At 35.4% G+C, this 72,089-nt stretch overlaps 3 protein-coding genes and 1 long non-coding RNA gene across 5 annotated transcripts; 2 read left to right on the top strand and 2 right to left on the bottom strand.

Moving 5' to 3' along the window:
• The first annotated feature begins 12,457 nt into the window (after positions 1-12,457).
• On the top strand, positions 12,458-18,752 carry LOC140837238 (replication factor C subunit 2). 2 transcript variants are annotated; one of them, XM_073203320.1, is made up of 12 exons: positions 12,459-12,608; positions 12,712-12,790; positions 12,895-12,974; positions 13,549-13,668; positions 13,754-13,823; positions 13,904-13,977; positions 16,994-17,114; positions 17,218-17,280; positions 17,637-17,696; positions 17,975-18,100; positions 18,178-18,261; positions 18,430-18,752. In XM_073203320.1, exons 1-12 carry the CDS (start codon positions 12,565-12,567, stop codon positions 18,532-18,534), a joined length of 1,026 nt encoding a protein of 341 aa, XP_073059421.1. In that variant the 5' UTR covers positions 12,459-12,564; the 3' UTR covers positions 18,535-18,752. The 2 variants fall into 2 exon arrangements, with proteins under 2 accessions (XP_073059422.1, XP_073059421.1); XM_073203321.1 differs by lacking the exon at positions 17,637-17,696 and having other exon boundaries at positions 12,458-12,608.
• Positions 18,753-41,313: 22,561 nt separating this feature from the next.
• On the bottom strand, positions 41,314-49,279 carry LOC140837237 (vacuolar-sorting protein BRO1-like). The gene is made up of 9 exons (XM_073203319.1): positions 48,793-49,279; positions 47,938-48,245; positions 46,629-47,582; positions 45,978-46,067; positions 45,049-45,117; positions 44,484-44,624; positions 43,779-43,827; positions 42,794-42,897; positions 41,314-42,144 (listed from the first exon to the last, which is right to left on the bottom strand). Exons 1-9 carry the CDS (start codon positions 49,154-49,156, stop codon positions 41,626-41,628), a joined length of 2,598 nt encoding a protein of 865 aa, XP_073059420.1. The 5' UTR covers positions 49,157-49,279; the 3' UTR covers positions 41,314-41,625.
• A 636-nt stretch (positions 49,280-49,915) lies between these two features.
• LOC140836145 (uncharacterized) lies at positions 49,916-53,026 on the bottom strand. The gene is made up of 3 exons (XR_012118985.1): positions 52,729-53,026; positions 50,700-50,787; positions 49,916-50,125 (listed from the first exon to the last, which is right to left on the bottom strand). It is a non-coding gene; the product is annotated as an uncharacterized lncRNA (long non-coding RNA).
• Positions 53,027-53,617: 591 nt separating this feature from the next.
• LOC140835694 (uncharacterized) lies at positions 53,618-57,018 on the top strand. The gene is made up of 5 exons (XM_073201097.1): positions 53,618-53,621; positions 53,974-54,107; positions 55,625-55,712; positions 56,146-56,233; positions 56,865-57,018. The coding sequence occupies exons 1-5, from the start codon at positions 53,618-53,620 to the stop codon at positions 56,908-56,910; spliced, it is 360 nt and encodes a 119-aa protein (XP_073057198.1). The 3' UTR covers positions 56,911-57,018.
• Positions 57,019-72,089: the final 15,071 nt, after the last annotated feature.

The raw sequence follows: 72,089 nt of genomic DNA, 5'->3' as shown, positions 1-72,089 counted from the left end.
GCCCAAATCATGGTTTTGAAGACTGGGTACAAATCGAGCTTTTCTATAATGGATTGAATGGTCAGACACGTACAACTGTGGATGCAGCGGCAGGTGGCACGATCTTTGCCAAGTCTCCTGCTCAAGCCTATGACTTACTTGAGCAGATGACTATTAATAGCTACCAATGGCCGTCTGAGAGGTCAGGATTACAGAGGACAGCTGGAGTTTATGATGTGGATCATATCACATCACTCACTGCGCAAGTCTCAGCGTTGACTACACAGATAGCAACCATGAATAAAGTCAGTACATCAAACACTGAGGGACCACCGCTTGTTGTTGAAGAACCACATTTTCTTGAAGAAGTCCAATACATCAACAACAAAAACTTTGGAGACTATGGAGGATATCGAGGTAACCCTCCCCCTAACACTTATCATCCTGATTTGAGGAACCATGAGAATTTTTCATATGCAAACAATAAGAATGTGTTGAATCCTCCACCAGGGTTCAATACATCAAATGGGGAAGGGAAGCCATCATTTGAGGATTTAGTTGGGACATTCGTTTCTGAATCTGGCAAGAGGATGGCTAGGACTGAGTCTAGACTTGACAACCTCGAGACACACATGACAAATATTGGAGCTTCGTTGAAAATCCTGGAATCGCAAGTTGGGCAGATAACGAAGCAACTCACGTCTCAACCGTCAGGCGCAGTACAAAAGACTGCAGATCCAAATCTGAGAGAGGTGAATGCCATTTTTATGCAGCATGAGGAGATTGGTGTGGTAGGCAGCGAAGAGAAAGAGGTTGAACTCACACATGTTCAGAATGAAAAGCCAACTCCAAGCAAAAGAACCCGAGGTAAGAAATCTGAGAGGTATGATTTAAATCAATGCATTGATATTTCCTTACTTCCCTACCCTCAGAGATTTTTACAATTACAAGCTGAATTTAAAAAGAAAAAAAGTCTTGAAGATCTCAAGACCCTACATTCTAATATTCAGTCTGCAGAGCATGAAGATGTGGCATTTACTGGAGGAGATGATAAGGGCAGGAAAGGAAATCTTCCTCAGAAGCTACAAGACCCCGGGGAATTTGTTGTACCATGTGAAATTGGAAGTCAATCAGTGACAAAAGCTATCTGTGATTCAGGAGCGAGTGTGAACATAATGCCAAGTTTCCTTTACGAGAAACTTGGATTGAGTAGGATAAAGCCCACAGGACTAAGCTTGCAGATGGCAGATAAATCGGTTAGAACACCGCTGGGTATTGTGGAAAATGTTGAACTCAAAATAGATAAATTAAGGCTTCTAGCAGATTTTGTGGTGCTTGACATGGGAAACAGTCAGAATGTTCGTGCTATTTTAGGACGACCATTTTTGGCTACTGCTGGAGCCGTCATTGATTTGAGACAAGGAAAACTGACCATGGCGGTTGATGGTCAAAACATAGAACTCAAGGCTTCCAAGATATCATACAAACCACCATGAACAAGAGTGGTATAGTCGGGCTGATGACGTTAAACCAAGCGCTGTGTGGGAGGCAACCCACAATTTATTTTCTTTAGCATTCATTTTGTTTTTATTATTTTATTTTATTTTACGTCCTTAGTTGTTAATTTTACCCACACCAGATCTATCATCGCCGCAGCCCATGGACATGGATGACACAGATGCTGCAGACAACAACTCGAGCGCCCGAGTTTTGACACTCGTGCGCAAGGTATGTGCTGTCGTGTTCTTTATTTCTATACATTGAGGACAATGCATAATTTAAGTTTGGGGGGAGGGTAAAATTGCGTTGCTTGTTAGAATTTTTCTGCAAATTTTTTTTATTTTATCGCTCAGTATTAGTTAATTTGAATTTTTTTTTATTGCATGTTAGAACTTGTTAGGTAGCGTCATGGATAAGCAAAATGTGTGACCAATGATGAAAACGGAATTGCGACCCTGATATATATATGTGTTTATGATAACCTCGGAGTCACAATTATTTTGCACAGTCGTGTTGTTGATACTATCGTTGCTTAGAGACAAGTTGCATGCCTATGATGCTAAATAGATGAGAGGGATCCGATTCTTGGTAAAACTTGCATGACATTGATTGACATTTCTGTAGACTTAGAAATGATCTAGGCAGTCTTTCACAACATCCTTGGGCCTGTGTTCTTTGTTTACTGTCAATTGTAGCCCGTTGAGCTTCAAAGTTAATTGAGATCCTTACTTTTTTTTCGTGCACCTATTTCATATATCATTTCTATTGAAAATTGCATGTGATTGGTTTGTATGAGTTGACTAATGGATTGACGGAAGTCTAGAACTTGTTTTAACACTTTTCGAGGCGAAATACGGATAATATGTGACATAGGAATGATTTAGGCGATCTTTGGAGCCGTTTTGAGCCTTCGAGCCTACCAAATGAACATGATATATCCCTAGTGTCCCATTTTGAGCTGACTAAAAATCAAGTGGTGTGTGTCTATGACACACAATTAGCCCCCACTTGTATCTATTCTACATCCCACAACAACTACCTAATGAAGCATATACATTTACTGTCTTACCCAATTTTGAGAGAAATAAGTTCATGGGCGTTGGAATGATTCAAATACTCCTTGAGAAGAAAAGAAAAAGTTAAATGTGCTGAAAGGAGTTCAAAAGAAAAAAAAATGTGTGAATCAAACGTGGTGAAGAAGAAAATATGGGAAATGAAGGATATGAATGAAAAGAAAACAGTAATTGGGTGGTGAATGAAAATAGAATGAAAATGTGTGAAGTTGATGAAGTTCAAATATTTCACTCAAATTTTGATTTCCATATCTTTATTGTAGCCGTGAGCCGTAGCCTAACGTTACAAGCCTACAAGACCTATTAACCTTGTCACATTTATCCAATATACTAGTGAAGAAAAGTTGTTCAAGTCAAGCCTATGGATACCTGAAATACATTGTCAACGAATATAGACTTTAATCACTTGCTTCCAGGCATCTCATTTTGTGATTTCATTTTTTGGCATACTGTTGATTGACCGTATTTCAATCCAAATAATCACCGATAAAGTCCTATGTGATCTGTGAATGCAAATTTATATTTTGAGGAAGTGTAAGTTGAACTGAACTGAGGAATTCTTAATTCTGTAAGGCGAATGGGCATTACACTTCTATTTGAGCAGTCGATGGGGTAAACAAACATTGACATATCACACACACACGTGACTCTTGGGAAATCGTGAATTACATGAAATTAAATGAGTCGGAGGTCAATATCACTTTTCGCATATCCATGACTTTAGTAGTTGCGTATTTATTTATTAGCTTTTATTCTATTTAGCTCGGGACTAGCAAAAGTTCAAGTTTGGGGGGTTTGATAAGTGCAAGATTTGCACTTAATTTACATTAAAATCCATTTTGAATTATGCTTGTTTCGAACAGAATTATGCGTTTTTGGTTTGTTTATGTTGTCATTTCAGGAATGGAGAAAATAGCGAACACGAAGCCAAGTGGACCAAGAAGCGCACGACCACGAGCACATCACCAGACAGATGTGTGTGCGCGGCCACGCCACTTCACGCGCAGGCGCGCGCACACCCATACAAATGCAAGACCAGTGAGCCGCGCGCCATCGCGCCACATCGCGCGTAGCTGCGCGCGCAAAGATAAGCACCCGAGCAGAACATCGCGCGCCACCACGCGACATCACGCGCACCCGCACGCGCACAGAAGAAGCGAATGCACAGAAGCTTGCGCGCAGGCGCGCGAGATTACGCGCAACCGCGCGTACACATGCACGGCCAAACACAGTAGCGCGCGTGCAGCAGAGCGATATCACGTGCACCCGCGCGCACGGCGTCCCAGAAATCACTATATAATGCGCACCGCTAGGTCAGAAGGGGGACGCGCCATTTTGGATGAAAATACAGAGGAAGACTCGGAGTGAAAGCGAGACGAAGGCACGACACGCGAAGATCGATCACAACTACGAAGAACGACGGATCTGGGGACAGAGACGACGCTTCGGATTTGTTATCTTTTCCTTTGTTTCTTTATTCTATTGTGTATCGATGCCTAGAATTACAAATATGTCTTGGGCTCTCTTGGATTTCGTGATGAACTAAACTTCCATTCTAAAGAATGACGTAACTCTGTTGAAACGACTGATTTGACACCGTTGTTTATTTGATTGAATTCTGCTTTCGTTTAATTGTGTTCTCTGTGTTTACTGCACTGCAATTTACTGGCCATAAATTGTTGTTGTTTGATTAATCTTATAACTCGGGAGAGGGACTAGGATTATAGATCATTAGAGACACATCGTTAAATGTTTATAGCGTTCGGAAGGCGTATAACTTTAGCGAGGCTTAGTAAGAACATTGTTTGCATTTATCTATGAAACGTAGATTCTAATTAGGAATAATTGAATCGAAATTGATAGATACACTTTATTCGTCACTTGGGAAAGGGGGAATAAAACAATCTAAGTGTTCTTAGCCATTAATTGATTGGAATTCAGGAATATAAATTAAACTGTGAATAATTATCGTGGAAACTTTGTGAAATCATTTCTCTAGATATTTTCTCTCAATATTATCTCTCAATTCGGTGACTTAATTAATTCATTGTTTTCAGTTAATTCTTTCAAACAAACTAACCGTTTATTCAATCTCTCTAAATAAAGTTGAGACTATTTTAATTACAAGAATTGATATACAATTTTACGCACACTCCTCATGGGATCGATATCTGTACTCTAACCAGTACTAAAACTTGACACCGTACACTTGCGGTAGGAAAACGCGCCACAGAGGTATAAGATTTGAATACAGTCCAAATCAAAATATAGCCCATCATGTAATTAATCTAGTTTTTTTTCAAAGCAGCAAGTCCTTAAATCGTAAAAGCGGTTAAACATGTAATATAAATCATCGTAAATCGTAAATCATGTAAACATGCAGGTGATAACAGTAATTCATTTAAAACATTTGAATCATAAAAGCTTACAGACTTGAGGCTTGAAAACTGAGCTGCAGAAGCTGGCGGTGACACAATCCTATACATGACCCTTGCTCTGATACAAACTGAAACATCTACTACTTAAAAATGCTTCTAAAATTATTTTTTTTTACAAGCTCACATTTTTGAAATAAGCATTTAAGTATTTTTGCAAGCCTGCAACACTACTGAAAATATGCCATTTAAAGTTACTCGCAAACAATCAACAGATAAAATGTTGCAGTTTAAAAATATGGCCAAACCAACCCACAATCATGCATAATTATAATAAATCGAGTAAAATCTTGAAAATAAACAGCATATCATAAAAACGTATAAAACTGATCAGTCTACTCAAAGTTCATAAAATCGTGATGTGCGGAAAAGTGTGTTCCTCGGGTTATGTGCGCACATTCAGCCCTGCCTACTTAGAGTTCGGCACCCCTAGTCTCCTCATCCAAAAGCTCACCTACATCACACACGCCTAGTGAGTCTAAATACTCAACACACATGTACCAAAATAATAGCAAATACATATTCATAGCACACAGCTGTGAAAAATATATTGTAATGAACATTCCTTTCATGCACTTAAAAAGTGTAAATGTAAACGCGTCATTTGAAATTATAACATGTCAAAAAGGCTCTCTATATCATCATATTCTTAAACATTAACTTTAATTGAATTCGATTCCTTAGTTGTGACATTCGTATCAGCTTTATCGTTTCAGCATTATACGATGGATCCATCTACATAAAACCGTGGTACCCGATGGCTGTCGGTCATCAGCGACAATATTACTCATCCACTGTGCCTAGGCCTCATCATTAGCATTTACATATACATCATAAGCATTTAAGTATACATCATTAGTCACAACTAATTCTCATCCTTCAAAACATCATCGTTTTCACCACTTATCAAAATCATGCACATACGTAAATTTTTCTTAAAATCAAGTCGTCTTTCTTGCCACTTTCTCGAGCTTCGCCGATTTGGCCTTTGCTGGATTCAACTTTGCTGATTTGGTCTGCTGAATAAGCCTTTCTCATTTGAGGTCTGCATGTATGATGTCTGTTAAACTTAGCCTTGTTGATTTATGAATTTAGCTTTGCTGATATGAATTCAACCTTGCTGGTTTCTTCACGTAAAGAAACAAAATTCATCATGGTTTATCAGCTTTTTAAGCTCTGATTCAGACTTAGACTTTGGAAGATGAATTGTATATCATTGTGTTAACTTCGTAACGCATACTAATGATTCCATTTTGCTAATTGAGCTAAGAGATATTGCAAAAGTACCAGAACTTCTTATGTCAAGTTTATTCTTGCTTCAATAACATTTAGCTCGATCTTGCGACCACTAGATTTCTTAGATAACATCCGAATTATCATAACTGAATAAATATATGAATTGTAGAAAATTTAGTTTTTGATTAAACTATTTTGGTTTCTTGCCATTTTAATTGACGAGCTATGATATATCATAAAAAAATTCAGCTCGCCAGATTTTCAGCTTGGCTAATTTTAAGTTTCAGTTTTCAACTTGAGCTAGCAACTAGACACTTGATTAAATATGTTAAAAATAAAAGAACAACTTTTGTTATCACCCAAAACAAGATTGTAACATTTCCGCAACCCAACAAAGATGTTTTGACTTTGGTACAAACATATGAGAAGCTAGATTTAATGTTTACAATGACATGCAATCCTAATTTGAATGAGATAAAAGAGCAACTACTTCTTGGACAATCTCCTCAACATCGAAAAATTTGATAACTATAATCTTCAAATTGAAATTTGAAGAATTTAAGAAATATGTTGTCAATAGAGGAGTTCTAGGAAGGGATAACTCTTACTCATATGTAGTTGAATATCAAAAGAAAGGACTGCCTCATGTGCACATGTTGGTTATATTTGACAATACTGATAAGCTACATTCTCCAAATGGTTTTGAATCAATTGTGTGTGCAGAAATATCTTCACAATCAGAAGAACCCAATTTATACGAAGCAGTTATGAACCATATGATACATGGAACCTGTATGAAAGATAATAAATGTAAAAAAACTTTTCAAACCCATTTGTCATATACTTCTTGAGGAAATGACTCATATCCTTTGTATCAAATACATGAAAGTGGATGAGTAGTAGCTAACAATAGTGATCATTATTGATCATGGTAATTACACAAAAAAATACATTCATAAAGGACCTAGTTGTGTCGCATTAAAGTTACATAATAGGCAGAATGGTGATGAAATCCAACAATATGTCGATGGAAGGTTGATTTGCGCTCCTGAGGCTTTCTGGAAAATTTACTCATTTGAATTCAGTATGATGTATCCTTCATTTATTCAGTTGCAAATTCATTTACCAAACGAGTGTTTAATTCGTTTTGACCAACTGCAATCCTTAAGCAATGTACTTAAATATGAAAACAATTCCAATACTATGCTTACATAATTTCTCAAATGAATTTTGATCCATCCTTGGGTGAAAAACAATTATATCATGAATTTCCACAATATTACATATGGATACAATATGGGAAAAAATGGATTCGTCTAAGATGCCAAAAAAACTAGTTTGAAGGATATATGTTGAATAACAATCAGAAAGTGAGAGATTTTATCTTCGTATACTTCTGAACCATGTGAAAGAGCCAAGTTCTTGAAGAACTGATGACAATAATGGAATTAAATATACAACATTCAAAGAGGTGGTTGAAACGAGAGGGTTCTTCAACATGATGATTATATTTTCCAATTTTTCAAGAAGCTTGTTCTGTTAACATGTCATCTTCATTAAGAAGGTTGTTTATCTCTGTATTAGTGTTTTGTCAACCGACAAGAGTTAGAGAACTTTGGGATGAGTTCCACCTATATGTTAGAAGATTACGGTAGATCAATTTCCAGAAGTAGTTTGCTCATCACAAATAAATTGCTTCTTGAGATACAATGATTGATGCATCAATATATAAAAATCTGATGATTTTGATTTGCCGTCAATAAGTATCGAATTTTTAGAAGACTCGCCACTACCAAGAATAACCGAGTATGAGCTTTCAATTCAGACACCTGAAGAAGATTTGAGATTTATGGAACTTTTAAATGCTCATCAACATATGGATTTTGATATTATAATAGAAAGTATTACGTGCAATCATTCAAAAAATTTCTTCATTGATGTCCACGAGGAACCGGTAAAACCTTTCTTAACCTATCAATTCTAGCAAACATAAGAAAAATGGTAAAATTGTCATTGCGGTAGAAACGTCTGGGATATTTTCAACATTGTTGTCATGTGGGAGGACTTCACATTACGCTTGCAAATCTATGTAAGCCCAACAACATCAATACTTTGCAAGATTAAAAAACAATCAGATTTTACGGAGTTAATTAAGACGTGCAACAGCTGTAGTATGGGATGAGCCTCCCATGGCAAATCGTTATGCTTTTGAATCTGTTAGTCTAACTTTCAAATATATAATGGATAACAAATTTTCATTTCGGGAAAAGACTACGATTTTTGGTGGAGATTTTAAGCAAGTATTACCAGTTTTAAACGAGGATCTATGAGAAATCAAATTGTTGCAAGCATGTCAAGATCGTCATTTCTGAATTATGTCAAGATATTACATATAGAAAAAAAATCTGCCTTAAATTTTGAGCTTTCACAATTTCTATTACATGTTGGTGATGGCTTGGAAGGTACCGTGAATAGTAATTTTATAAAGCTACCAGATTCAATGACCATGCCATAGGAAGGTAAAATATCAGTTGATCAGTTTATTGATTAGGTTTTTCTTAATATGATAAATCATGTACACAATGCAAACTACATGGTTGACATAACTATTATTACTTCAAAAATATAGACATTGCTAAAATCAATGAAATGATTATTTTAAAATTTCCAGGAGAAGAAAAAATATACTCATCTTGGGACTCCATATAAGATGATTAAAATAATCTTTCTAAGAAGAGATTTTGCATTTCTTTGTCCAAGTGGTTTGTCACCTCATATAATCACATTAAAAGTAGGTTGCCCAATCATGATCTTAAGGAATGTTGCACAGGAACTAGGACTATGCAATAAAACTAGGTTAATATGCCGCAATCTCGAGAGAAATTTCATAGATGTGGAAATCATAACTGGTTCTAACAATGTTATACAATATTTTCTACATCGAATGCCATTGAAAAGCGAAATAAATTCAGATCTTTCATTTGAATTGATAGGTAGAAATATCCTATAAGATTAAGTTTTGCTTGGAAAATAAACAAGGCACCATGTTAAACAATACCGAATGTCGGTATCTTCCTTCGTAATCAGGTGTTCAGCCATTGTCAGCTTTATGTGGCACTATCAAGAAGAGTTTCTCAACGTTACAATTTTTTTAGTAAAAGACGGAAAATTACAAAATCGATATGGTGTGTATACAAAAACATTGTGTACAAAGACATAATTATAGCGAATGGATGAGAAAAAAATAAATTGTGAGATTTTTTTTAATAACATAATAACAAATTTATATTCAAATCACGCAACTTATATACTTTATTTTTGAAGCAGGTCAACACTTAAACCTTTCGATGTACTTCAATGCCGACTAAACAAAGATATTCTTCATTGTACAAGTGGATGCTATTGCGAAATATCAACGAGAAGAATTGTCGTTGAATGCCCGATTGCATATAATATATTTTATTTGTGTTTCACAAATATAATTTTATTTTATATATAAATACCAATATCTAACATTAATTTTAATAAATTTGAAGTTTCTTACGACGTAGATAATTGATTATTTTCATAAAACAAAAAAATAATGATATGCACTTGCTTGAATTTTTTTACTTGTTGATTTCTTATGTTAACGGAAAAAAATAAGATTTGCCAATGATGTTGATATAAAAACGGTATTAAAAAAATCAAATATTATGCATTTTCAATATTAATTTAATGTAATAGAAGAAAATTTTCACAAGTTATAACTGTTATTCTTGAACTTCTACAAGTGTCGCGTGAATCAAGAAAGAACACATTTAGTTAGATTTTGGTTAAGTACGAGTATGTTACATAAATTTTCGAGGAAGAGTTTAGAGGGGGGTTGAATGAACTCTTCTCCAATTTTTTCTTTTCTTTCTCGGATAAAGAAAGTGCTAGAATCCTGTTAGAGATAGTAGCTGATCTTGTCGTGAATACTTCCAACATATTACAATATTAAGTGCGGAAACAATCCGATGGAGTGAATGAAAATAGTAATATCAGTAGACATCAATTGTTTATGGAAGTTCGAAGATAAAGTCTTCTACGTCTTCCCTTTTTTCTGTTTCTAGAAGGTATCACTAAAAGACTTTGGATTTTACAGTACAACTCTTGTACACACTCACTTCAGCAGGGCTTACCCTTTGCCTACAGAAACTCTTAGTTACTCAACACAATGAAAATACGATACAACAAAGTTCGATCTGAAAAGACTCTTTTTAGATTACAAACTCTTCTTGATAAAATATGAGTATTGTGAATAATTATGAAGAGTATAAGAAACAGTAGCACAAAATGATCTCAATAATAAGATATCTGCTATGAAGCATGTGCTAATTTTCTTTATGTTGATGTAAAAGCCTGAAAATCCTTACTTTGAAAATTTGCGGAAAATTAATAATTTTCTTTTTAAAAGAGCTTAAATGGCCTCATACATAAAATCACTGGTGAATCAAGTTCAATGTTAAAAAATATTGCAGCGGAAGAAAATATAGTTGCCAACAATAACAATTTAAAAATGTCCAACTACTGATAAAATAATTGTTTGCGGAATAAAATGACAACTGCTGCACTGAGGTCCTCGGGTTCCACTACTGCCGACCCAAGCTGGCTCACTGGTCCCCGCCCTCGGCCCTGGCCTCATCAGTACCTATAACAATCAAGTCTAGTGAGCCTAAAGACTCAGCATGCATATATCGCAGGTAACGAGTAAAATCTGAAGTAAAATATGCATGGGATAAAATATCATGTCATGAGGCATGCTGAAAATAATCTGTACTCATGCTGAAAATAATCTGTACTGATGCTGAAAATAATCTGTACTGAGCAATTATAATACGTGCATAACTGAACTGATAATCACAGTAAAAATGTTTGCTCCTTGGAGCCCTGTACTGAAATAACTGGTAAAATTTTCTGTTGAGATTATGTTTTACGCCTATGGCCACTGCACTAAGCTGAACTGATCGGTAACTGGCTACCGGGGAGTCTGAAACTGAACTGAGCTGGCCGGTCACTGGCGAACGGGTGGTACCAAACTGAACTGAGCGGTCACTGGCGACCGTATAAAATAATACTCCCACATAGTGAATGAACCACAAGCCATATCGCATAAATCTCAAAAATAATCATTTTCTGTTTTTTATGCACGTAATATAATTTAACTGGCATAATGAAAAATCCTGTAATTTTTCCGACTGGATTGGTTTGGATCGTCCCCCAGGCTCGCTGCAACCTAACTGTGCCATGAAAAATACTCAATAGCTTAAACTTGACCAACTATGCAATTTAGTTCAAAAGATGCGACTATGACGCCTAATGACTTCGTATTTAATCATGACTCCGAACCAACCCGAACCAACACTGAACCGACGTATAGTCATGATTAAAATACGCTGAAAATAATGAAATAATGCTCCTAAAATTATGAGGGTCGAAATCTAGGTGGAATTGAGGCCAAAACAAGAAACGCTCTTTCGAGAGTCAATTTGGCACATCGCATCGTAAATTCTCGTACGACTTCAAAAATGATCCGAATGACAAACGGCCAAAAACATGACCTTCCTAACTCAATGAGGCACTGTCCAGTCCAAGGCCATGGGCTGAAAGCCAACCAAGAACTCAAACGAGCCTTCTAAACGACACAGCAACTTGCTGTAATTTTCCAGCATCTGCGCACCCGTGCGTCTTGTGTTGGTTTCGAGTCTATCGGCCATTGGGGCGTGAACCACCGACCAGAGACCCTTACCAACATCCCAAGGAATGATTTGAACCATGGCTAAGGGCACAAGTCCAGCCACAATTCGCACCATACCAGAAACGAGACTACACACCTAGCGGAGAAGGAAATTCTGCGCGCGTAGGGAGTTTGGCTTCGCTTGTTGTCTCGTGTCGTTCCAGTGGCCATTTCATTGACCATGGCACGATCTAGACATCTAGGGGCAAGGTGTAAACCGTGGATAAGGGCTATAGGCCAACCAAGATCCACATCAAACCACACAATTCGAAATGCATGTTGCTGTCAAAAGAAGGAAACCCGAGAGGGGAGGGGCTGTTCTTGCTTCGTTGGTTGTCTAGCATCGTTCAAGTGGCCATTTCATTGACCATGGCACGATCTAGACATCTAGGGGCAAGGTGTAAACCGTGGCTAAGGACCACGATTACCGGTTGTAATATCATGAATATTTAATATATTAATCACATATATTGTTGTGTGTGCCACGATTACCGGTTGTTATTTAGGGATCCCGGAACCCCTGCTCCTGAATTCTAAAAATAGCGGGAAAAGCGCCAGCAGTTTCTAAGGAGAACTCCTTTCAATGGCGCCACTGTTGCAGAGCTCGCAGCCATGGGTCGAAAAATAGTGACGATCTTTGCTCTTATCTCTCGAATTCCTCCCATACTTCAAACAATTTGCCTTCAATTCCTCGTAATTACTTATATTTTTAGTGTGTATGTATCGACAGTCGGCCAAGGCAAGTGAAGGACGTAGCTCACCAAGACGAGGTCGTTCGAGTGCTCACCCACACTCTCGAGACGGCTAATGTAATGTTTCTTGAATTTCCTTTTACTAATTGGCGTCTTTTGTATTTCGAATGGAATATTCTTGTAGGAGTGTGTGATTTTAGGGTTTTGTGATGATTATGTAGTGTCCACACATGCTCTTTTATGGGCCTCCTGGTACGGGGAAAACAACTACTGCCCTTGCAATTGCCCATCAGCTTTTCGGGTAATTTTACTCGTCTAGTATCTTATGTTTATACTTATTTTATTCAGGGAACGTAGTTTATTTTTTGATTACGTTGGGGGTGGGTTTTTTTTTTTTTTTTTGGTGTCAACGTGGTTTTGGTAATCAGCTTTGCTGGCGTTGATGAGTTGTTTTTATGGAATTTGAAAATCTTGTTATAGGACTTGCGATATTGTGATCAGTGAAATAAATACTCCTCTTCTTGAAGTGAATAATGTTTCTTGTGGTGGCGATGAATAACAACTTTCTAATAATTTGCGTGAATTAGATTCTAAGAAATGTGAATTCTTGTTGGAACATTGATAAAGCTCAATGCGACTTCAAATGTCTAGTTTCTTTGTGAATAATTAACGTGTTCTTAAGCGCTTGCGAAATTTAAGTGCTTATGATGCGCATCCTGCGCTTTTTAAGGAGAACAACTATTGAGCGAGGAAGATATCTTGATAACTTCAAACTCTAATTTTGATTTGGAGACAGACACTTGTAAATGAGCTTTCCACAATGGGATCGACTAAGAAGTTAATTTTTTTGGGAATTGAACTGTCTTTTCTGACAGACCTGAACTATACAAGTCAAGAGTGCTGGAGCTGAATGCTAGTGACGATCGAGGGATTAATGTTGTTCGCACAAAAATTAAAAACTTTGCTGCTGTAGCTGTTGGTTCTGCTCGCCAAAGGTACTTCTTTGATATTTTGCATATTGCTTATTTTACTGCCTGTGCTCCTTTTTGTTCATTTGGGTACCTTTATTCCTCGTTGTAGTGGCTATCCTTGCCCACCGTATAAGATCATTATTCTTGATGAGGCGGATTCAATGACAGAAGATGCTCAGGCAGGCAGTCGAACCCTTGTTATCTTGTTAAATTTGAAATGTCATAAAATAATTTTTAAGTGCAACTTCTCACTCCGTAGAATGCCTTACGACGGACAATGGAGACATACTCAAAAGTTACAAGATTCTTCTTCATTTGCAATTATATCAGCAGGTTGGTTGGACGTTCTTTGTTTTCCCCATAATCTTTGGTGCTCATATAAAAATGTGAACTTGCTGTCATCTAGTTTTATTAAATGATAGTGAAGTTGTAGGTGCTTTGCAATGGGAACTAGTGCTAGAGCGGAGACTTAGGAGAATCATTACTATATCATAGAACTAATTTGGTTTTATGCCCAGTAGGTCTACAGTGGAAGCCATTTTTTTTATTAGACATATGATTGAGAAATATTGAGAACAACAGAAGAGCCAGCATATGGTATTTATCTAATTAGAGAAAGCCTATGATAGAGTGCCTAGAGAATTAATCTAATGCAAGGTTGTAAATGACGGGAGGCGGTGGCGGGGCGGTCGGTGACCGCCTACCGCCTCGGCGGTGTCCAGGCGGTTGGATTTTTTTAAGTAATTTTTTATAGATAATCATGCAATGTTATCATTTTTATGTAAAATGTGCAATTAAATAATGTTTAAGCACAAAATATAACATCGTCTATGATGTGCAATTAATAAAGATTCATCATTATATTAATGTTATTATGCTAACGAAGTAATATATCTTTTTTTACCAAAAAACTAAGTTTAAATTTTCAAAGTTTCAATCAATTATCCATCATTAGAACAAGTAGTAAACTAAACATAACTAATCTTCCAAATCATCTACATATGCACCATCTACTACATCCATGATCCTTTCATCATTGGACTCAATCAACATTTTCTTCATTCTCCTCCTCCGATGTTTCTAAATATTCATTAAGTTCTCTAATGGGGATGTTCCTTGCACTCCTCCTTGGATGTAGCACTTCATCCGCTCCCAAGGCCTCCACTACCATTCTCCAAGTAAGACCTTTAAATAGTCCTAATATTTAAAATTAGTTAACTTTGACTTGGTTTTAAAATTGTTGACTAAGTTTTAAAAATTGTTGACTAGGTTTTTAAAATTATTGACTACTGCCTCGACCCGCCTACTCGCCGTCCTCGACCCGCCTCGACACCCCTCGACCCGTCTCAACCCGCCTCGACACCCGCCTCATGCATAGGCGGTGCGGTCGAGGGCCGGTGCTTAGGCGGCCGCCTCGACCGCCATTTAGAACACTGATCTAATGGGTACTTAAAGGAAGCACGTGTCTCGATGTTACATCGAGATCATTAAAGACATGTATGAAGGTTCCGTAACTAGTGTTAGGTTTATTGGAGGCACGTCATTTGAATTTCCTGTGGCAGTAAGACTTCATCAAGGATCGGCTTTAAGTCCTTACCTCTTTCCTTTGATTTTGAATGAGCTGACGAGGCATATTCAGGATGAGGTAACTTGGTGTATGTTTGCATATTATGTTGTCCTGACAGAGGAAAGTAAAAAAGGTGTAAAAAAAAATTATATAGATGGCGTGAAACTTTTAAGAGTAAAGGTTTTAGAATTAATAACTCAAAAACAGAATGTTTAAGTATAACTGTGGTCCTGAATTTTGACGTATTGGGTAGCCCAATTGAGATTGAAGGTTGAGAAGTCCCTGAATGTGAAACTTTTCGCTATTAAGGATCTATTATCCAAAATCCTAGGACACTAGAGAGGATATAGAGCTTATGATTAAAGCAGAGTTTATGAAAATGAGAATGACATCAAGAGTCTTATGCGATAAAAAGATGCATGCAAGATTGAAAGGAAAATGTTACAAGACTGTTGTTCTACCGGTTATGCTTTATGGCTCGGTGTGTTGGGCCACTATAAGAACATATGCATAAGATTGTGGTAGCAGAGATTCGTACGTTAAGATGGATGTGTGGCAAAACGCGCCAAGATAAAATCAGAGATAAAAGGATTATGAGTTGTTTAGTTGTAGCCTCAGGATAAGATTAAGGAGAGACATCTAATATGGTTTGGTCATGTGAAGAGGAGACCAAACATGGCCTCTATCCGACATATATTAGATTGACAGATTAATGGAAGGAGTAGAAGAAGGGTATGTTAGAAAAAAATTGGATAAAGTTGTTAAAGAGGATATCTTAGACTTTGGTTTAACGTTTAAGAGATAACATGTGAGAAAGTCTCCTAGTTTGGAGAACTAATATCCATGTAGTTGGCCCTGCAACTAGTGGGAATGTGCTATGAAGACGATGATCTAGAAGATTCAATTTACAGTGCAGAAAATCCATGTTTTGGTAACATTTGTCGAATGGATAAACGGGTGTCTAGTACAATGCATGCCTACATGTGGAAACTGTCCAATTTTCTGAATTTGTGGATTTGGAAATCCTCTATTCTCTCTTAAAACTTCTTATAGTTTCCTGTAATAGAAACAGTATTCTGAACGTAGAGACAGCAATTAACAGCTAAAATTTGATTTGTTGGTGTCTTCTTTTAATAATATAGGATCGAGATGCTAAAAAATTATCACCACAGAAAATGTGGAAATACAATAGAATCTAGTTTGTTGAAACCTGTAACCAACTTAAACTAAGGAAAAATAAATTAATCATTAATGTAGCAAAATTAATTTAAATAAATAATTCATGGTAGGTTGTTAAGTTCTTATACCTAAATTGATTAGGTATTTCCAACCGTTTTCTTGTTTTTCTATCTTGCCATTTGAAATAAAAAGTGGAAGATGTTTTAAAGCTTAGACCAGCCAATAAATATTTTATTTTATGTTTACTGTCTTTAAAAAATGTGTAAATTTAAATAAACATCCACTTGCCTCTTCTCTCTTCCTGTTGGATCAACTCTCGCTTTACCTTTTTTTCCTTGTTCAATAAAATACTGTTGGGCATGATGAACTATACGGATCTTATAATACAAAGTTGGATATTTAGGACCTGGGGCTGTAAGCAGCCTTGTCTGGCCTCCATTATGTTTCCTCGCTGGTAACATATGGAGTTGTTTTTTTATTTTATTATTTGAGTGACTTACAACCTAATATTTCCGCGTGATTTTCCAGAGTTCAGGTTCTTTTCTGTTTTTAGGCTAATAAAATCTTGAGAATTGACTATTACAATAACTTAATTTGATGTAGAATTATAGAGCCACTTGTCTCTAGATGTGCAAAGTTCCGATTTAAGCCACTGACTGAAGAAATAATGAGCAGTCGTGTGATATATATTTGCAAAGAAGAGGGTCTTGATTTGGATTCAGAGGTATGGTATCACATGCTTAATATCCGAAGCTTCTTTAATTTATTTTTGCTCCTACTTGCAGTTTTGTTTAGTGTTTGTTACTCTGCACTGCTGTGTGCTATAGGCTCTTTCGACCCTAAGTTCCATTTCTCAAGGTGATCTTCGTCGTGCCATAACATACCTTCAAGTAAGATCCAACTCTGATTTTCAATATATTTACCGTAGCTTTCTGAAAATAAGTGTAAGAGATGCTTTATTCACATACAGACGATAGATGCATACTTTGGCTGGCTATTGCATCTAATAATTAGCCAAGTATACCTATCATTTCCCATATTCATGCAATTATATCATTCATACATGATGCTAAACCTGATCGTTGAAAAGACATAAGCGGTGAGATAGAAAAGTGGTTCTTGAACATGAAATTTATAAAGCAAAACAATCAGCAAAAAGTCATACTACAATGAATATGTGTACACATGCCTGTTACATATGTGTGCATCACAATCTTTTTTTCTTTCATTTTCTCGTCAATCTCAGGGTGCTGCTCGCTTATTTGGATCTTCAATTTCATCCAAAGACTTGATTAGTGTGTCTGGTGTAAGTTGATTTACTCCAGAATTTCAGAATTATAACTGAAACATTTCGGCATATCTTAACTCAAAGTGCTATTGCAAACCTACACTCAGTTTATTATTTTCCTCTTTCCCTCGTTTATAAAGATCAAGTTTGTCATCCTCTTTTGTAAGAGTTTCCTGAAAATTTTGATTTTAAGATGTTACACCTTAATCTCAATTAGTTTTCAGCTTATTGGTTGACTTTTCCCGCTAAGATGTTCAATTTTGGAACACCGTCTCAAGCTGCATGTCTTTGATCAGGTCATCCCTGCAGAGGTCGTTCAGGCCCTGTTTTCTGCCTGCAGAAGTGGTAACTTTGACTTGGCTGACATAGAAGTCAAAAATGTGATTGCTGAAGGATATCCAGTTTCTCAAATGCTTTCTCAGGTCGGATTGCTGTTTAATGATTCAATTGTATGTATCTGAGTTGTTACTGCTAAATGCTGACATGTTTCATGTTTCAGTTGTATGATATAATTGTCGAAGCAGGTGATATATCAGATGAACAGAAAGCAAGAATTTGCAAAAAATTTGCGGTGGCAGATAAGGTGACAAACAATCTTTTGTTTACGCCAAAGACTCGTGTCTGTATTTGCCGTACCACCATATAGTATCCGCGTAAATCATTGCATCTTTTCCACATACAGTTGATTTAATTGAGAATGAATTTTAATTGGCGACAGAGAAGTTATATGTTTTGCTTCTGCATTTTGCAGTGTCTTGCAGATGGAGCGGAGGAGTATTTTCAATTGCTGGATGTGGCTAGTAATATTATGCGTGCGATTCGTAATATGCCCCAAGAATTTTCCTTTGGGAATTGAGAATGCCAACTCCAAACATGCTTTCTAAGGTTTAAGATCTTAAATTCGTGCAGTAAGATCCATGAATGGCTTCTTGTTTTAGAAATAGAATGAATATTGCGTGTGCTTAGAGGCATGTTCTCTCAATTCCATGGGGTTATCTTATCTAACTTGTAAAATGAATCCTTTCGAATTCGCTTTTGAATCCATGGGGTAATCTATCTCACGGTTAGAATTCATTTTGGATTTATTTTCCGAAATTATATGTTAGATCCAAAATGTGATAATGTACTCCAAGCAAATTTAGGAAAATAGAAAATGACTAATTAAATTATTTTAATTGTATTTATTGAATGTTGTATGCATGTTTACTTATTTAAAATATGATTTTCTATTAGAATGTATAAAACTGTGTTTTAAAGGTTATTCGAGACGCAATCAAAGAACGGAGATCGGGGACCGAAAAAGAATTTTTTTTTTTGTTAAATGATTATTTTTAACTATTTAACATGACATATTTTATATGTAAGGTTTAGAAATTTGAACGACATAATCATAATCAGATTGCATGCAAAGGTGTATCAAAATGTTTATTTAATTATTTTTAAATGTATTTAGTGCATGGTTATGTCATTATTTTATGGCATGGTCTACTAGATTGCTTTTATTTGGGGTTTTAGTAATATTTCACGTTCGAACGAGGAACAGCAACCGGGGACAGTTAAGGAAAGTGTTTTTATTAAATTATTAGTTTTAATTATTTAACATATGGTGTAATTATTATGCAATTTCGAAAATGAGCATTTTTAAGATATTTTTTACACGATGAACCATATTTTAAATCGGTAGGCGATTTTTAACTAAGTGGAGGACTTTTTGAGGGGTCGGATAGTATTTTCGAAAACGTACCTAAACGAAATATTTTACGTTTGTGTCATTGGACCTAATGGGCTTGATTTATTGGACTTTTTGGCCTAGACCTCTACACCTTAATATTTTAAACATAGGCCCATTATCCTAATTAATTGTTGTACAAATTTTTCACTCCCAAAAACCCTATTCTCACCCCTCCACTCGGTCGCCCCACTCTTCTCCTCCAGCAGCTAGGGTTAATTCGTTTTTGTAAAGGAAAATGCAGCCAAGGTCTTCCTCGTCCCTCCGATGTTTGTCCTTCGCTCCATTGTTTGTCCTTTTACGTGCAATTCTTCGTCAAGGCACGCTCGATTCCTCTCTTTTTTCATCGATTTCTTTTGAAAAACATGCATATAATTCACGTTTTTTGATGGCTTGAAGGGGGCTGCTAGGGCTGATGGCTAGGGTCATGAATCGCACCAGGGAGAGGATGTTTAAGTGCTTGAATCAGATTTGGAGCAAGTGTTGTAGGTAGCCGATCAATTCCCTTGTTGTGGCTCGATTTGGAGAGTTCGGGTGGTTCACGTGTATTCGAGAGCATGGGGCCGAGGGCCATGGCTAGGGCAGTTCAGGAAGGTTTGGTTGTGGTGTAGGATAGATTGGTTCGAGCCTAATCCGGGCCGAGTGAGCATAGGACGGTTTGGTTTCGTGGTTGAAATTTAGGGTTTTTGCGCGCATGTGTGGCGGCGCGCACCGCAACGATTGAGCTTCGGCCTTGTAGCCCTGCAACGCTGGTGCATGGCGGCGCCTAGGTGCTAGTCCAGTGCATGTGTTTTAGAGATTTTAGTAGACATGATGCAGTTTGGGTTGGGTGTCGGTCAATATGTCCAAGGTTATTGATGGTTTAATTGGGTCATACGGGGTTTGGTTAGGAGTCTCTAAACTATGGTTAAGTTTCGGGTTGATTAGAGTTAAAATCGGGACTCCGGTCTAAGTTTTAAACGAATTATAGAAGTTAAAGCATGGGCTCGAGTTTTAGTCTAAGAAATGATTAAAAATATGTTTCTAAGGTGTTTGATAAGTTTGAATGGGGAAATGGTCATGTTGCACCGAGTTATATTAGCAATAATGGTAGTGCCCTGACAACTGTTGTTGCATATAAAGTGTATACGTCGATTATGAACATGGATTTTTATGTTAATGCTGGAAAACACGTTGCATGCCTGGTTTTAACTAAATGTATGTATATGCATGAATTTTACAAGTGATGAATACAATGACATGTTTTGAAGGTGGTGAGTTGGTTGTGACGAACACGAACATGTAAGGCCAAGGCTCAGTGGACGGCTAAAGTTGTCGCTGATGTCCCCACCATCGGGTACCGCGGTTATACATAGATGGATCCATCGACCTAGAGTTGATACGAAAGTCACAACTAATGATCTGAATAAAGGAAATGAATATGTATATGACGCGATATGACATGATTTGATATGTTTATGTTTATGTTCATGCTTTTGAAGATTATGAAAGTTACTTTGTTTACGGTACTTTTCACTGTTGCATGATATGTGTATATAATTACTATAACGGTTCAGGTGTGTTGAATCTTTAGACTCACTAGTTGTGATTGATGCAGGTGATAATGTGGATGAGGAAACTGGAGGCGCTGAAGACTGAGTAGGTTGGGCTGGAGGTGCACGTGAAAACCTGAGAACCTTGCATTTCTTCCGCATAATATGATTATGAGTCATGAGTTTAAACATTATGTTGAAATGATTTTGAATCTTGTTATACATTGTTTATTTGTTAGATTTTTGGTATTATATTCGAGTTTTTCTTTTAAACCAGTAGACTAGGAGATTGAGTATGTTTGAGATTTTTAACTGCAGTAATTTTTTTCAGTGGTTGAATGACCTTTTAGAATGCATGATTGACTTATCTATATGTATCTGAGTATGTTTAGTTTCGGTCACATTTTACAAAAAAAAAAAATCAGTAGTATTTTAGTAGTAGACGTTTCATTATATGTTATTTTCGAAAATGGTCCTTTTTTTGAGATGTTTTTACACTTCGAGTCGTATTTTAAACCGGTAATCGATTTTTGGAAAAAACAGACTTTTTGGAGGATCGGTTAATATTTTCCAAAACTTTCCTAAATGAAATATTTTACCTACAATATAATGGGCCTATTATAGTAAGGTTATTGGGCATAAACTCCTACCCAATTATTTATATCAAATTAGAGAGTTTTTAAACCACAAAACACTTCATATCACACAAGAAACCTAGGGTTTTTCTTTCCCCACCCCTCCTCCATCTACACACGCATACACACAAATTTTCAAAGGCTTCCTCGTCTCTTCGCCAACATTCTTCGCATCAAGGATTGTTTTTTCATGAGTAAAATACGCAAAGGCACGTCTGAATCTTCCTTCAACCATCGTTCATACCATATTATATGTATTGATACATGTTTGCATGAAAAATATTATACGCTATCTTATATTTTCATTTTTATGGCAAAATATGAACAAAACTTGAGTTTTTTGTTTCTAAATTCATGATTTTGATGCACAAAGGGGCTGCTATAATAGTTCTATGGGAAGGAACATTTTTCGACATGTTTCAGGGTCAATAGATGCATGTTTAAGGGCTGGACAAGATAGGGCAACATGCTGAACTAAAATTCAAATTTTATGAGACTAGGGTTTCGGTTTTGAGGGCTAGGAAGGAGCAGGCCATGTGCTGTTGTAGGGACACGTCCAAGGGTCCTAATATGGTCTAGTCATGGTCCTAGATGGCTTGAGGGAAGGCTGGTGCAAGGAGGAAGGGCAGTAGGTTGAAGGCTGGTCGTGCGCTTCATGTAGGATCGGGTTTGAAGGGCTGTGGGTTCTAGGTCTTTTAGGATCGTTCCAGTAGGGTCCCTAGTGTGTGGTATACGCCCTAGGATAGTTGGTTAGGGTCTGGACATGATGGTTAGGGCCTAGGCTTGAAGGAACCCATGGTATGATAAGCTAGGGTTTGATCAAATTGTGCATAAAATTCAGTAGGTGTTCTAAGCTATTACGAGGATCTTAAATGGTTTGAATTGGGTTGTATAGGGTATGTTTAGGTGTTGTTAAGCTGTGGTTCAAGTTTTGTAAGGTTTGGTTAAGTTTCCAATCGATTCGGGTTAAAACCGAGACATAAGATCAAGTTTTAAAAAGAATTGAGAAATTACTCGATGAGCTCAAGTTTGCATCTAAGAATTGTTTATGAGTGTATTTTAACGTGTTACGTTAAGTTTGGATAGATTTTGGTCGTCGTTTTAAGGTGTAAGGGTGGTATATTGGGAAAGTTAATGTTTCAGCGAAAAAACGATCATTTTACACTTGAAAAATATTAGATGTCTTGGTAATGCCCTGAATGTTGTAATGAATGTTAAAATATTTATTTTGAAAGATTATGAAATTTTATGATGGAAAACGATAAATTTCAAAAGATGTGTTGTATGTTTGGTTTAAAAGAAAATGATATTATTACATATATTTTATTAAACCGATGGAAGCAAGGAAGAATGTTTTGAAAAAAGTGATTTAATTGTGACGGTAAAGAAATGGGGATTCGTCAGGGACGAGGCCCAGAGCGAGCTCGTTTGTGGGCAAAGGCCCTAGAGGGAGGCCGATGATCGAATTTCCATCGAATCGATATGATGATATGTAAGGTCAATGCTCAGTTGACGGGTGAGAGTGTTGCTGATGTCTCCTCCGACTATAGGCCAAGGCAAATAATGGAAAAGTGGTAATGTTGTCTTGCCGCTTGGTACCATAGTTATAGCTGAGATTTATCAATCGGCCGAATGGTGAAAGGATGGTCACAATTAATGAACGAAATTCACCTAAAAGGGAATATATATGTGTATGTTCATGATGAAAGGAAAATTATATGATGAAATGAAAAAGGTTTAAAGTTTATGCATATTAATGAAAAATTATTTTTATTAAAAGTATTTTCACTATTGTATGTGAACGTATATGTATTACTTGTTATAATGGTTAAGGATTGCTGAGTCAATAGACTCACTAGGTATGAATGACGCAAGTGAGCATGATTTTTATGATATTGGATGACTTGACGGTTGAACTGGCTGGACTGATGGTGCATAAACCTGAGGACCTTTGCTAGTTTTTCCGCATTAGTATGATTTTAAAGATTTTATTACTTTTATGACTTTTGATGCTTTTAAGTGGTTTTGAGAGGATTTAAGATGCTCATTTTTTATTTTGAAAAATTCTACTTTAGGTTTTGTTGAAATCCTACGATTTCATGTTTTGCACTGCATTTTGGATTTTCAAATAATTAGTCGGTGAGCTTATTTTAAATAGTGCAAATTATTTATATATATTTAATTATATTTGGCCCATAGCATTTTAAGAAAAAAAATTCTCCATTATATTTTAAAGAAAACGAGTAGTGGACATTTTAGTTGGTATCAGAGCAATGTTCTTGCAAAGAGTTGTGCCACCGCCAGTTCCAGAGAGCTCAAACGTCAAGCCTCAAGTCTGTAAGTTTAAATGCTTTAAATAGTTTTAATGATGGTACATGCTCGTTTACATGGTTTACATGCATAAGTTACATGTTTAAAAGCTTTTTGAAGTTAATTGATATTTATGCTTAAAGTTGCTCAAAAAGGATTTTTATATGCCGCATGATTAGAAGCTTAGATTTTAAATGCATGTTGGTTACGTTTAGGATTCGGAAAATGATCAGATATAATTCCTCCTAGACACGCATTTAGTACTGATAGGCAAGCTGAGACACACGAGGATCGTAGAGAGAATGCACCCCCACCTCCCAATGGGGATGCTGCTATACGCGTTCTAGAGGGTATGACACGTTTCTTTGAGCAACAGGCTCCGAGGCCACAGCACGACATGTATGATCAGTTCCGGAGGCTGAGTCCGAAGGAGTTTTCTTGCACTATCGACCCATTTGCTGCTGAGGGTTGGATTAGATATCTGGAGGTGCATTTTTGTTATCTGAATATGCGAGATGCTGGCCAAGTTAGGTGTGCTACTTACATTGTAAGGTCAAAAAATACGATAATGTAATCCAACTGCATGCAAATCGAAGGAAAATGGAAAATGACTGAATAAATAGTTTTAATTACATGGATTACAGATGATATGCATGATTACATATTTATACTAGGGTTTTCTATTAGAATGTGTAAAACTGTGTTTTAAAGGTTATCGAGAAGCGATTGAGGAACAGAGACAGGGGACCACATGAGGGAAAATATTTTTTGTAAGGTCCAGGAAAAATTCGAACTACGTAACTTAAATGCATGCAATCTAGAGTTTTATTTCAAATATGTGTTTATTGATATTTTTATGCATTTAATGCATGGATATTGCATGAGTAGGGTTCATTTCATTAGTTATTTTAAAGTATATATTAGAGTTTTAAGTTGCATTTCGCGCTAAGACGGGGAACATAGGCCGGGGATTATCACGAAAAATATTTTTATTGAATGATTAATTTTAATTAATTATTATGAAGTTTTTTTAAGGGTGTTTTGGAAAATTGGGCTTTCGTTGGTATTTTTACTCGCTGGGTCATATTTTTAATCAGTACGTGAATTTCATCGAATCGGAGACTTTTTGAGGGCTTGGGCAATATTTTCAAAAACGTACCAAATTGAAATATTTTTCCGGAATGTATTTGGGATTTATGGGTTTATATTAATGTTTAGCGGGCCCAAAACCTTTTTGTTAATTTATTTAAATTAATTATGGCACATTTATGCATGCACTTTCTATTTAAAACCCTACCCCTCAAACCCTAACCCTACTCCCCAAGCTTTGGCAGCCCCACCCCTCCATCAGCAGCTTTCCACATGAAAAACCAGCAGTCGGCCCCTCTATTATTTCTTTCAAACAAGCTTTCTCCCCACTCCTCCGATGCTTCTCTGACGTGCGTTCCTTCCCGTGTTTGAGCATCTACACATCAAGGCACGCCATGTAACTTTATTTGTGTTTCGTTCACGCTATATACTTGCTGATATGTGTGACGTTTATGTAGGCTCCATAATCCTTGCATGATTGTTACGTTTAGGGGCTAGAATTTCAGTAGATTGTAGCAAGGTTTTGGGGGATCTTAGGTGGCTCGAAGTAGAGGGTTTTAGGTCTAATATGATGATATTAAGTTGTGTTTTAAGTTTGGAAGATATGATGGCGTTTCGGATTGGTTCGAGTTAAAACCGGGATCCCGGTCCAAGTTTTAAAGCGAATCGTGTAAGTTTCGAATCGGGCTCGAGTTTACATCTAAGAAATGTTTAAAATTATGTTTTGAGGAGTTTGGTAAGCTTCGGGTCGAAAAGTTGAGGTCCAGGGGTAAAACGGTCATTTTGGATTTATATGGACAAAATGGTCATTTTGCACCCAAAGTTGAAATTTTAGTCCTGACAGCGCCCTGAGCACAAATTTAATATGTTTTTAAATTTTTATGTATCACATATATGATTTGTACGTAATTATGAAAATGCGTTGCATGCTTGGTTTCAAGGAAAAATTACGTATATTCATGATTTTATTAAGTGATGAATATGGTTAGGGATGGGCGTTTGTGATCGGGTATCGGGTACCCGACCCAACCCGATCGAGTCGGTTGTTTTTCGTATTTTTTGTTCGGGTAGAAACCTGGACCCGATATAAAAATGTCGGGTTGGTTTCGGGTAGTAATCTACTACCCGAAATTACAAACGGGTACCCGAAATTCCATATATACATATATGATATATATTTATATTGTTTTATATTTTAAATTAAGAAATTAAAAAACTAAATACCTAAATCATTCTTCGCTCTTCTCCCTAAATCACTCTTCGGCACATGGCAGTTCGGCTCTTCCCTCTTCCCTCTTCCCTCCCAACGCTGCGCCTCAACTGGTCACCCCTCAGCCAGTCAGCCGTCTCTTCTTAAAAATTGAGTATACATTTGATTAAATCGTACCTACACCTAAATTGTATAATGATAAGCGAGAAAGAGTGGGAAGGCTAGTCATGATATAACAGTGAATAGCAAAAAGGTCATTTTTTAGGTGCGTATGTAAAAGAAAGCTTTTGTCATTTACATTATATTATCTCATAAATATCACATACAATATTCTGTTTTCCAGTTACTTCTACCATTTGATTGGAAAAGACAATGAATTCTTCCCTTAGCGCAGAACTAGTGAGCAAACAAAGATTAACTAATAGAACAGGCAGGAAAGGATTTAACTATGGTTGTAACTTGTAAATCAATATATATCTCACCTAGTAAAAGAGCTCGAAGGAACAGATTTTTGGAAGCTTAGACATGCTTATTCTCCTGGGGTATGTGTATAATGTCTTCTTATCTTGCAATCTGGAAGAAATTTCACAAACTTCTCATGTTTCCCTCAGCCAGTTTAAATATGTGGCTTGCCTGGTGTATACTAATAATTCAATTATGTGATTGCTGTATTGCTTACTGTATTGCTAGGACATGGCCCGTGGGAATGAATTGCTTCATTGAATATGTGAATTACTTGTGAGTTAAAAAATAAATTCAATGATGTGATTATTCGGCTTATCTTATTGAATATTTTGGATTTCAGAAATTTATTGTGTAAATGAAGAGTGTAACAGATCATCTAATGGAAGAAGGTGATAATGCTGATGAGAACAAGAACAATGATGCTGATTTTGTGAAAAATTTAGATCACGATGGTGATAATGATGAAGTGAAACCCGAGTCTAAAAAGAGAGCTAGGAAAGATATGACCTCTAAATCACAATATTGGGAATACTTTGAAAAATTCTATTGTGAAAGTGACAAGGTTCAAAAAGGTAGGTGCAAATATTGTTGTAGAGAGATTAAGGCAGATCCAAAAATACATAGGACTCGACCTTTGTAGAATCACTTCGCTTCTTGGAAAAAAAACCTCATGAAGTTGCAACTAATCAAGCTCGAATTTCTTTTCAACCATCAAAAGATGATCCGACAGAAGCGCAAATTGGTACTTGGAAATTTGATCAGAACAAATTAAGAGAGGCGCTAACTTATTGGTTGATTGTCGATGAAATTCCTTTCAAAACAGTTGAGAACAAAGGTTTTAGACACTTCATGTCAATTGCATTTCCAATGTTTAACATTCCATCTCGAAGGACAACAACCAAGGATGTTTATAATTTGAACATGAATGAAAAAGTGCAGTTGATGTCTTTTATGAAACAACGTGGTCCAAGAATTTCTATAACTACAGACACATGGACATCAATACAAAAAGTGAATTATATGTGGCTAACTTCTCATTTAATTGATGATGAATGGACTTTGCAGAAGAGAATTTTGAATTTTTGTCTGATTTCTGGACATAAGAGTGATGATGTGGGTAAAGAAGTTGAAAAATGTTTACTTGATTGGAGAATCGATAAAATCTTTACCATCACAGTTGATAATGCCTCATTAAATGATGGTGCAATAACATATTTGCAAAAAATGTTTGACAATTGGAAAACAAATATTTTAGGGGGGGAATATTTACACATGTGATGTATCGCACATATTGTCAACCTCATTGCGCAGGATGGTCTGAAAGGGAAAGACGAACATTTAGATATCTCTTGAATTAGAGGAGCAGTGAGACTCGCCAGCAAGGTATAAAAGATTTTGTGAATGTGTTGAGATCGAAAAGATAAATAGAGAGAAATTGTTAAGTCTTGATGAACCTACAAGATGGAACTCAACATATCTGATGTTAGAGTCAGCAATATATTTGAAAAGAGCATTTGATTCATATGCCGATATAGTTCTTGCCTACGTGAATGATCTCTTGAAACCACTGCATGATGGGATTCCATCGGAATATGATTGAGAAAGAGCTAGTTTGTTGGTCAAGTTTCTTGGACACTTCTACAAGCTCACTTTGGCAATTTCTGGCTCTTCATATGTCACTTCGAACATCATATTTCATGAAATAAGTTCTACTGACATGCTTCTAAAACAGTGGTTAGTAAGAGATAATTTTAAACTAAGTGAAATGTCAAGAAAAATGAAAGATAAGTTTGACAAGTATTGAGGTTCGATTGAAAAAATGAACATGATGTTGTATTATGCAGTGATTCTTGATCCTCGTCACAAATTAGAGTTTGTTGAGTTTCATTTGATACAATGTATGATGATATCACAAAGAGCGTGATGATGAAGGAAAAAGTGAATAGTGGAATGCAAGAAATTTTTTTCGATTATAAAGTGACACATGGAACTCCAGGAAGTCCGGTACGTTCTGCATTAGGTTCTACATCATTTTCAAAAGATTATCAATCTAATAATTCAATGACTTCTCGAACATACTTGAAAGATGAGTTTAGAAAATACAAACTTGTAGGAAAAAATAATATGTGAAGTCAGAGTTGGAGAAATATCTAGGTGAGGATCCTGAGGACTATGATGAAAATTTTGACATCCTTCAGTGGTCGAAAATTCTTTCTCAATTGGCACGTGATATCTTAGCTATTCTTGTCTCCATCGTTGCTTCGGAATCAGCATTTAGTACATGTGGTTGTGTTTTGGATGCTTTTAGAAGTTCATTGTCTCCTAGAATAGTTCAAGCTTTGGTATGTACCCAAGATTGGTTAAGGTTGGATTCCAAGCCAATATGCGTGGAGGAAGATTTGGCTGAAATCGAAACACTTGAGAAAGACATATTTTTTCTCTCTTTACTTTTCTATATTTGTTCTTAATGGTTATGTTTTATTCTCTAATGACTAATCTCTTTGCTGTTTTTTTTTGTGGCATAGAATTAACAAACTCAGGAAAAGAATCAACCATAATTGATATATAATTATGAAAAACATCAACAATCGATTACTGTAAGTTTTTACAGTTTTAATTCATTATATTCGATGATTGTGTTTCTCTATTTTAATAATTATTTTCTTAGAAAACTAATAAAATTATAACATTTCAGATACTTTGATTTGATTGGATTGGATTTTGAGTCTTTGAGTCAGTCCTGAATTGGAAGATGATATATTTGGACAAATGATTCTTTAGCTTGGAAGTTGGAAGATGATTTACTTCTTGTTTTAATTTATTGTTGATGATTTGGAAAAATTGATGTTTTACTTTCGAAGATTATTGGATTGGTTAATATGTGATGGATTTTTTGTCTATGGTGAATTCAAGTGGTTTTGCCTTTGATTGGAATGTGTTTTATTAAGGTTGATGGTTTTTCTACAACTTTTTATTGTTGTAGATGTCATCAAATATATATTGAAGATAGATAAAATTTGACAAAAATTTCGGGTACCCGACCTAATACGAAAATTTCGCGTACCCGAACCATCGGGTAGCACCGATTACTGCTTGGGTTCGAGTTCAGGTTTGGGTAATTAATGTGCTACCCGAAAATTTCGGGTACCTGACCCGAACCACCCGAACCCATGAAACCCGACCCGAAGCCCACCCCTAAATATGATGACATGTTTTGAATGGTGGGAGTTGGTTGTGACTAATACGATGACACGATGACATGTAAGGCCAAGATTCAGTGGACGATAATGCTGTGCTGATGTCCCCGCCGCTGGGTACTATGGTTACGCGTAGATGGATCCATCGACTGACATGATAATACGAAAGTCACAGCTGATGAAAGGAATTCAAATTAAGAAAACGAACACATATACGTTATTATGTTGGTATATGTTATGTATATTTTATGCCTTGTCAGGTCACGATTATGCATACGACGTTTTGAGATCATGAATTTTATTTTATTACAGTACTTTACACTGTCACCTGTATGTATATGTACTTGGTATTATCATTACAGGTGTGTTGAGTCTTTAGACTCACTATATGTGAATGATGCAGGTGAGCGTGTCGATAAGGAGACTGGAGGTGCCGAATTCTGAGTGGGCAGAGCTGGATCCGCGCTCATGACTCGAGGACCATATTTTTCGCACATCACGTTTTATGAGTTTTGAATAGTCTTGATCAGTTTTATACACGTGTTATGATATGTTGAGGATTTCCAGGATTTTTACTTGTTTTATTTTTACGCACATTTTGGATGGACGAATTGGCCATTTTTATCTGTAGTGTTTTATTTGTTATTTAATTACGATCATTTTTAAAAGGGTATTTTTCAGCAATGTCGCATGCATGCAACTTATAAAACTTTCGAAAATGAGCTTTTCAAAAAAAAATATCAGTATTTGTTTCAGTTGATATCAGAACAAGGGTCCTATGTAGGGTTGTGCCACCACCAGCTTCTGCAGCTCAGTTTTCAAGCTTCAAGTCTGTAAGCTTTTATGTTTTAAATGTTATAAATGTTTTTATTGCTATCGCCTACATGATTACATGATTTAGATTTTAAGTACCTGTTTAGCTGCTTTATGATTTAAGGATAAAATGTTTTGAAAACTAGATTAAATTTATGATGGGTTACGTTTAGAATTTGGACAATGTTCAGATATCATGCCACTCAGACGCGCCCCCAGTACAGATCGTCAGGATGATATTCCTGGAGGTGGCAGAGGCCCTCCACCACCACCACCGTCATTGGATGCAGCTACCCGTGTACTGGAGGGTATGGCTAGACTTCTGGAGCAGGCTCCTCGACCAGAGATTGATATATATGAGCATTTCAGGCAGCTCAACCCAAAGGAGTTCGGGGGTACCACTGATCCGTTCTTAGCAGAGGGCTGGATCCGCCCATTGGAGCTCCAATTTCAGTACCTACAGATGGGGGATGGTGACCAGATCAGGTGCGCCACCTATATGCTGAGAGATGATGCATCCCTCTGGTGGGAGGGAGCAGCGCACGGGCTGAACCTGGCTACCCTCATGTGGTATCAGTTCAAGGAGGCGTTCTATGGTAAGTATTTCCCAACTGATTTCAGGGGTCTCCTGACGAGGGAGTTCATGAGTCTCTGCTAGGGGGACTCATCTGTTGCCGAGTTTATTCGGAAGTTAGACATGGGTTGTCATTTTGTGCCCTTCATTGCTAGAGATGCCGCCCAGAAGCTAAGGCATTTTATTGATGGGATGAAGCTGATTTGCACCGGGATGTGATGCTTATGAGACCGACTATTTATGATGAGGCGACTGGTTGTGCTTTTTAGGCGAAGCAGGCCCTGAGGGATATCGATTTTGAGATGCAGCAGAAGAGATCCCAGGCCCAGTCCAGCTCCCAGCCACATAAAAAGCAGTTTATAGGGCTACCGAGGCATCAGGGGCAGCAGAAGCCCCAGGGGCATTTTAGGATGCCAGGACAGCAGCGGCCACCTCAAGCACCAAGGGCTCCTAAGCCGGAGGGAGGACTGCCATGCAAGAAGTGCAATAAACTTCACTATGACGGTGAAGCAAATACTTTGGTAACCGATGATGATTTTGGGCTTGATGAATTACATGTTTCGCAGTCTTTTCACTCGTATTTAATACCCCTTCAGCATGAAGTGTGAATTTTTATATGCACACATAGTGGGTTTTGGTAGTTGTGTGAATGATAGTCGAGTTTAAAAATTGATGGAGGAAACTGAAGAGACATGAGATGCAAGTAGAAATTGAATGAATGTCTGTTGAAAGGAGTGACTGACCAGTAGCATGAACTTGAGTAGAAAACTGAAGTAAACCTGGAATAATCTTCTTCCCAATCGTGCATAGAACCTGAATATTCATACCTAGGCCAAATAAATGAACATGTCTTATATTCAAAGCCTAGGGAGTACACATGAGAAAATTATGCACTTATTCAAAAAAAAAGTGAAAAAAAAGGAATGTAAGGTCTGGGGGAGCCAAAAAAGGATAAAATCCTATCCCTAGGCAGAAAATATGGAGATATACGGCGTTCAGGAATGTCGGATGAAAATTTTGACAAGTGCATAATGAAAATGATCGGTGTATTCCAAATCTTTTTATACCACTTGAGCATTTGTTGACATTACCCCCCTAAATATGTTGTGCAACCATGAAATTATACTACATTGTGTTTACCGGTCGGTCACGAATAGAAACAGAACTCAGGAGAGTGAAATCTTGCGTCGAATTGTTGATTTGGTAACTCACATGATGTGCGAATAAAACCATCTGAAGCACAAGCTAGTAGAACCCACAACATACACACACACACACACACATTTTCTGTCCAAATAAAAATGCATGTGGTGCTTTGAAAAGGGTGTCAATGGATGTTGTGATTTGACTAATTGGATGTAGTTCAAGAAAAACCGCTGAGGCATGAGATGCCAGTTTACTGTTTCGCCATCGATTTAGTTGTTTGGTACTTTATTTTATGCCTTATTTTGTGTCTTAGTTGTGGTGTATGACCTATTTTGCTTGAGGGCAAGCAAAAGGTCAGTATGAGGGGGTTGATAGGTGTTATTTTTACGTGTTTTATTACATTAGTTTTGTGTGTTTTGCATTGTGTGCTTGCATTTCACATCCATTTTGTTCGTTTTAGAATTAGCATATGCATATGATCGTGTCTCACTTGTACGTGATAAATTTGCAAGTGAAATGGCCGGAGAGCTGAAATTGGAAGAGAAATACACAAGCCACACGAGAAAGAGAGGAACGGGACAGAAAAGTTGGCTCCCGGGTGGTAGAATCTTACCGCTCGAGCGCCAGGAGAAGAATTCCAGGAGTGTATTACAGAAGAGTTGGCACCCGGGCTGTAGGAATTACCGCACGCACGCGAGATGTGCTTTCAAAAATGGAATTACAGAAGACTCGGTGCTTGAGCAGTAGAATCTTACCGCCTTAGCGGAACCAATTTTGAAAAAAATTATTGAGAATGATTTCTTGCCTTCCGTGAGATGCTTACCAAGGGAGGCTGCACAAAAGACGTTAGGGCACGAAAATTCAAATTATTCAGCAGGCACAAAGCTTTGGAGAGAAGAAAAAGGCTTGGAGGAGGTTTGGAGGAAGATTTCAAGATTTTCGGACAACATTCCTCGCATTTTCGTCACAACTAGTATCTTTAGTTTAATTTATCTTATTTAAATATTATTTTGCTTAGTTTGATCATGAATTCTAGTAGCTAATTTTCATTATTTGTTGGGATTTAAGATAAATCGAAAGGAAACTGTACCCGACCAGAGATGGACGTAAACTCGTAAGCTACCGAGGGTATTAAGGGGATCCTACACCAAAACCGATTTTAGTTGATTCATCTATCGACTTTTGATTTATTCTTGATTGTGCTATTATTTTCATTGCATTGTTGAAGCGTATCTAACTGTAATAACGATGTCATATTGCGAGTGAGTTCGAGAGAATAGCCCGTGAGAGGAACGAGTAGTATAACCCGTTGATTTACAATTTACATAGAAATATGAAATCGGATACATGTCGATAGTCATAGTCCAGTAGGTCGGAAGCTATGGGATTTCACAGAACGACATGCAATTCACTTTTGATAAATAATTAAAGAAAATTAATTACTTCATTGAGTCAAATTAGTTTGACATAGATCGAGATGGCGTATTCAATTGGATAGGAATCCCGTCAAAAGCATAGATCATTGTCGAACGAATTAAGTAGATTAGCAAGGAGTAGGTGAACCGAGATTCTCAACAATCTCATTTCTCATTGAACTTTAATCAATCATTCTAGCTTATTTATTTCATGATTTAATCCTTGAACCATTTCATTGAGTTTTTATTTAATAATTTTAGTAATAAACAATCATCCAAATTATCGTTGCTAAATATTTTAATAACTGAGAATAAAAATTGCGAAATAGAGTCTCTAAAGGAACAATATGCGTACTCTCGTACACTATATTATTATGATTATTAAGAGTTTGAATTTTATAAATTTTTACTAAGGATTTTGCAGTTCAAGTTTTGCTTGATCAATCAGCTAATATTCGCACAAATGCTCTTAAATAAAATATTTTAAATAATGACTAATGGGCTTAATTGCCTATTTTACTTGCCTAATGAGCCCTAACTTGCACCATGAGTCTTAATTAAAATAAAAGGCTAACAAACCCTCCCCAAACACCATATATCACACGCCCCATTTCTCTAATTAATTACTAGGACTTTCCCTTCCCCAAAACACACACACGAAAACTTTGAAGGAAACACTCGATTTTTGGAAGAAAAATTCAGCAAGGTTCGCCTCTCCGCCATTGTTCCTCGCATCGCCAAATTGTTTTCATGCGTGAAATACGCAAAAGCACGCCTTAATCTCTTTTTTCTCATCTACACACTATATTATGGGTTTGATGTATATTTGCATGGAAAATATTTTTCCTTGCATTTATTTTCGTTTCTATGTCATATTATGCTTAGAACATGTGTTTTTATACTTCAAAACTCTTGTTAATATTGCATAAAGGGGCTGCCATGGTAGGAGAACTTGAAGGGATGTTTTTCCACATGTTTAGAGACCCTTAGGAGCATGCTTGAAGGCTGGAAAAGAAGTTGGTTCAAGTTTTAAGGCGTTGAGAGTAGTTGTAACTGGTGGAGTCGATGGTTCTCCTTCTCTTGTCTGTAGTTCAAATTTGTATGCCTTAAGATCTGCAAATAGATCGTGTAATTCCACTTTGTTGAGATCTTTGGATTCTCTCATTGCCATTGTTTTCACATATCATTCTTTGGGAAGACCACGAACAACTTTCAATTCAATTTATTTATTTGAATACACTTTCCCTATTGCATTCATTTCATTTATGTTGTTGTTGACTCGTTAATTGATTCTTCGGTCTTCATTTTGATATTATTTAACTTTTGTACTGTGACTGAGAGTTTATTTTCCTTCATCTACTCATTGCCTTCGCACAACTGAATCAGATTTTCCCAAATTTCTCTAGAAGTTTTGCACATCTTGATTTGGCTGAAAGTATTTTGTCCAAGGTTTTATACAAGATATCATTGGCCACATTGTCCAAGTTTGCTTTCCTTTTGTCTTCAATTGTCCACTCTTTAAGTGGTTTTTCAATACGGTGAGGTTCTCCATCAGTTAGAGCAACATCTGTGTTAGCTTTCATGATATTCATAGGTTCGTCAGTTATGACGTACCACATGTGTCTTTTGTAGCTAAATGAGCCTACATTCTGATTTTTCAATCATCGAAATCTTCTCTTGAGAACATAGAGATTTTGTTGAATGAAGACATGATGGTCAGGTGTATAAATGGAAAGTATTCAGGAACAAGATTGAAACTGCTCTGACACCACTTGTTAAGATCGGTTAGGAGAGTCAAAGTGTTTAGAGGGGGGTTGAATAAACACTTGAAGATTTTCTCCTCTTTTAAAATATTATTCAGTTTGGTGATAAAATGAGCTCAAGAATCTTGTTATCAAATATCAATTGGTTAACTATTTTAAAGTGTGGAAATAAACCAACTGACATATCGAATACTCAAACAATAAATAAGGTATTGAACATGAAGATTTTTATGGATGTTCGGAGACTTCAAACGCTGTTACCTCACCCTTCTATCACAAGGATATGTTTTCACTAAAAAGTTTTGATTGATTACAGCAACTGCAATAACCCACTTCAGTTTGGACTTAAACACTGCCAAACTGAAAATCTTAGTCTCTATTAACTTATCGATACTTCAAACTGATTTTCTTACTTGGTAACGTAGCACAACTGATATAAGAAGATCAAATATATCAATGTAACGTGCTAGTGTTTATGCTCAAATAATAGCCTGAATGTTGTGAATATGACTATGAAGTGTAAGCTTTATGTATGTGCAAATATTGCAACTTATCTTGGATGAGTAATCGGATCTTTCAATTGTTCTTTGTTTCGAAAATTCTCAATCAGTATTCTTACTGAACTCCTCAGCTATTTATATGTTTTTCTCCAACGGTAACATTGAATGCATTAATTAATAGATATCATTTGATTCGTCTTTTCTGAGTGTGTCAACATTCTTCTGACAACAGTACGATGTTTCAGTCTGTTGTGCGCTCCTTCTGTCAGTAATACGATGTTGTAGTATGCCTAGTATGATTTGTCAGTTAAACTTGTCAAACTGATCAGGAGTTATACTATTCGACTGATTAGTTTTAACTCCTGATCAGTTGAACTGACTAAAGCGTCATGTTCAGGTCCAACTGATAATCCATTCATTTGACTTACTAATTTAGTTATCTTTGTTCAGTTCCATTATATCCGATGACTTGTCTCATTAATCTTCAGTTCGGATAATCTTCAGTTCGGATTACTTTAGTTCGAATAACTTCAGTTGTATGGTTTCAGTTTAGCTGATCAATTAAGAAAACTACGATAATTTATTTGTCAAACTCTGAAACATTTAATTCTAACAGGGAGATAGTTGATCGTCTTATGAAATAGTGCACTTTCTACATATTAAGACGACATTCACCGTGACACAGTATTCAGAGTTGTACATCCGAGATATAGTCCGATTGCACGGGATTCCGGTGTCTATTTTCTCGGACAAAGATCCGAGATGCACATCATTCTCTGGAAGAGTCTGAATTCAGGGATGGGAACAAAGTTGTTTTTCAGAACATCATTTCATCCTCTAACCGATGGTTAGTCCGAAAGGATTATTCAAATTTTGAAGGATCTACTATGAGCTTGTGTGATCGATTTCCAAGAAAGTTAGGAACCAAAGTTATCTCTAGTGGAGTTCACCTATAACAAAATTTATCAATCGTCTATGGGAATGGTTCCTTATGAGGCACTTTATGGAAGAAAATGTAGATCAACTATACACTAGGACGAGGTTGGTGGAAGAGGAGAATTTGATCTGGACTTTATCAAGCAAACAACAGAGCTACTAGTCAAGATTCGAGATAAGATGAAGACTGCTCAAAGTCGCCAGAAAAGCTACTCTGACAAGCGACGAAGGGATTAGAGTTTGCAGTGGGTGACCACGTATTTGGGTGTTATGAGATTTGACAAGTAAGGCAAACTCAGTCCGAGGTTCATAAGACCTTTTGAAATTTTAGAGAAGATTGAGACATTATCTTATAGAGTGACATTATCATCAAAGCTGGCTGGAGTGCATAATAAGTTCCACATCTCGATGCTGTGAAAGTACATGTCGAACCCTTCATATGTACTTAATTATGAACCTCTACAGTGGTGCTTTTTGAGTTGTTTTTACACGTCGAGACGTATTTTAAACTGGTAATTGATTTTTGAAGAAAACATGATTTTTTAAAGGTTTGATTAATATTTTCGAAAACTTTCATAAACGAAATATTTTATCATAATGGGCCTAATATAATAAGATTATTGGGCCTAAACTCCTATCCAATTATTTATATCAAATTAGGGAGTTTCTAAATTACAAAACACTTCATATCACACAAAAAACCTAGTTTTCTCTCCCCACCCCTCCTCCATCAGCACATGCACACACACACAAATTTTCAAAGGCTTTCACGTGAAGTTTGAAAGGAAAAAACACAGCAAGGCTCCCTCATCTCTCCGCCAACGTTCTTCGCGTCAATGATTATTTTTCGTACATGAAACATGCAAAGGCACGCCTTACTCTTCCTTCAACTATCGTTCATACCATATTATACGTATCAATACATGTTTGCATTAAAAATATTATACACTATCTTATATTTTCGTTTTTATGGCAAAACATTAACAAAACTTGAGTTTTTGTGTTTCTAAATTAATGATTATGTTGCACAAAGGGGATGCCATGATAATTCTATGGGAATGGACTTTTTTCAACATGGGATGGACAAGATAGGGCAGCATGCTAAACGAAAATTTGATTTTTATGGGACTAGGAGTTTTGAGGGCTAGGAAGGAGCGGTCCATATGCTGTTGTAGGGTCTCGTTCAGTGTTTTTAATAGGGTCTAGTAATGGTCCTAGATGTCTCGAGGGAAGGCTGGAGCAAGGAGGAAGGGAAGTAGGTTGAAGGGTGGTCATGCGCATCATGTAGGATCAGGTTTGGAGGACTGTGGGTTCTAGGTACTTTAAGCTCAATCCTGTAGGGTCCCTAGGGTGTGTTTTAGGCCCTAGGATGATTGGTTAGGGTCTGGACATGATGGTTAGGGCCTAGGCTTGAAAGAACTCATGGTATGATAAGCTAGGGTTTGATCAAATTGTGTAGAAAATTCAGTAGGTGTTCTAAACTTTTCCGAGGGTCTTTAATGGTTAGAATTGGATTTTATAGGGTACGGTTAGGTGGTGTTAAGCTATGGTTCAAGTTTGGTAAGGTTTGGTTAAGTTTCGAGTCGATTCGGGTTAAAATCAAGATGTAGGATCGAGTTTTAAAACGAATTGAGAAATTAGTCGAGGAGCTTAAGTTTACATCTAAGAAATGTTTATGAATATATTTTAAGGTATTATGTTAAGTTTAGATGGATTTGGGTCGTCGTTTTAAGGTTTAAGGGTAAATTGGAAAAGTTAGGGTTTCATGGGCAAAACGGTCATTTTACACATGAAAAATGTTAGACGTTATGGCAGTGCCCTGAATGCTGTAATGAATGTTAAAATATTAATTTTGAAAGATTATGGAATTTTATGAGGGAAAACGATAAATGCTAAAAGATGTGTTGTATGCTTCGTTTAAAAGAAAATGATATTATTGCAAGTATTTTATTGAAGTGATGGAAATAAGGAAAAAAATTTTGAAAGAAGTGATTTAATTGTGACGGTAAAGATATGGGGATTCATGAAGGACGATGTAAGGATCATGGGCCATTAGGCTGAACCAACAAAGGCCGAGGCCCATGCTGTGCATGGGCCTCGACCTTTGTTGGTTCAGCCTAATGGCCCATGATCGTTACAAACGAGGCCCAGAGGGAGTTTGTTTGTGAGAGAAAGCCCTAGAGGGAGCCCGACGATCGAATTTTCTTCGAAAGAATATGATGATATGTGAAGCCAAAGCTCAGTTGACGGGTGAGAGTGTCACTGATATACCCACCAGCTATAGGCCAAGGTACATAATGGAAAAGTGGTTAATGTTGCCTCGTCGCTTGGTAACATAGTTATAGCTGAGATTGATCAATCGACCGAATGATGAAAGGATAATCACAATTAATTAACGGAATTCACCTTAAAGAGAATGTATATGTAAAAGAATATGATGAAAGGAAAAATGTTTAAAATTTATGCATATTCATGAAAAGATATTTTATTAAAAGTATTTTTACTATTACATGTGAATGTATATGTATTACTTGTTATAACGGTTAAAGTTTGTTGAGTCAATAGACTCACTAGATGTGATGATGCAGTTGAGCATGATTTTGATGATATTAGAGGACTTGACGGTTGAACTGACTGAATTGATGGTGCACATAACCCAATGACCTTTAGTTTTTCCGCATTAGTATGATTTTAAAGATTTTATGACGTTTAAGACTTTTGATGCTTTCGAGTGGTTTTGAGAGGATTTAAGATGCTCATACTTTATTTTGAAAAATACTAGTTTTTAGGTTTGGTTGACGATTTTATGTTTTGCACTGCGTTTAGGATTTTCAAATAACTAGTCGGTGAGTTTATTTTAAATGGTGTAAAATATTTATATGTATATGTAAGTATATTCGGTTGAAATCATTTTAAAGAAAACGAATAGTGGACGTTTCAGTATATAACAAGCATCGGGCTTCCCCTTACGAGAAATATGTTTGGGGAAATAAATCCAAAACGCAAGAGCAACTTCTAAGCCATAATTGCAATTTAATTTCAAAATGAGTAGATGATCAATAAATCTTCAACATAGCTGTATTTGTGTTCATATATGTCTGGAAAAAAAATTATGCAGTTATTGATTTACACAAAATATGTTTCTCGGTTCGGTATGTGATATTTGAGTACAAAATATTTTAGATATAACATTAATATATGATTTTTGGGTACTCGAACATATATAATAAGGATTAATATTAATAACACGTCTTTTCTCATATAAAAATCGATACGAAACATTAAAATATGATATTAATGTATAATATTCAAGTACAAATATTTTTAATTTAATATTAATATATGATTTTTGAGTACCCAATGTATAAAAAATATTGATATTAATTACGCAAATCTTTTTTCGGATGTAAAAAATATTAAAATATAGTATTAATATATGATATTTCCGTATCATTTTTTCAGATTTGGTATTAATATATGATATTTAATATAATATAATTGATTTTGTTTTATAATTAAAATTTTATCTTGTGTTTCAAATCTAAAACAGTAAGTATTCAAGTATCATGTATTAGTTCCAAATTTTCAATATATTATGTCGAATTTCATGCAAACAAACACACGTGAACATAAAGAATGCATAAATAATTTTATGTGAATCAGAGACTGCAAAAAAATTTAGACTGAACACAAATACAACTATTTTGGTAAGTGCTTTTATTCAATTCAAAAGTATTTTTCACAGACGGGTAAGCTCTAAGAGTAGGTCTCAAGTGAGACCGTCTCACGGATCACAATCCGTGAGACGGGTCAACCCTACCCATATCCACAATAAAAATAATACTCTTAGCATTAAAAGTAATAATTTTTCATGGATTATCCAAATAAAGATCCGTCTCACAAAATACGACCCGTGAGACCGTCTCACACAAGTTTTTGCCAAGCTCTAAACACTCAACCGCGTTCCTAGGGGGTACCACTCGCACGTCCGGTTCTTAGGGGGAGCTAGAGATTAAAAACAAATCCCCCTTTCAAATATCAATCTATAATAATAGTTTTTTCGGAAACAAACCGATTCTATAATGAAGTAGTTATCGTTTCCAATAAATTTTATATTCAATCGAGACTGATATTTATGATCTAGACTGGATAAAAAGGCCACATATTTTCTCGTATGTGCTTACATGCAATGCCGCATGAAAAAGCATATGTGACCCGAGAAGGGTCGAACAAATCGAAGAAGCGCTTTAACAAGGAGTTCAAATATGGACAACAGGTTTCAGTTCAAATTCGGTCAGAATTTGCACAGAGTAAATTGTAATTCTGAAAAACAGAGCTCCCAAGTCGATAAATTTTACATGAATGATTCTCCAGGAAATATATAATACACAACGCTGCAAATAGCAGCAGGTCATTTCTGTGCACTATGTAATTAATATATCTTGAAAAACAAAACAACGTTATTCTGGGCAAGTCGAAGGGGAAAGGGAGAAAAGCTGCCAATATACCGCACATAACCACATGTTGCATACATCACACATTAAGAAGAATTAACAATCCCTTTGACCACACCGGACAGAACAGAGTGATTTCAGAAGCGAGAAAATGCATATTGTTTGATGCGATTAAATTATCACTGTCTGTAGTAGCCACTCTGATTTTGAGGCGGAGGATATGGAGTAGAAACGGTGTAAGGAGGCCGAGGCATAGCTCCTGTTTGCTGAGGAGGTGTGTTATAGTACTGGCCATGCCAACCAGGATATGCAGGTTGGTCATATTCATGGCTCGGTGCTGGCTGTTGGTGTTGGGAAGGTGGGTAAGAGGGATTTGAAACGACTCCATGATACTGTGGAGGCGGATGTTGAGACGTCCCGTAAGGAGGAGTTTGAGCATATGTGGACGTTGGCTGCTGAGGTATCTGGTACGTTGGGGTTGAGTTGGGCACGTTTGTATTTAACAGCTGTTGAGGATTAGGTCTTTGAGTTTGATGAGGCTGCCCAATGGTAGAATAAGTGTAAGCAGCAATATTCTTGCCATCTTGGAAGCTCAGACCTGACATTTGCCTCTGAACATCCTCGATCATTTCTCTGCACTGGATATTTCTAGTCATCACAAAATCACTGCACTGCTGCTTCACGATTGATATTGCATCCTTTTCACGTAGAAACATAATCAGAGATGACAATTTATCTTGCGAACAAATATTATAAGATTAAACGGTGTCATAGTACAACTCAGGTAATTTTAGTGTGCCTGCCCACATGACCAAGGAAGGATAAAGACAGAGATAAATCACAACCAACCACCCTCCAGTCCACCTTTAGCAATAATCTTTCGATTTAAAAGGATAAATAATTTATTTTTCAAGGAATAAATCGGATCGAGAAGAACCTATGCTTCAGCCATTGGAAGTCAACTGAAGTTTCGAGGGTCAGTATCAGTCATATACATATAGCTTTGGTCACATATAGATCTCTACTCTCCTTAATTTTTCCACTTAAAGGTCATCCCATTATTTAATGTACGCCTTAAAATATGTCTACAGGTTGTTGTACCATAGTTTAAAGCGTCTTACGAGTCACTAGGGTGGAATTTAGTTAGCTCCACAAAGCGTCTCGATAGTGTCTATAAATGCACGCTGCTCAAATTCTGGTTTACTTTTTGTTTCAAACATACATCCAAGAAAACAAAGCAAGATTATGTATCCTGTGCTGACCCACCAGCTCAATTGTAGAGTTCTTCCATAAAAAAATTCCTACTAAATTAACGAAGTAGATGAAATGACACCAGAAAATTTGTACCTGAAGGGTTACATAGAACTTCAACCCTTCATTGATGTTCTCCTTGATCTCTCGGTATTTGGCGATGGCGGCTTCAATCTGTTTATAGCTCCTCTCACGAGATGCTGAGAGATCATAAACAAAGGAATATCATACAGAGTTTGTACTGGAAAATAGACTACATTTGCTTCAAGTAATTTAATAACTGAGGGTCGAAGATGTTCCTGCATGAGAAAGATACTAGTTTTCCTGCTTATTGGTACTATAATGGTAACCTGTTTGTTCATCAAGTAAAAGCTAAATACATCCTCGGATCATCACATGTCGGAAAGAGGACGAAATAAAAATAAAAAAGAAAAAAAAAAGAAATAAACATTGGTAGAGAAATCCAGGTAACCATGGATAGTTGCCCACAGAATCTAAAAAGGTTTAGCAAAAACAAGAAATACTTTAAGAAAATTATATACATGGGTAATTAACATGGACACTCCTTGAGTAATGTCTAATTATAAACACCTACTGAAATTTGAATAACAGTGAAAGCTCCACAAATTTAACCTTAGAATTAAAAACTGTAATCACAATTACTTAAATCCAAGAATGTTTATATACTTAGATTCAATCTCAAGGGTGTTGGGGTGTGTCATTTACCCTAAAAAAAAGGTAAGCCTACGTCCTACATAGTTTATTGCCCCTCAAAGGGAGACGCATGAAATTTACTTGACTTGATTTAGAAAGAGCTCATATTTATTCTTTGATAAAGTCGAGACCCATGTGATTTAAGACTAAATCATTAGACACTAAATTACTAAACAAATAACTGAAGGCTACTGGCTACTGCTTAATCTCTTCGAAGAAAAATGCATCAAATAGAAAAAATTATTTGGATACATTAAGAAAACAGATTTCGAATAAAGTCGGAGTTCTTGACAAGGCAATTTACAGGCTCCCCAACAGCATATCTAGAACAAATAGCACAATCCAGATAGTATACAGAATGGCATACCTTTATAATCTTCAACGTTAAAGATAGCGGCAAACTCGTCATTTTGGGACTGTAGGGGGATAAAATACCACGTTAGATGTTTTAAATTTTTCAATATGAGCAACAATCCATGGGAAATGATTTCTAAGATAGAAACAAGTAAATCAGATGAAAGCAGACAATGCTTGAAATATAGTTTTGGGTATGATAAAGACTGGCAAATCATATGGCAAATTTAAATAAATATTATCAGCATGAAGTTGCATAAACGAGGAAGGGGCACTTTATAAGCAGTCTGACTAACAAGTGTGCCTATTTTCCTTAACGGGGAAACGACTTCTACGATAGAAATAAATCAGATGAAGGCAGAAAACACTTGAAATATAGCTTTGGGTATGATAAAGACTGACAAATAACATCAGCATGAAATTGCATAAATGAGGAAGAGACGCTTTATAAGCAGTCGACTAACTAGTATGCCTATTTTCCTGATGGTTACTTCAACCAACGACAAAACAATCTTCATTATAACGAAGGAGATGTAATCGAGTATATTCCATGCATTTTCACCATAAAAATAATGATGGCGCTATAAGCAAGCATAGTAAGCCAACTAGCCACAAAAAGTCATGATGAATCAACAAATTTTAATTTACAGGTCGAAGAACCTACATCAACACTACCACAATTTTAAGATTGCCATCGATATGGAAACAAAATTTAGACCTGGATGTGCCTTAACAGTTGTTCTTGAGCTTCCAGGTTTTGAGCAATTTCTTCACAAATGTGATTGTACTTTGATATCTCCTTTCTAAAAAGATCCTCGTGGGAACCAGTGGAGTTCATCAACTTGGGCAGTATATCATCCTACATCACAAACCACAAGTATATCAAGCCAAACTAAATACTCAACATGGTTCAGGGGTAAAGAACAAAATCAGTAAAGCATGTAATCAAAGAGAATTGAAGGGTTAAATAAAACATTACTATAGTGAACTCCAAACATTAACATTTGTACTGAACTCCATCATTTATGCAAAAAGCTATGAGCCAAAATGCACAAAACATCTGATCCACAAAACTGAAAAACCTAAAACAATAAATTAACTATATCACAAGAGTAGATGTCATTTCTAAGCACCTCCACATAGGTAACCGACCAAATACACCGGCAAGGGTTTAAATTGAATGCACAAGCTGGAGACAGAGAACAAAAGCATCACCACCCAGTGCAATTTCGCCATGCAAACTTAACAAAAACATGATCGTTAAAAAGCTAGCCCCGTCTTACCTTCCTCTTCATCTCTTTCAGCATGTCTTCAAGACCTGCCCTCTGAGCTCCAAGGGTTTCCATTTGCCTCTGCAAAAACATGAAATCAATCATAAGCATTTTAATACTGCTCAGCCGGCGGCCCCCAAAAAGATTCTAACATCGTTCTGAAACTTTCAAGGAGCTACGAGAATAGTTTTATTTTAATAATACATAAAGTAACAAAGAATTATTCATGCCCACAACTAATATTTCTAACAAAGTTACTTGCACATTGAAAATTTCATTTAGTTTTAAAAAGTGTATTAAAATTTAATGACAAGGACTCAAACATAAATGAAAAATCATGTGAGGCATCAATAGCAAACAAAATGAAAGCAGTCCATAACACTAGACAGTTTTCAGCATCTAACAACATTTGATTCATTTCAGAAGCATGTCCAGAAATAGCACAGCTGAAGTAAAACGCCACATTGAATTTCATCTTTGAAGGAAGATATTTGATGCTACACGACACACATGTAAAAGGGTAATTGCACCAAGGCCCCTTGTAAAAAGTTTAAAAATTATAAAAACCGCTAAAACATCCTCCATTTTTTTTTAAATCAAGCACATTTAACTCATTTGTTACAAAAAATTCCAGCGCATTACTTCATTATTGGGTTTTATGCCTGATTTTAAAAAACACTGGATTGTAAATGCACTAAATTTTTCAAAGGGATTTCTTTGTTTTTCTGAGTTTTTACAAGTGGTCTCGATGCAATTGACCCGCACGTACGAATTATATTCCATCTGCTAAGACTAAAAATGTTTGAATTTCCTGCTTTCTATTATTAAAGCAAGCATCACTAGCTATTGAGAAAGATACCATCAATAAATAAATAATAATAAAATAAAATAAGCACGTAGAGAAGTTGCAACAGAATATCTAATAGGATGGATTGAATTACCAAGCTATGCTTCAGGGCTCCCACTATGGCATCTTCATTAGCATCCAGTGACATTATAGGCCTGGCAAGACTTGGCAGGGCAGATCCAATCTATCAAAAAGTAAATACCCAAACATATAAGGACATGCTGTCATTGGTTTCAATAGGAAAACTGCATATCATCAGTCTTAAAATAGTGAAGTACTGCATAGATGCGCTGCCAAATATGGTAGACTAATAAAACAGACGAAAGCATTAATCAAAGCACACAATGACAGACAAGGATTTCATTATTTCTACCTTTCATTATTTGATTTTAATTGATTGTGATACTCGTGGAAAAGTAGTGTACATTTGACAGAATCACAAACTAGATAATGATTGTATTAATTATGGAGTGAAACAAAAAAGCCGACAAACAATCTAGTCCAAAGTGTGTTTATAGGGTTGGAAAAGGATCCAAAAAACATAGTAAAACTTTGGTAATTTCAAGTAACTATATCAAAAAGGAAAAAATGCTAGCACATTTACAAAAATAATCGAATTTCTATGATTTCCTATTCACGAACAGGAAAACAATTCACAAAAGTGGAGACAATGATCAAGCTGACCTAAAAATTTGAGCATTGTGAAGCCAGTTTAATTTCACCTAAGTGAAGTTCACAAGCTTACCGGACGGCAGTCAAGGATTGACATAAGTGCTGAATGTTCTCTTGCAGATCTCTCAATTCGAGCATCGCTTTCAGCAGCTTGCTTCAAATTTGCTGCAAACCTATTTAACCTGTCCTGCAAATTTTTTGTCAAGGTACTAGATTGTGGCCTGGTCCACCGAGTTCCAAATTGATTTCTGAACTGCACATCCTCTGCTGCCTCTTTCTGCAACTGCTCCTCCGTCTGAACCAACAATTCCTGGTTTACTCTCCTTAGATCTTTAAGTTGCTGAAGTTCGCCTTCCAAAGCAGCTGGTCCCCCACTAATCTGTACAGCCTCTACTTCTTCTGTTAAAGCCATTGGCAGGTTGGAATTCCCTTCCAAAGCAAGGATTGAATCAGGCAAATCCATTTCCTTCAGTCTCACGCGAGCTAGTTCACTTCCCTGTTGCAACTTCTCAGCCTGCGTCCTAATGATATCGTCTACCATTTCAGTATACCTAGAAAGGGATTTCGTACTACTGTCAGGAACAAGACTCGCAAACATCTTCCCGCTGCTAGCATCCAACACCTCATTCATTGGCATAGGCTTAACCATGGCAAAGGTGGGAAGTGGTGGTAAAGAACTAGCAGGAGGAACCCTCATTAGGTACACTCTGTCATTCTCCTTAATGGCCCTCTCCAAGTTTTGGTTTAGACTAGTTTCTAATTTATTCATTGCATCCAACAGCTGCTGAGCTGCCCCTTTGGGAGATGACTTTTTTGCATCAGACAGAACATTAACCCCACTTTTCAACCGTGCAATCTCCTCAGCAATCTCTTCTTTCCCATGTAGCTCTAAACTATATCTATAGCAAGCCTCTGCGTAAAATAAAGCTGCCTTAAGATGAACATGAGCAATCCAGGGCTTGTCAAAGTGCTGGTTCAAAGGAGCAGCATTCAATGCTGCTAAAGCTTCCTCGTAGAATATCCCGGCCTGCAATCACGATAACACAAATTCAATTTAACGGTTCCATAGATAAATCGAAACCAAAAAATGAAAACATTGTGCTCCCAATTCCCATTGGGCGTGCAATACATCTACACTTAAATCTTGAGTCAAAATCAATATAAAGTCAGTCGAACAAGGATTCCAGATCATCAAACTTGCACATTTATTAAGCAACATTCTACTCGAATATATAACTAAAGATCAAAGCCAAGTATTTCCTTGAGATACCAAAATTATAAAAGGGTGTTATTTGACTATTATAGACCATGAAAACATCAGGAAGCATCCAAATCGATTTTGAACACAAGAAACAAAGGAGGAATACAGTTTGCACACCGACCTGTCTTGAGATCTTTGCACAGACACCGGCACTGCTTCCTTTTGCTATGGTATTCTCATATACACATTCCTGAGCCTGAGCTAACATCAGCCGCTCCAACATTCCAGCACACTCTACTGACACATCCAGCGTTGTAGAGCTTCCTACTGATGCCTTCATAGCCACATTGTCCCTCAAAAATGCAAACACGCCAGCTGCTGCAATAAATGAATGTGAAGCCTGTCTCCTTCCCTCTACAGCAGACCGATCAGAACTCAATCCAATTTGGCTGTGGACAGCACCCAAATTGAACAACACTGCAGCTTTTTCTATAAAATAAAATAAATGTTAAAGTTAATGTAATGATTTCACAATTACAAAATACTTCTTAGAAAAATAATTACTATTTATTGTTAAGAGGAGTAGGCAGCTGCACTCGTGTTCTTCAAGCACAAAAATTAAAACATATCAAACTATCTGAGTTTCCATGTCTAAAGGCTTCATTTCATACTTGAACACCGGACACTTAACACTTAAGACTCCTTGGGCAAAAAGAGAACCTCATAGCGGTAACCTGGAATTAGATTTTGCTTTCTTTTCGTGGATGATCCGTGCATTACAGATAGTACCATGAAACTTAGACATCCCGAATGTCGTGATAATCAATCAGTGCCTATATCAACGTGCACCAAATGTACTTTATTTCAAAAAAAAGATCGCCGTCATCACAGTTGTATATCAGCTGCACTTCCCGGATTACGTTTTCAGATAGAGAGGCATTAGCGGGCATCAATTTCTCCCCAATGACCACAATGAAAAAAAAAACACATTGAGAAAAACAAATAAGCTTCAATGATACATTAAACAATTACCTACCTAAGTGGATATTCTGCTGCGAAGCCTTCTGCTTATTCTTAAAGGCGTCAAACCACGTGAACGACACCGTATTGACGTGATCCTTATCCGCAGAAATAGGGAACCTAGACTCCACGGCACAAAGAGCTTTATAATAGTTCTGCAACAGGTCACGACGCGCAGACAGCGAATCGGATGCTCCGCCGCGCTCGATGTCGGAGCGGAATTGCTTCAATGTTTGAAGATCGTCTTCCAGATTCTGCGCCTCGCGCTCGGAATAGTTGATCACTACGAAATTGCGCAGCGGCCTGTACAAATCGAGCGAGTTGGTCTTCTTCTCGAAGATCGCCAGCATGATATTGGTGGTGGACGACGGAGCCGCCATGAACGGTGGCGGTGAACCCGATTACAGAAACAATCGAATTGAATCGAAATCGAACGAATCTATGTGGAGACAAATGAGATGTAAGGGTATTTTATCATACAATCTTTTCCTTCGTTAGAAAGTAATAAATCGGAAAATAATAAATATATATTTTTAACTCTTCTTTTCCTTTTTTTTAAACAATATTTTAAACTCTTCTATGCACAAGTTTTATTCATACTAGCCATCGAGGCACACGTGTTGCGTGTGTAATGAATATATGAGGCTAATATATTAAACATTTATGATATTACAACACTATGACACTAAAACATTTTGTACTTGAATATTGAGAGTTAATAGATTTCAAAGCTTAAATAAATATGTCAAACTCATTTGTTACCTTAAATGATATAGGTTTTGATCATAAAGAATAATATTATTTTGAAACCATGATATCATCTCACCTAACAAATTGTTAAAAAAACAATTAAAGATTTATTTATATTTAAGTATTTTTTATGCATAAGTTAAACCATCTCTATTTTAGGGTTAATAAGAAAATATTCATTTTTATATAATCATACCCAAGTACAACATAAACATAAAAAAATAAATAGAACAATGTAGTAAAGCGTTCTATAAACAAATTGATATGAAATCACAAAATGTAAACTAATGCAAAAATTTTGGTAAATGCATTGCAATTAAAATAGGAATTGTCAAACTCTTTTTATATGCCAGAAAAAGCAAAATATTTTAAATAACTGAATTTGCTTAGGTCAAGTTTATTATTGTAATTCAAAAATCCGATTCAAAATCAGATTCTGGTGAAATATGCTACTGAGCATTTAAAAAAAAAGGATTCTTCGGTGTCGCCTATGAAACTATCCATGTTTCTCGAGTTTTACCAATGAATAACTGAAATCCCACCTGAAAAAGTCAAAACCTTAAGCTCCAAACAATGCGTTGATGCCTTTTCACTGTAAGCTTTAATCAGAAAAAAAACAATCAAGGTACAGGACTAATAATCGATCAGCAAACATGAATACTATAGACAATGTTTCAGTAACATAATCTACGATGATAAACAAATAAACTGACCGGTTTAGGAAGACCATAAAATAATCATTGATTACAGTTCACAACTTTAAAATAGAACATCAAATCTAGAATGGATACTAATCCACACGCACTAAACCTAGCATCCCACTAACTAAACTTCCCGCCATTAAAAGAACACATTATTTTCCCCTTGCCCCAAGAAAATATAAACCAAGTTTCCCACATCAAAACCCAGTTAATTCAGCATTCATCTTTCCATTTGATGTTGATATGGAGCATGAACTTGATCTCATGTTTCTTTCATATCAATTAGAGTACATAATCATAACAACATAACAACAATTATGTAGATCATGTAAATAACTATTTATAGTTATCAAAGCTACAATTGCATCTAGGTAAAGAAACCAAATAATAATAATGTTGAAAACTTGATACACATCCTCCAATATAAAAATTTTATTGTTGAAAAAATAAAGTTGGAATTAATAAAGCAAACCTTTTTCTTTCTTGCAGAAATCCGAGAATAGACCGGGCCCCTATGATCACACGAAGAAGCATCCCGATAACAACTTTTAATGTGAAACCTAAAGTAAGAAACAATCTGCACGAGTTATGCCAACAGATGAAAGAAACTAACGCACGAGTTATGCCATGTATAAATAAAACAAATGCATATATAGTGCCGGAAAAGCTGATGTTTACATGAAGCAATAAAACTGGCTAACTGGCATTGCAAGTATAGTAGGATAAGCAGGTAAATCAAGACAAAAGCCCAAGAAGGATTAAAATCTATAAACCTAAATGTAAATTTGTTTTGAAACATTATCATAAAATATTGTGTAAGAAGATTTAATATAATGATTTAGTGAGTCTATTGAGAATAAGTGAAAGATTAAATAATAGGACCTTGAAGATTGTATTAATTACATTATCATCTGCAAGATCAAAACGAACAAACTAATAAGATCACTCATATCACTCAACATAATATTTCATAGAATATAAACTTATTCATTATAAAAAACGAACCAGATGAAGATGTGGGCGAAATAGATATGATTCATTGAGTTGAGTATGACATTTGTATAAATACTTTGTTTGCAACATGTATCTTTCAGCTTTTGAGAAAAAATCACAAAGAAAATTGAAAACAGCAAAAATATTCAACTTATACCAAAAATAAAAAATAAAAAATAATATGTTTATCAATTAGGCACTAACAAAGCACTGTTCAATGAACAGTACAACCAAGATTGCCCTCGAAATTAGGACATTCAAGTAAAAACAGTCGCAGTTACCAAGTATATGTCATCAAATTAACCAAAAACATATATTTAATTTAAATTTATGAAGCGATGTTATAATAATGTTATGAAATTCTTTTGCAAAACCCCTGAATCACATTTAAAGCCTTCGTGTACACATTTAATAAGCAGACTTTGTGAAGAGATGCAAGGTAATCCTCAAACTCGAGTGTTTGCTTTGTCATTTCAGATAATACTATTTTGGAAACCGATTCTGCAATAAGTAAAACATGCGAAATATGGGATATAATATAAATGGGGAAATAGATTTTTTTTGTGCTGTTGTGGTTCGAACATTTCAAAATAAAAGCACATTAATTTTATTTTTAAAATATCAGAAATGCCAATAAAGCAAAAAAGAAAATTCATAGGAAAATAATTTGAAAATTACTTGCATGCTGAAACAGAGATGATTGTTTTTGGCTTAACATAGAAACTCACAAGAAAAAGAGTTTTATACGGGATTATTACAGTACCTAATAGAAAAAAGTTACATAACAAAATTTGCCAAAGAAATTCCTTGCATACCATAGGACCACTTATCTTATGAGGTAAAATAACTTGTAGAATTATGGGATCAAATACCAAAAAATTTCATAATAAAAGAATTGATTGAAGAGGTCAATCTGTCCTGGCTGTGACTTAGACCTTTTTTGGGATAGACACTGCTCCTTCCTCATGTGTAGCCTAAAAAAATCCCTCTTTTTTGATTACTACTTCTTTACCACCTTAGCAGGTTCTTTCTTTTTACGTTTTTTGTTTTAAGTCTGTTGAAAATGGATTCTAGTTGTGGTATTGTTTTGGAAAATTCAAATTTAGATATTCTGGATGATAAGGAATTTGATACTCAAGAGGGGGGCTTATGAATACTACAAAGAATATGTAAAATATTTATCCACCATTAAACAGATTAGGATGATCAAATATTAACCTATTAGTTGTCGAAACAACAAATCCCAACTGCCCAAATCAACTCTTGCGTGTGGCAAGAGTTGAAACATGCATATATCTATCCACCATTAAATCTAATTCAGAGTGTGAATTGTGCATCGATCATCCTAATATAATAGGTTTTTGGCACCCATAGTTGTCTCATGATTTCTGTGTTTTCATAAAACCCAAGAGTGAATCTCAATAACTGATCTGAACTCAATCAAGAAATCACAAATCACGCAGAGAAACCATCACAAACAAAATCAAACATGTGTAGCAGAGTTTTACCTGGATTATTTCCCTACCGGATGAGCGAATCGATCGACGGTGCTTTCGATTGCTCCTTATATTCTTTTGCTGAAGGAATCAAAAACAAAATAAAAATGTATAGCCGATTCTTACCTGGATTGTTGCCCTTCCGGATGAGCGATTCGATCGAGATGTTGCGTCCGATTGTGCTTCTATTCTGTCGCCAGAGAAGTTGAGAGTGAAATTTCGTAGATTTGAGGTGATCGTGATTATAGATAATGGGCTGAAAGGTGTGGGCTCGTATTTTGAATTGTATAATGAGGGCAAAAGAGGAAATAAATAATTTGGTGTCTTATTGGCAGTTTCTATAAGCCCCTCAGCCTTAATAAAATAGTAGAGATAGTAGAGATATATTAAAATATATTAAAAAAAATCATAGATTACATTAAAATAAAAAAACAATAATGACGACATAGGCCTACGAGACCGATGCATTGTCTAATTCTATTTTTGCAACAATCAGATTGGAGCAAGAATGATCAATAACATATTACCCAATATAGGAGATAAAGGACGGATCGATCTTTCGATCCACTTGCTGTTGTTCAGGAATAAAAATGTCATATAAGCATCCTTCTTGCTCCAATCTCCTCTATACCTAAGACGTTGTCGGTGCCAAGAGCCAAAGTTGTTCACAAGACGGTACATTCAACCAACAAGCTCCTGTTATCCATCTGTCTGTTTATAAGAGTGGATATTTATTTCTTTGACCTTATATCAGCAACAGATCGCAGTCTGAAAAATATATTTTTCCGACCTACTAAATGCTTTGTATGTTTGGAACGAGTGGTCGATTAGAATGACTGACTTGCAAAAATGTTTAGCTACATAAGTGTGTTTTTCCGAACGCTTCACTTTGGAGTATGAGATGGGTGTATGAAAAAATGGCACATATCAAATAAAAAGGAGAAGAATAAACGTGTAGGAAATGGCGACGACTATTGTCTACATCTTTTGATAAAATATGCGCACGCCGCATCAACTTTAGAAAATTGAGACTCGTACGCGCCTCTTCTTTTTACAATAAGGTTTCCGCAATCACTCATTAATGGTATGAAAGACCTATAAATATCGGTGATTGAGGTCCATAAACACATACCTCATAAGAGCAAAATACATCATCTCTACTATTTTATTAAGGCTGAGGGGCTTATAGAAACTGCCAATAAGACACCAAATTATTTATTTCCTCTTTTGCCCTCATTATACAATTCAAAATACGAGCCCACACCTTTCAGCCCATTATCTGTAATCACGATCACCTCAAATCTACTCTCAACTTCTCTGGCGACAGAATAGAAGCACAATCGGACGCAACATCTCGATCGAATCGCTCATCCGGAAGGGCAACAATCCAGGTAAGAATCGGCTATACATTTTTTATTTTGTTTTTGATTCCTTCAGCAAAAGAATATAAGGAGAAATCGAACTCACCGTCGATCGATTCGCTCATCCGGTAGGGAAATAATTCAGGTAAAACTCTGCTACACATGTTTGATTTTGTTTGTGATGGTTTCTCTGCGTGATTTGTGATTTCTTGATTGAGTTCAGATCAGTTATTGAGATTCACTCTTGAGTTTTATGAAAACACAGAAATCAATAGACAACTATGGGTGCCAAAAACCTATTATATTAGGATGATCGATGCACAATTCACACTCTGAATTAGATTTAATGGTGGATAGATATATGCATGTTTCAACTCTTGCCACACACAAGAGTTGATTTGGGCAGTTGGGATTTGTTGTTTCGACAACTAATAGGTTAATATTTGATCATCCTAATCTGTTTAATGGTGGATAAATATTTTACATATTCTTTGTAGTATTCATAAGCCCCCCTCTTGAGTATCAAATTCCTTATCATCCAGAAGATCTAAATTTGAATTTTCCAAAACAATACCACAACTAGAATCCATTCTCAACAGACTTAAAACAAAAAACGTAAAAAGAAAGAACCTGCTAAGGTGGTAAAGAAGTAGTAATCAAAAAAAGGGATTTTTTTAGGCTACACATGAGAAAGGAGCAGTGTCTATCCCAAAAAAAGGCCTAAGTCACAGCCAGGACAGATTGACCTCTTCAATCAATTCTTTTATTATGAAATTTTTTGGTATTTGATCCCATAATTCTACAAGTTATTTTACCTCATAAGATAAGTGGTCCTATGGTATGCAAGGAATTTCTTTGGCAAATTTTGTTATGTAACTTTTTTCTATTAGGTACTGTAATAATCCCGTATAAAACTCTTTTTCTTGTGAGTTTCTATGTTAAGCCAAAAACAATCATCTCTGTTTCAGCATGCAAGTAATTTTCAAATTATTTTCCTATGAATTTTCTTTTTTGCTTTATTGGCATTTCTGATATTTTAAAAATAAAATTAATGTGCTTTTATTTTGAAATGTTCGAACCACAACAGCACAAAAAAAATCTATTTCCCCATTTATATTATATCCCATATTTCGCATGTTTTACTTATTGCAGAATCGGTTTCCAAAATAGTATTATCTGAAATGACAAAGCAAACACTCGAGTTTGAGGATTACCTTGCATCTCTTCACAAAGTCTGCTTATTAAATGTGACACGAAGGCTTTAAATGTGATTCAGGGGTTTTGCAAAAGAATTTCATAACATTATTATAACATCGTTTCATAAATTTAAATTAAATATATGTTTTTGGTTAATTTGATGACATATACTTGGTAACTATTGTTTTTACTTGAATGTCCTAATTTCGAGGGCAATCTTGGTTGTACTATTCATTGAACAGTGCTTTTTAGTGCCTAATTGATAAACATATTATTTTTTATTTTTTATTTTTGGTATAAGTTGAATATTTTTGCTGTTTTCTATTTTCTTTGTGATTTTTTCTCAAAAGCTGAAAGATACATGTTGCAAACAAAGTATTTGTACAAATGTTATACTCAACTCAATGAATCATATCTATTCGCCCACATCTTCATCTGGTTCGTTTTTTATAATGAATAATTTTATATTCTACGAAATATTATGTTGAGTGATATGAGTGATCTTATTAGTTTGTTCATTTTGATCTTGCAGATGATAATGTAATTAATACAATCTTCAAGGTCCTATTATTTAATCTTTCACTTATTCTCAATAGACTCACTAAATCATTATATTAAATCTTCTTACACAATATTTTATGATAATGTTTCAAAACAAATTTACATTTAGGTTTATAGATTTTAATCCTTCTTGGGCTTTTGTCTTGATTTACCTGCTTATCCTACTATACTTGCAATGCCGTTAGCCAGTTTTATGGCTTCATGTAAACATCACTATATATGCATTTGTTTTATTTATACAAGGCATAACTCGTGCGTTAGTTTCTTTCATCTGTTGGCATAACTCGTGCAGATTGTTTTCTTACTTTAGGTTTCACATTAAAAGTTGTTATCGGGATGCTTCTTCGTGTGATCATAGGGGCCCGGTCTATTCTCGGATTTCTGCAAGAAAGCAAAAGGTTTGCTTTATTAATTCCAACTTTATTTTTTCAACAATAAAATTTTTATATTGGAGGATGTGTATCATTTTTTCAACATTATTATTATTTGGTTTCTTTACCTAGATGCAATTGTAGCTTTGATAACTATAAATAGTTATTTACATGATCTACATAATTGTTGTTATGTTGTTATGATTATGTACTCTAATTGATATGAAAGAAACATGAGATCAAGTTCATGCTCCATATCAACATCAAATGGAAAGATGAATGCTGAATTAACTGGGTTTTGATGTGGGAAACTTGGTTTATATTTTCTTGGGGCAAGGGGAAAATAATGTGTTCTTATAATGGCGGGAAGTTTAGTTAGTGGGATGCTAGGTTTAGTGCGTGTGGATTAGTATCCATTCTAGATTTGATGTTCTATTTTAAAGTTGTGAACTGTAATCAATGATTATTTTATGGTCTTCCTAAACCGGTCAGTTTATTTGTTTATCATCGTAGATTATGTTACTGAAACATTGTCTATAGTATTCATGTTTGCTGATCGATTATTAGTCCTGTACCTTGATTGTTTTTTTTCTGATTAAAGCTTACAGTGAAAAGGCATCAACGCATTGTTTGGAGCTTAAGGTTTTGACTTTTTCAGGTGGGATTTCAGTTTTTCATTGGTAAAACTCGAGAAACATGGATAGTTTCATAGGCGACACCGAAGAATCCTTTTTTTTTTAAATGCTCAGTAGCATATTTCACCAGAATCTGATTTTGAATCGGATTTTTGAATTACAATAATAAACTTGACCTAAGCAAATTCAGTTATTTAAAATATTTTGCTTTTTCTGGCATATAAAAAAAGTTTGACAATTCCTATTTTAATTGCAATGCATTTACCAAAATTTTTGCATTAGTTTACATTTTGTGATTTCATATCAATTTGTTTATAGAACGCTTTACTACATTGTTCTATTTATTTTTTTATGTTTATGTTGTACTTGGGTATGATTATATAAAAATGAATATTTTCTTATTAACCCTAAAATAGAGATGGTTTAACTTATGCATAAAAAATACTTAAATATAAATAAATCTTTAATTGTTTTTTTAACAATTTGTTAGGTGAGATGATATCATGGTTTCAAAATAATATTATTCTTTATGATCAAAACCTATATCATTTAAGGTAACAAATGAGTTTGACATATTTATTTAAGCTTTGAAATCTATTAACTCTCAATATTCAAGTACAAAATGTTTTAGTGTCATAGTGTTGTAATATCATAAATGTTTAATATATTAGCCTCATATATTCATTACACACGCAACGCGTGTGCCTCGGTGGCTAGTCTATAGAAAGTGTTGGAGTGCTTAGAAGGCTTCAATCGGAGGAAAAACAAAGAACTTACAAATTTTTATTCAGTGGCCGAGGTAATGCTCGATTTGCTTCCGCATATTATTTATCATGTTTATAAATGTGTAGAAACATGAATTTTTAGAAAAATTCTAACATTTGGTATCAGAGTCGTAATACATCTACCTTGAAAATATTTGTTTTCATTTTCTGAAAATCGGATATCATGAACTTTTGGAAAAAAATTATTTCTGGAAATTTGTGTAAGAATCTTGAGCTTGAAGATCGGATAAAGTATATTAAGAAATTTACCTGAAAACTTCTTCAGAGTATAACTGGTACGAAAACTTCGTTCTCGGTTGAAATTTTGAAGATAATAATTGTTTTCTAAAATTTTTTATACGAGATGAGTAAAAATTTTTGAAAGCATGATAAAGGTCATAAGCTGATGAAGCTTAAAGATGAATTTTGTATCAAATAATAAAATTTAATTCAAAGACATGATAAATTGATGCATTTAATATCATCACATGGTTTCAGACAAATAAATTCTCGATGTATGCAAAAATGAGATAATCACTTGAAGAAGCATTCAATGGTCTGCAAGGTCTTTAATATTTTAATATTTTTTATTATTTTTTTAAAAAAATATATTATTATAATAATATATTGTGAAATGAGAAAATATATGTAAAGAACCCACATTGCAATTTAATTCTTAACAGCAATTTAATCCTAAATTTCAAGTTAAAGACTTAATACATGTTAAGAAGTTATTTTTACATGTTATATATAATGTCAAATATGATATAAACATGCAAATTTAATATAATATTTTTATTTATTCTTGAAATTGTGAAATGCAAATTATATTAAAAAATATTTTGGTATCTCAAAGATTCACGTTATGTTCATATTAAAGTATATAAAGTTGTTTATAATTTTAATGAACATATCAAGTGAAAATGTGAATACAAAGTTATTTAATGAAAATTTTTAGCTTATAAAGATTCACATAAATGTGGATAACTAAGTTAAATAATAATTATAAGGTGACGTAAGAATACATGATGTGGGGACCCGGACGCTAATCCATTCCTTAATCATCTTTAGGAATATTTAATCATTCATAATAAACAGGGTCTAAAAATTTTTCTTTTAAAAGGCAAAGCGGAAAAGTAATGTAATTAAAATCAAATACATGTTATACATGAACATACAAATCTGATGTCATCTACAATAATCCAACTAGGTTCAACTACATGTCGGTGCTGAATCCTAAGTTGCTTCTGAAGCTCGGATCTCCACGCTATCTAATCCAGCCTCGTTCTCGTCTTGACCCCGCTCCTATCCCACCTGTTGCCATGCACACATACAGACAAGACAACAGCCGGATAACTCCGGTGAGAATTACATTCTCAGTATAAATCATGTATACATGCAATCATATAAACAATATAAAAGCATATAACGGATAATCCTCACATGTATCAAATCAGAACATGAATCAATATAATACTAAATCAAGTTCTAAACATGTGTCCTATTCAGGAACATAATCAATATCAAGAATAATTCCTATTCTACACATGTACCAAATATCAGGAACCTAATCAATATCAAGAATAATTCCCATTCTAGACATGTACCAAATATCAGGAACATAATCAATATCAAGAATAATTCTATTCTAAACATGTACCAAATATCAGGAACCTAATCAATATCAAGAATAATTCTATTCTAAACATGTACCAATATTAGGAACATAAATCAGTATTAATCAATACCATTCAATCTAGCTGTCACTCAAGCTCGTGACTCTACGATTTAGACTAGACTCAATCCTAGTCTAGGGATCCCGGTTTCCAGATGTGGTATTTCTATATCGAATTCCGTAAAGGATGGAACCATAATCTCTATTACTCGATATAACCAGTGCCCTGGTATTCCTATATCGAATTCCGTAATAGAAGAATTCCAATACCCTTTACTCGATATAACCAAATATGGTGTTCCTATATCGAATTCCGTAATAGATTCCATTACTCGATATAACCAAACATCCAGTGTCCTGACCTAACCGTTAAGGACTGTAGCTCTATCGCCAATATCCTATCTTGAGACATCGTGCAATGTGCCGTGGCGATACCACCACTATCCGGCACTTCTATCACAAGATAACTCGTCTAATACCTGTCATCTAATATCAAGAGAACAAGTACATCAATCAACTTAATGCAAATATCAATGCAATAAGGTAAAGTATGTGATTTAGGGAAACTCGAGTCAAACCTCCCTCGAGTTGTGCAATCCCAACTCAACATTAATTTATACCTTTATCTTCTCGCTCAGAAGAAGAAGAAGTCCCGACTCTATCTCGGTCCATTCTCAATCTGGAAATGACAATATAAAACAGGCACAATATCAATATCAGTTCTGAACTCAAGACTGTCTCTTTAAATCTGAAACGATATATCGAGAATCATAATATCAATATTCCATTCTCAATTCAACTCTGAATCTGATTAATCTGAATTAACTCAAATCAGCGGCATAACGGAACAATCTCAGTTTCCCGTCAATACCATATCACCAGATATTAATTACAAATCATAACCCATATTCGATATAATTTGTAATCAGTCTATAATCCAAATCTATTCAATTTCCATTAATATAATCTGAAAAATCATAACAATTTCATAATCAATCTGTTCTTCGATCTGACTTCGATTCTACGATGTCTAGTATTCCCAGAACACATAATATTGATCAAATAATAATTCTTCCAATATCATAATTTCAAATGATAACAGAACTCAATAAAACTTACGTCCAGTTGCAGCTCGTGTCGAGAGGAGTACAGTACTATGTTCGGATCGAAAATCGGATAAACGGATTTGCCAAAATCACAACGTATGGTACGAATAAATTGAGGAAACTTTCCTCTGAATTCTCGATCATGTCTTGGTGGAAATGAAGGAAATTTACAATTTATATATATATCTCATGCATGGTGTGCCAAGTGTCCTCCAATTCCCATAATTGCACTTTAGACCTTGAAGTCTTTATTATTTGCAATTTGGTCCTCAAAACTCTTTTTAATTCAATTTCAATCCTAAATAATTGCAAACATCTTGGAATATAATTCAACACTCCAAAAGTTTCCAATTATATACTCTCGAATTAAAATAATATCATTTTTATTATCTCGGGCCTTACATTTCTCCCCCTCTAAGATACGATTTCGTCCTCGAAATCACAATCAATCAATTCGTGGAATACAGATAATCATGTCATATCTCAAATCAGATATAAGAAGGAGATATACAAAACTGCAATAAACTCATATCCACGAAATCACTCGTAATAGAATCAACCTCAGAACAATGGCTATACAACATCCGTATATACCAATCACCAGTGCAACAGTTCCATAATAATTGAATATCATCATCTGTTACCAAATCTGTTAATCCTAGTCAAAGATATATTCAATCTTCGGTTTCAAATATCAACAGTCATCGTCCGACGTTGGCTTATTAGTCTATGAATTCTGAGCTATCCTCATTTCTTCTGAATCAGTTTCACTTTTCTTATCAGATTTCTGATCTTATCAAATCCAATCTCAGGCATCACCGCAATATCATTCTCATACGAAGGAAATCCGCAGTTCTCATGGTACAATACCTCGACTAAAGCTATTTCGATACTCATCTGACAGCTATTATTGTACAATAATTCACAAGTGACAATGAATCATGTCAATTGGTGCTAAATTCCAGCACTACAGTTCCTGGATATCCTCCAGTGTTTAGATAGTTCGCTCCGACTATCTTTCAATCTATAAATCATAGATGAAAAATCATGATATATACTCAGCCAAAAGTACAAAATCAAACGAAAATCACAGTCTGATAAAATCAATCCTGGCATTTAATACAATCTAACCCCTTTTCTGACATACTTCTTAGTCGTCGGGTCATATTTGTACGTCATCCTGTACAATATAACATGTACAGATTTGAACAATCGTTCAATCATAATCACATCACAACCCCATCTAAGAAAGATTTCAGTAGTGTCATCACACAGTCTATAGAAATGTACTCCCATTTCTATTTAGAAATCAATAATCAAGATAATCAATCTACAAATTCTATCTTTCTGTCTTCATCTGGCAGCGATTTAGACATTTCCATACAAATTCTGTCATAACTGATTTCATCTGTTTATATCAAAACTGTCTATTCGAATTATCACACATTTCCTGTTACCAGAATAGTATCAAATCTACTATTGTGTGCATCTGACAATACCTGTCAATTTCCAATTCGAATATCTAACATAAACAAATCAGTTAATAATATAAAATAAAATATTACCTACCTGGTATTCGGCTCTGACACACTGTTCTAACTATCAAAATCAAGTTCTGAACAGTCTGATTCAACTTCTGAACTGTTTTAATCTTCAAAATCAGTTCTGACTCGACTGAACTGTATATAACCTCAACGGCTCATAACAATCGATATCAAACACAGACTCAGAGTGATAATAATATCATATCAGATTCAGAATATCTAGTACACAATGTTGATCTAATGACTGCATAAGACACAATCTCTGACATTTCTGACATCTCGGAAATTCTACCATATTCAATGTCATTCTCAGTCACTGATCCCTGTCTCAACAGTACTATAAATCAGTCAGTATACTATCTTCAGATATCATAGACTCTGAGTGCAATCTGTCACAATCGAGATTCATATCCGAACAATTCTGTATACCACAATCACAGTTCCCAGAATATTCAATTCAATCATACGCTGCGAATATATCAAAAGGTCATAGATAAAACGAGCATAATGTCTTCAGAATATTGCTGAACACAGGATTTATCAATCCATCATTGGAACTGAAGTATTTTCCAGAGAAACATATATTCAAATGTAACTCTAACTCTCAGGCAATAAATCTTTCAACTGATATCTCAATTCTTTCAGTTCAATCAGTATCAGTCTATAAGAAATTCTAAAATGAAACCAATACCTGGAATCAAATCAAGGCTGAAATCACTCTTCCGGATACAGGACAACCTGAAATCTCATCTGAAAGACTATAGCAAACTTCCTGCTATTAGTAAATCAATCCCTGGTAAGCTCAACTTCAGTCATCAACTGAATACATAAGGAATTACTCCATTCCTTTCGATAATCATCGAATCATAAACAATACAGATATCAAGGAATTCAAAATCAAGAATCCTTACCGTATATCATTTATTCCTTGGCCATTTCAGGTCCGAATCTTACTATCTCCTGGCAAGAATCTATCATAGCTATGTACTTGTTCAATATATCAATATCAATCATGCAGGCAGCATCCGACAATACAAGTACAATCTATTCTAATTCAATCCCATTCTCAACTTACTGCAGTATACAACATATCACAGAATATCACTGATATCAAATTCTTTCCCCAAAAAGGTAAAGAAACAATACTACAGTAGATACAGACTCAACAGGTAAAGCGTATATCAGTGCCACCCAATCTAGGATAATCATACCGATTGCATTAGTATATATCAATACATATGCACCATAATCATAAAGGAACAATACCTGCCACTATATCATCGAGTGTATCCTGGGTCTGTTCCTTGATCACCATATCCAGATGATCCAGCTCCCTGAAATCCTCGGGAACCTCTCAGTTCTAGTACCAACTTCTGGCAGCTTCTCGTAACTGAGGGAATACCAGTTTAACTCTCTGTTCATCTGTACAATCGAGTAAATCAGACAGTATTTCTATGTCATCACCCCAGTTCTCATACTCTTCAGACGTTCCGATACCACTCAGAATCGGCGGCTGAAATAACTGAAACTTTTTCAATTTAGTTTTCATCTGAATTTCTGATACATCTATCTGATCAGACGAAGTACTACCCCTTTCTGAAATTCTTCTACGAGGTATATCTGATGATCACAGGAGTCAGTAATCACAGGAGATAATCAATCTCAATCCCTTTCTGATCAGCTTACCTTCTGATCAAAATTGGTTCTGATTCATTTTCAAATCAGATATATTACCAAATCAATTCAGATATTCAGGTAACATACATTTAAACGCAATAAAACATGCTGGCATGCTAGCATACTCAATGTAAATCAACATAATACTATATCACATTCTAGCAATCAAAAGCAGGAAAGAAAACACATTCTACCCCGCTCACTCTTTTCTATCTCAGTGCTAAGGAACCTACAGTTCAAGGACCTACAGCTCTGATACCACCTGTTGTGGGGACCCGGACGCTAATCCATTCCTTAATCATCTTTAGGAATATTTAATCATTCATAATAAACAGGGTCTAAAAATTTTTCTTTTAAAAGGCAAAGCGGAAAAGTAATGTAATTAAAATCAAATTACATGTTATACATGAACATACAAATCTGATGTCATCTACAATAATCCAACTAGGTTCAACTACATGTCGGTGCTGAATCCTAAGTTGCTTCTGAAGCCCGGATCTCCACGCTATCTAATCCAGCCTCGTTCTCGTCTTGACCCCGCTCCTATCCCACCTGTTGCCATGCACACATACAGACAAGACAACAGCCGGATAACTCCGGTGAGAATTACATTCTCAGTATAAATCATGTATACATGCAATCATATAAACAATATAAAAGCATATAACGGATAATCCTCACATGTATCAAATCAGAACATGAATCAATATAATACTAAATCAAGTTCTAAACATGTGTCCTATTCAGGAACATAATCAATATCAAGAATAATTCCTATTCTACACATGTACCAAATATCAGGAACCTAATCAATATCAAGAATAATTCTCATTCTAGACATGTACCAAATATCAGGAACAAAATCAATATCAAGAATAATTCTATTCTAAACATGTACCAAATATCAGGAACCTAATCAATATCAAGAATAATTCTATTCTAAACATGTACCAATATTAGGAACATAAATCAGTATTAATCAATACCATTCAATCTAGCTGTCACTCAAGCTCGTGACTCTACGATTTAGACTAGACTCAATCCTAGTCTAGGGATCCCGGTTTCCAGATGTGGTATTTCTATATCGAATTCCGTAAAGGATGGAACCATAATCTCTATTACTCGATATAACCAGTGCCCTGGTATTCCTATATCGAATTCCGTAATAGAAGAATTCCAATACCCTTTACTCGATATAACAAATATGGTGTTCCTATATCGAATTCCGTAATAGATTCCATTACTCGATATAACCAAACATCCAGTGTCCTGACCTAACCGTTAAGGACTGTAGCTCTATCGCCAATATCCTATCTTGAGACATCGTGCAATGTGCCGTGGCGATACCACCACTATCCGGCACTTCTGTCACAAGATAACTCGTCTAATACCTGTCATCTAATATCAAGAGAACAAGTACATCAATCAACTTAATGCAAATATCAATGCAATAAGGTAAAGTATGTGATTTAGGGAAACTCGAGTCAAACCTCCCTCGAGTTGTGCAATCCCAACTCAACATTAATTTATACCTTTATCTTCTCGCTCAGAAGAAGAAGAAGAAGTCCCGACTCTATCTCGGTCCATTCTCAATCTGGAAATGACAATATAAAACAGGCACAATATCAATATCAGTTCTGAACTCAAGACTGTCTCTTTAAATCTGAAACGATATATCGAGAATCATAATATCAATATTCCATTCTCAATTCAACTCTGAATCTGATTAATCTGAATTAACTCAAATCAGCGGCATAACGGCACAATCTCAGTTTCCCGTCAATACCATATCACCAGATATTAATTACAAATCATAACCCATATTCGATATAATTTGTAATCAGTCTATAATCCAAATCTATTCAATTTCCATTAATATAATCTGAAAAATCATAACAATTTCATAATCAATCTGTTCTTCGATCTGACTTCGATTCTACGATGTCTAGTATTCCCAGAACACATAATATTGATCAAATAATAATTCTTCCAATATCATAATTTCAAATGATAACAGAACTCAATAAAACTTACGTCCATTTGCAGCTCGTGTCGAGAGGAGTACAGTACTATGTTCGGATCGAAAATCGGATAAACGGATTTGCCAAAATCACAACGTATGGTACGAATAAATTGAGGAAACTTTCCTCTGAATTCTCGATCATGTCTTGGTGGAAATGAAGGGAATTTACAATTTATATATATATCTCATGCATGGTGTGCCAAGTGTCCTCCAATTCCCATAATTGCACTTTAGACCTTGAAGTCTTTATTATTTGCAATTTGGTCCTCAAAACTCTTTTTAATTCAATTTCAATCCTAAATAATTGCAAACATCTTGGAATATAATTCAACACTCCAAAAGTTTCCAATTATATACTCTCGGATTAAAATAATATCATCTTTATTATCTCGGGCCTTACACATGATCTGGAGGAGTTCTTCATAGATCGGTTTAAACTGCCTTGACTAGTCACTGGTCTCCCTGATGAACGTTGCTCTGTCTAAGAGTTAAGTATTTAAAGTGGCTTAGCCCTAACTATATTTCTTGGAAGCACTCTTGGAAAGTGCTGATTGTGTCACTAAATAATTATTATATAAAACATTAAGTAAAACCAAAATTTTGTTCAGTGAACCATATAATTTTAAACAAATGAGGAATAGCCACATCATCCTTAATTATGGAAAATAATGCATTAAGTGGATATGGATCACATAATAGACATCAATTGTAATTAATTACATAAACATAAAAAATTTTAACCCACATGTATTTTTTGTTATATTTATATAACTAATAATTAGGTTAAAATATCAAAATTATATTTTTCTTAATGTACCCACAGGAGTTAAGGAAAAATATATTTAGATAGTTTTATCCTAAAGTTCCAGAAAATCTTATTGAATTAAAATTTTAGCCTACAGTCAAATTTTATGTCATTAGATTTCTAAAACATGATTTATATTAGTAAAACATGATATTAACTCAAAATTTTAAAAATAATAAGCATATTATATTTTTTTTGCAGTTATGCAACCTGCGAGTTTTTGTTATATGAAATGTGACATTCTCGAACTGAAGGGCGGTAATTATAAAATATGGAAAGAAAGAACTATTCAATTGAGGTGGATGGATATTGATTATGTTACACGGAAAGACGAACCATCTGCTATTACTGAAAAAAATATCCCAGATGATGTTGATCTTTATGAAAAATGAGAGCGATCTAATCGACTCGGCGTAATGTTCATAAAAACCAAAATCTCTGCTGGTATGCGTGGTTCTGTCGATCAGCATAATAATGCAAAGAATTACTGAAGGCTGTTGATGAACACTTTCAGTCTTCAGATAAGGAACTTGCAAGCACTCTAATTAGTGAGAGAGCACATCATGAAAATGAAGGACATAGCGGCTCGACTCAAGACACTTGAAGTAAAAATGTCTGAAACTTTTCATATGCACTACATTCTATGCACTCTTCCAAAACGATATGGACCTTTCAAAATTTCCTGCAATACACATAAGGATAAGTTGTCAATAAATGAATTAATGATCATGTGTGTTCCAGAAGAATGAAAGTTGTTAATAGAAACGAGTGATAATGTTTCTATGACTACACAAAGAAAGCATAAGAAGCAAGCCACAGTCAAGAGAAAAGGGAAAGAAATAATTCTACCCCAACATCACATCAAGAAAGAATCCAATATCTCTTCTGTAAAAAGACGGGACACATGAAGAAATATTGCAATACATTTAAAGATTAGCTTGAAAAGAAAGGTATGGTTGATATGATTTATAACACATGATGGATTGATTTTGATTCTACAATTTATGTTACAAATAATTTGCAAGGTATGAAAAGCTTAAGAAAACCTCAAGAAAATGAACGGAACATCTATTCAGGAAACAAGATGTCATCGCATGTGGAGGCTATTGGGACTTGCTGCCTTATATTAGATAATGGTTTTTGTTGGGTGCAATAATTGTCTCTGCTTGGTAGAGCGATCGAACCGTGGTGCTTGAGCTGCTGTGCGGTTTAAAAGATTTGAGTTACATAATTACTACTAGCTATAGCTTTTGGTAAAGCGGTAAGCACTCGGTCCTACAATTTGTACGAGTTCGATTCCCATTGATTGCAAGGAGTGCAATTATTGGGAGGGAGATTGTTGGGTGCAATAATTGTCCTTTCTTGGCGAACCGTAGTGCTTGAACTGTTGTGCGGTTTAAAAGATTTGAGTTGCACCGTTCTACTACCTATAGCTTTTGGTAAAGCGATGTGCACACGGTCCTGCAGTTTTATTTTAAAATGGGAAAATACATTTTATGTTCCTAGTTTTTCTAGGATTTTAATTCCAGTTTCAAGTCTTGTACCCCTTGGTTATTCCTTCCAGTTTTGGATAAATCAATAAATTTATTTTATAAATCAAATATTGTTGGAAATAGTATAATGTTTGATGGTCTTTTCTTTCTTTTTTTTTACAAAATAATAACACCACTATGTATGTTCAAAGATGTATTAAAAGATGTATTATAAATTAAGATTTATCTATATTGTGATACATGAGATTCAGACGCATCTTCATAGAGAATATTAAAAGATTAGTAAATGATGGAGTACTAAGTACTTTAGATTTTACTGATTTTGAGACTTGTGTAGACTGCATAAAGGGAAAGCAGGCCAATAAGTCTAAAAAAGATGCCAATAAGAGTACATAAATAATAGAAATAATACATTCAGATATTATTTGTCCAGATATGGACATACAAAATCCGAAATACTTTATCTCCATCATTAATGATTACTCACAATATATGTATATCTACATGCTTCATAAAAAAAAACACTTGATGCATTTAAGGTTTTAAGGCTAAAGTGGAGAAGTAATTTGGAAGAAAAAAAAATTAAGATCGTGAGAACCGATAGAGATAGAAAATATTACAGTAGATACACTGAGAATGGAAATACACCTGGTCTGTTTGCAAACTTTCTCCAGGAACATGGGATTGTGGCCCAATATACTATGCCTGGTTTTCCAGACCAAAATGGCGTAGCTGAGAGGAGAAACCGAACATTATTGGACATGGTGAGGAGCATGTTTAGTAGCTCCAAACTTCCTAAATCCTTGTGGACTGGAGCTCTTAAGACAACTGTGTATATATTAAACCGAGTTCAATTAATGTTGTCCCAAAGATGTCATTTGAATTATTTAAAGGTTGAAAACCGAGTTTGCAACATATACACGTTTGGGGTTGTCCTTCAAAAACAAGAGTTTACAACTCACATGAAAAACAACTAAAATCAAGAACTATAAGTGGATATTTCATCGGGTATGCCGAAAAATCCAAATGGTGCAGATTCTATTGTCCATCTCACAACACTTGAATTATGGAATCGAGAAATACAAAAATTTCTTGAGAATTATTTGATTAGTGGGAATGATAATTCAAATGGCATAATTCTTGACAAAGATCACATTAATTCACAATCCTTTTATTCAAATGATAGATTATTCGTTATTCACATCCGTCAAGACCAAACGAGTGTTAGGCAACCGGTTATTGAAGTTCCACAAATCACTGATGAAAATCCAGTAGATCAAATTGTTAATGAAGAACAACAAGAAGTTGTTAATCAACCAAACAACCTAAAGAGATATACTAGAATAAGAAGATCATTTATATCTAGTAATTATGTTGTGTATTTACAAGAATCGGATTTTAACATCAAATTCGAAAATGATCTTCAAACATTTAGAGTTGTAATGAGTCAAAATTTTGGTTTAATGTTATGAACGAAGATATGAATTTTATGGTATTTACTAGTCTGTGATCTTGTTCAGTTGCCTAATGGTTTAAAAGCCATTGGATATAAATAGATGTTCAAAAAAGAAAGACTCATTAGGCAACATTGAAAAATATAAAGTAACACTAGTATCTAATTGATTCACTCGGCAGGAAGGAATCGACTATAAGGAAACTTTTTCTCCTATATTTAAGAAAGATTCTCTATATATCATTCTAGCATTAGTTGCACATTTTGACTTAGATTTACAACAAATGGATGTGAAAACGATTTTTCTCGATGGAGAATTAGAGGAAGAGGTTTATATGAAACAACATGAAGGATTCTTCTCTATTAATGGTGAGAACTTGGTATGTAAGTTTGAAAAATCTATATATGGATTGAAACAAGCTTCCGTCAATGGTATTTAAAATTTCATAATGTTATCTCTTCATTCAGATTCGTAGAGAACCTCGTGAATCAATGTATACACCAGAAGGTCAGTGGGAGTAAGATTTGTTTCCTTATTCTATATGTGGATGATATATTACTTGCAACCAATGACAATGGTTTGTTATATGAGGTGGAAAAAATTTCTCTCTAAAAACTTTGATATGAAGGATATGAGCGATGCATCTTATGTCATTGGCAACAAGATACATAGTGACCGAATTAGAGGTATTCTAGGTGTCACGCCTCGAGCCCGAGCCCGAGCCTGCGTGACTGCACAATGGGCCCCTATAGCAACTACTTCGTATTCGTCCTCGCTTTACGAAAATGATTAACCCAAGTAGTTATAGAAGTCCATTGTAAGCCATTATAAACTCATTTTAAATTTTTGATTTTTCGATGTGGGACAAAGATATCACAATCACCCCTCCTTCAGAACGCGACGTCCTTGTCGCGGCCTGACCCCTCGATCCACCAGCACCGAGAACTAGAGGTGGCTCCTACAGGTTCAAGAGGTGGCTCCCGTCATGTAGCACTTTGCCCCGCAGGTTCAAGAGGTGGCTCCCATGCACGTAGCACTTTGCCCCGCATAGCACTTATTTCCCGGTATTCCATGCCTGTGACCTGCTCTGATACCATTCTGTCATGCCCCGAGCCCGAGCCCGTGCCTGCGTGACTGCACAATGGGCCCCTATAGCAACTACTTCGTATTCGTCCTCGTTTTACGAAAATGATTAACCCAAGTTGCTATAGAAGTCCATTGTAAACCATTATAAATTCATTTTAAATTTTTTATTTTTTCGATGTGGGACAAGGGTATCACACTAGGTATGTCTAAAGGAACCTATATCAACAAAGTTTTAGAGAGATATCAGATGAAAGTTTGTTTACTAAGTATAGCTCCCATTGTGAAAGGAGATAATTTCAATTTAAGCAATTGCCTAAAGAATGATCTAGATTGAGAACAAATGAAAAACATTCCTTATGCTTCTCCTGTCAGAAGATTGATATATGCTTAGGTTTGCACTAGACCTGACATTACTTTTGTTGTTGGGATGCTGGGAAGATATCAGAGTAATCCAGGTTTAGACAACTGGAAAGTTGCAAAGAAAGTGACGAGGTACCTTCAAGGGACCAAAAATTATATGCTTATGTTCAGAAGAACTGAGAATTTGGAAGTAATTTTCTACTCTGATTCAGACTACGCTGGTTGAATTGATTCACGAAAATCCACTTCAAGATATATTTTCATGCTAGCTGGTGGAGTTGTATCTTGGAGAAGTGCAAAGAAGGCATTGACTGTTACTTCCACTATAGAAGCTGAATTCGTAGCTTGTTTTGAGGTAACCTTAAATGATGTATGTGTGAAGAGTTTCATTTCGAGGCTTAGAATTATAGATTTTATATCTAGGCCATTAAAAATATACTGTGACATGTTGCGCGTTTTCCTACCGCAAGTGTACGGTGTCAAGTTTTAGTACTGGTTAGAGTACAGATATCGATCCCACGAGGAGTGTGCGTAAAATTGTATATCAATTCTTGTAATTAAAATAGTCTCAACTTTATTTAGAGAGATTGAATAAACGGTTGGTTTGTTTGAAAGAATTAACTGAAAACAATGAATTAATTAAGTCACCGAATTGAGAGATAATAATGAAAGAAAACATCTAGAGAAATGATTTCACAAAGTTTCCACGATAATTATTCACAGTTTAATTTATATTCCTGAATTCTAATCAATTAATGGCCAAGAACACTTAGATTATTTTATTCCCCATTTCCCAAGTGACGAATAAAGTGTATCTATCAACTTCGATTCAATTATTCCTAATTAGAATCTACGGTTCATAGATAAATGCAAACAATGTTCTTACTAAGCCTCGCTAAAGTTATACGCCTTCCGAACGCTATAAACATTTAACGATGTGTCTCTAATAATCTATAATCCTAGTCCCTCTCCCGAGTTATAAGATTAATCAAACAACAACAATTTATGGCCAGTAAATTGCAGTGCAGTAAACACAGAGAACACAATTAAACGAAAGCGGAATTCAATCAAATAAACAACGGTGTCAAATCATCGTTTCAACAGAGTTACGTCATTCTCTAGAATGGAAGTTTAGTTCATCACGAAATCCAAGAGAACCAAAGACATATTTGTAATTCTAGGCATCGATACACAATAGAATAAAGAAACAAAGGAAAAGATAACAAATCCGAAGCGTCGTCTCTGTTCCCAGATCTATCGT

This window comes from Primulina eburnea, chromosome 7 (assembly GCF_022965805.1).
Source record: "Primulina eburnea isolate SZY01 chromosome 7, ASM2296580v1, whole genome shotgun sequence".
Taxonomy (NCBI): domain Eukaryota; kingdom Viridiplantae; phylum Streptophyta; class Magnoliopsida; order Lamiales; family Gesneriaceae; genus Primulina; species Primulina eburnea.
The sequence above is the reverse complement of the archived record's forward strand: the minus strand, read 5'-3'. Positions and strand labels throughout refer to the sequence as shown.

Excerpts from the sequence above, each read along its gene's own strand:
- LOC140837238 (XM_073203320.1), top strand. The coding sequence starts at position 12,565 with ATGGCGCCACTGTTGCAGAGCTCGCAGCCATGGGTCGAAAAATA. Across the intron at positions 12,609-12,711 it reads CAGCCATGGGTCGAAAAATA|TCGGCCAAGGCAAGTGAAGG; the intron begins GTGACGATCTTT and ends ATGTATCGACAG. Across the intron at positions 17,115-17,217 it reads GTCTTGATTTGGATTCAGAG|GCTCTTTCGACCCTAAGTTC; the intron begins GTATGGTATCAC and ends TGTGTGCTATAG.
- LOC140837237 (XM_073203319.1), bottom strand. The coding sequence starts at position 49,156 with ATGGCGGCTCCGTCGTCCACCACCAATATCATGCTGGCGATCTTCGAG. Across the intron at positions 47,583-47,937 it reads GTGCAAAGATCTCAAGACAG|GCCGGGATATTCTACGAGGA; the intron begins GTCGGTGTGCAA and ends TCGTGATTGCAG. Across the intron at positions 46,068-46,628 it reads CAATCCTTGACTGCCGTCCG|ATTGGATCTGCCCTGCCAAG; the intron begins GTAAGCTTGTGA and ends ACTTTTTGATAG.
- LOC140835694 (XM_073201097.1), top strand. Across the intron at positions 55,713-56,145 it reads TTCGCCCACATCTTCATCTG|GTTTCACATTAAAAGTTGTT; the intron begins GTTCGTTTTTTA and ends TTCTTACTTTAG. Across the intron at positions 56,234-56,864 it reads TTTCTGCAAGAAAGCAAAAG|GTGGGATTTCAGTTTTTCAT; the intron begins GTTTGCTTTATT and ends TGACTTTTTCAG.